The 70917-nt window shown below is 31.0% G+C and overlaps 10 protein-coding genes across 11 annotated transcripts in view; 5 read left to right on the top strand and 5 right to left on the bottom strand.

Annotated features, from left to right (window-relative positions):
• Positions 1–8598, top strand: part of LOC108456389 (ABC transporter C family member 10-like) — an 11560-nt gene extending 2962 nt beyond the window's left edge. Inside the window, 10 exon segments of the mRNA XM_053022240.1 lie at positions 1–406; positions 487–651; positions 748–1042; positions 1122–1336; positions 1401–1598; positions 6917–7024; positions 7115–7178; positions 7254–7452; positions 7454–7479; positions 8253–8598. The exon segment at positions 1–406 is cut by the window's left edge and continues 182 nt beyond it. Coding sequence (XP_052878200.1) covers positions 1–406; positions 487–651; positions 748–1042; positions 1122–1336; positions 1401–1598; positions 6917–7024; positions 7115–7178; positions 7254–7452; positions 7454–7479; positions 8253–8365 — 1789 coding nt within the window. The 3' untranslated portion in view covers positions 8366–8598.
• A 716-nt stretch (positions 8599–9314) lies between these two features.
• Positions 9315–11093, top strand: LOC108456016 (pentatricopeptide repeat-containing protein At1g52640, mitochondrial). The gene has a single exon (XM_017754608.2). It carries the CDS (start codon positions 9418–9420, stop codon positions 10972–10974), a length of 1557 nt encoding a protein of 518 aa, XP_017610097.1. The 5' UTR covers positions 9315–9417; the 3' UTR covers positions 10975–11093.
• A 2047-nt stretch (positions 11094–13140) lies between these two features.
• Positions 13141–14328, top strand: LOC108455108 (F-box protein At2g17036-like). The gene has a single exon (XM_017753716.1). It carries the CDS (start codon positions 13141–13143, stop codon positions 14326–14328), a length of 1188 nt encoding a protein of 395 aa, XP_017609205.1.
• A 2694-nt stretch (positions 14329–17022) lies between these two features.
• Positions 17023–18339, top strand: LOC108456413 (probable membrane-associated kinase regulator 6). Its single transcript, XM_017755002.2, has 2 exons — positions 17023–17762; positions 18105–18339. Exons 1-2 carry the CDS (start codon positions 17150–17152, stop codon positions 18110–18112), a joined length of 621 nt encoding a protein of 206 aa, XP_017610491.1. The 5' UTR covers positions 17023–17149; the 3' UTR covers positions 18113–18339.
• A 3565-nt stretch (positions 18340–21904) lies between these two features.
• On the bottom strand, positions 21905–24788 carry LOC108456233 (S-type anion channel SLAH3-like). Of its 2 annotated transcripts, XM_053021066.1 has the most exons (7): positions 24439–24774; positions 24196–24312; positions 24038–24110; positions 23664–23953; positions 22807–23577; positions 22677–22708; positions 21905–22589 (listed from the first exon to the last, which is right to left on the bottom strand). In XM_053021066.1, the coding sequence occupies exons 2-7, from the start codon at positions 24298–24300 to the stop codon at positions 22211–22213; spliced, it is 1650 nt and encodes a 549-aa protein (XP_052877026.1). In that variant the 5' UTR covers positions 24301–24312; positions 24439–24774; the 3' UTR covers positions 21905–22210. The 2 variants fall into 2 exon arrangements, with proteins under 2 accessions (XP_052877026.1, XP_017610321.1); XM_017754832.2 differs by having other exon boundaries at positions 23664–24110; positions 24439–24788.
• Positions 24789–47509: 22721 nt separating this feature from the next.
• LOC108454043 (uncharacterized) lies at positions 47510–53428 on the top strand. The gene is made up of 15 exons (XM_017752347.2): positions 47510–48041; positions 48819–48940; positions 49048–49136; positions 49222–49257; positions 49769–49884; positions 49966–50066; positions 50203–50264; positions 50345–50841; positions 50919–51006; positions 51122–51229; positions 51328–51896; positions 51979–52114; positions 52204–52272; positions 52393–52524; positions 52835–53428. The coding sequence occupies exons 1-15, from the start codon at positions 47824–47826 to the stop codon at positions 52946–52948; spliced, it is 2457 nt and encodes an 818-aa protein (XP_017607836.1). The 5' UTR covers positions 47510–47823; the 3' UTR covers positions 52949–53428.
• Positions 53429–54095: 667 nt separating this feature from the next.
• On the bottom strand, positions 54096–56795 carry LOC108456067 (reticulon-like protein B2). Its single transcript, XM_017754660.2, has 5 exons — positions 56375–56795; positions 55734–55914; positions 55507–55648; positions 55102–55171; positions 54096–54479 (listed from the first exon to the last, which is right to left on the bottom strand). The coding sequence occupies exons 1-5, from the start codon at positions 56571–56573 to the stop codon at positions 54310–54312; spliced, it is 762 nt and encodes a 253-aa protein (XP_017610149.1). The 5' UTR covers positions 56574–56795; the 3' UTR covers positions 54096–54309.
• A 956-nt stretch (positions 56796–57751) lies between these two features.
• LOC108454209 (uncharacterized) lies at positions 57752–60727 on the bottom strand. Its single transcript, XM_017752589.2, has 4 exons — positions 60074–60727; positions 59875–59989; positions 59010–59128; positions 57752–58124 (listed from the first exon to the last, which is right to left on the bottom strand). Exons 1-4 carry the CDS (start codon positions 60295–60297, stop codon positions 58073–58075), a joined length of 510 nt encoding a protein of 169 aa, XP_017608078.1. The 5' UTR covers positions 60298–60727; the 3' UTR covers positions 57752–58072.
• A 1906-nt stretch (positions 60728–62633) lies between these two features.
• On the bottom strand, positions 62634–64195 carry LOC108454341 (probable NADH dehydrogenase [ubiquinone] 1 alpha subcomplex subunit 5, mitochondrial). The gene is made up of 2 exons (XM_017752771.2): positions 63731–64195; positions 62634–62984 (listed from the first exon to the last, which is right to left on the bottom strand). The coding sequence occupies exons 1-2, from the start codon at positions 64041–64043 to the stop codon at positions 62797–62799; spliced, it is 501 nt and encodes a 166-aa protein (XP_017608260.1). The 5' UTR covers positions 64044–64195; the 3' UTR covers positions 62634–62796.
• Positions 64196–67281: 3086 nt separating this feature from the next.
• Positions 67282–68986, bottom strand: LOC108456411 (probable WRKY transcription factor 27). Its single transcript, XM_017755001.2, has 3 exons — positions 68335–68986; positions 68140–68253; positions 67282–68047 (listed from the first exon to the last, which is right to left on the bottom strand). Exons 1-3 carry the CDS (start codon positions 68724–68726, stop codon positions 67504–67506), a joined length of 1050 nt encoding a protein of 349 aa, XP_017610490.1. The 5' UTR covers positions 68727–68986; the 3' UTR covers positions 67282–67503.
• Between the last annotated feature and the right edge of the window lie 1931 nt (positions 68987–70917).

Below are 70917 nucleotides of genomic sequence, written 5' to 3'. Positions count from 1 at the left end.
AAAACTGTTTATACAATCTAAAGGTGGTCAATTGATTAAGCAAGAAGAAAGGGAAAAAGGAGATACCGGGCTTAAGCCATATATACAATATCTCAATCAAAACAAAGGGTTTTTGTTGTTCTCCGTTTCTATTTTAACTCACATTTTGTTTATGGGCGGTCAGATATTGCAAAACTCTTGGATGGCTGCTAATGTTGACAGTCCTAATGTTAGCACATTGAAACTGATCGAAGTTTACTTGGTGATTTGTGTTTTCTCAACACTATTCTTGCTATTTAGATCTCTTTCCATAGTTACCTTGGGTATTAGTTCCTCAAAATCTCTATTTTCACAGCTGCTAAATTCCCTTTTTCGTGTACCTATGTCATTCTACGACTCCACTCCTTTGGGAAGAATACTAAGTCGGGTAAGCATCCCACCAAGAGAATATTTACGTAACAGGAAAATGGTTCTCGTAACTAACATTTATTCCTTCTTTCCATATAGGTATCTTCTGATCTGAGCATTGTTGATATTGATATCCCATTCAGCTTAATCTTCACCATTGCGGCTACCGTAAATACTTGTAGCAATCTTGCAGTTCTGGCTGTTGTTACTTGGCAAGTCCTATTTGTTTCAATACCAATTATCTATGCAGCAATTCGCTTAGAGGTAACACACTAAAAGTTTTGTTTCAGAACTCGATGATTTTAGTATGTCACTATGTAAATTTGACTAATCTTGAAAACATTTTTGGGTTGTATATAGAAATATTACTTTTCCACGGCGAAAGATTTAATGAGGATAAATGGCACAACCAAATCCTTGGTAGCAAATCATCTAGCTGAGTCAATAGGTGGAGCCATTACAATAAGGGCTTTTGATGAGGAAGAACGGTTCTTTGCAAAGTGCCTTGACCTCATCGACACTAATGCTAGTTCGTTCTTCCACAGTTTTTCGGTGAACGAATGGTTGGTCCTGCGGTTAGAGACACTTAGTTATGCTGTTCTTGCCTCTGCCGCACTCTGCATGGTTTTGCTTCCTACTGGGACTTTCAGTTCTGGTTAGTGTAAAAAACTCTCACTCTTGTATACTAAATCAAGAATCTCATAGAAATTAATCCTCCATATCAATCATTGCAGGGTTTATTGGTTTGGCGCTTTCTTATGGTCTTTCATTGAATTTGTCCCTTGTATCTTCAATTTACTACCAATGCACTACTGAAAATCACATCATTTCTGTAGAAAGGATTAATCAATACATGTATATACCAAGTGAAGCCCCTAAAATTATAGAGAAGAATCGTCCTCCTTACAATTGGCCAGCTATGGGTAAAGTGGATATCTGTGATTTACAGGTATATTTTTTCTTTGGATGTTCTATACAGAACCAATTAGTATACTGAGAATTTATTTGAACAGATCAGATATTGGCTCAATGCACCATTAGTTCTTCGAGGAATCAGTTGAACAATTCAAGGAGGGCACAAGATTGGTATCGTTGGCCGAACTGGTAGTGGGAAGACAACTCTAATCAGTGCTTTCTTCCGTCTGGTAGAGCCAGCTGCAGGGAAGATTGTAGTAGATGGCATTGACCTCTCTACTATTGGCCTTCACGATCTAAGTGTTGTTCCAATAGGGTCGGAAGCGTCTAAATTATTGTACTAAAAAATCACACAAAGTTCAATTCCCAGGGAAGAGAGGTGGATCACAAGGATCTCTTAAATACCAAGTCTTTCCTTAGTCAGAATATCCATTTTATAGTAATTTAATAGCACAATTAAATACTACTATTATACCCTCAAATATTGAAAGAAAAATAGGACAAAAAAGAACACAAGAGTTTTACCGAGGTTCGGTAAATTATACCTACGTCCTCAGGCACTAACACCAGATGATAACTTTACTATCTCCAAAATATTACAAACAAATAGAATTCCTTAAGAATTCTCAAATGGGAGAAGAAAGAAAACTAAGAGAGAAAGATTGGTTGGGATGGTTGAAATGAGAAATGGTTAGGCCTATTTATAGTTGAGGTTTAGGGACTAACTTGCAAATGGCCTAAAAAAATTAGGGACCAAAATTGCAATATCCCTTTCAACTTTAAACAACTTGCCAACTTTTTTTTCTTTCGGTGCCAATTGCACCTCCCACCATTTTTGACTTTTCAACACTTACCTTATTTGATTTTTCAACAATCTCCACCTTGAAGATTTGATTAGGATAATCACATCTTCACACATTTCCTTCAACTCCCCAAATTCGATAAAGCTATCTTTTGTAGTGCCTTCAAATGCGCTCTCGAGCGCCATACACCTGAAGGTGCTCAAATTCTCAGGATGTTAATCAAGTTCAAACAATGATTAAACTTGATTGTTGTTACCACCTTGGTCATCATATCTGCGGGATTATCTGCTGTCGGAATCTTCTGAAGTAGAATTTTTCCTTTTTCAAAGACTTCCCGCACAAAGTGATATCTTACGTCGATATGCTTGGTTCTTGAATGATAGACTTGATTTTTCGCTAAATGAATAGCGCTCTGACTGTCACAATATAGACTAATGTGACTTTGAGCAACTCCCAAGTCTTTCAACAATCCATTAAGCCAAATAGCCTCCTTAATGCCTTCAGAATCGCCATATATTCGCCTCAGTAGTAGACACGACTCATCAGAGACCTGTAAGGTAGACTTCTAACTCATGGGGCTTTAGCAAGAGTAAACAGATACCCGTAGTTGAACGACGTTTATCTAAATCACCAAAGAAAGTCGAGTCAACATATCCAACTACAAACCGACCAAGTGCTTCATCCTGCTAAAAACTAAACCAACATCTACGGTTTTTCAAGATACCGTAGAATCCATTTCACAACTTGCCAATGTCCTTTTCGAGATCATGCATATACCGCTCACAACTCCAACAGCTTGTGAAATGTCGGGCCACGTACACACCATCGCATACATCAAACTCCCAACCGCATTAGCATATGGGACTTTTGCCATATATTCTCTTTCTTCTTCGGGTTTGGAGATAATTGAGCACTAAGTTTCAAATGAGAAGCAAGTGGGTACTTACATGTTTAGTGTTTTCATTTACACCAAAACATTGTAATACCTTTTTCAGATATTGCTTCGATTCAAACAAAGCTTGCCTCTGTCTATCTCTACTTATCTCCATGCCGAGAATCTTCTTGGCCTCACCTAGATCTTTCATCTCGAACTCTTGATTCAACTGAGCCTTCACTTATCTATCTCTTTTGGCTCTTGAGCGATTAACATATCATCAACATACAAGAGTAGATAAATGAAAGATCCGTCATGTAGCTTTTGTAAATACACACAATTGTCATATTTGCTTCTTGTGTACTACGCTTTTCATAAAGCTATCAAATCGCTTGTACCATCGCTTCGGGGATTGCTTCAATCCATATAGCGATTTGTTCAAATTACAAACCCAATTTCTACCACCAAGATCTCGTGTATCCTTCGGCTGAGTCATATAGATCTCCTCTTCTAACTCACCATGCAAGAAAGCCATCTTAACATCAAGTTGAGCTAGCTCCAAATTCAACTGTGCTACCAAGGCCAACAAAATTCTAATGGAGGAATGCTTCACAACAGGGAAAAATACATCATTGTAGTCAATTCCCTCCTTACGAAGCGTAGCCTTTAGCTACCAACATTGCCTTGTAGCGAACATCTTTCTTACTAGGAGATCCATCTTTCTTTGCGAATACCCACTTGCATCCGATTGCCTTTTACCTTTCGGTAATTGCGCCAACTCCCAAGTATTGTTCTTCAGAGAGATTGCATTTCTTCATCCATGGCGCTTTTCCATTTATCACTTTCTAAGCTTTGCATTGCTTCTTGATAAGTGATAGGAATATCATCATCAACAACGGGAAGGCGTAGGCCACCATATCGATAATCGAGCGGGTTTACTGAATTTCTCTCCTTGGCCTTGCAAATCGCAATCGGTTCGGTGTACTTAATGGTTTTGGGTCGAACCTCTTCAACCTCTAATTCCTCCATTGTGGTGGAGAATTAGACTTATTAACTGGGCAAATCCCCATCCGCTCAAACTCTACTGTTTTGGAGTACACTCCACCTGCTTGTGGAGTATCGCTTGTCTGAATATCTTCATCTACTACCTTTTCAATGTGGCGATTCATCAAAGGTAACATCTCTCACTGAGATCATTTTCTTTGTGCTTAAGCACCAAAGACGAAATCCCTTCACTCCAGAAGTGATTCCCATAAAGAGAGCTTTCTTTGCCCTCGGATCTAACTTTGACTCCTTCACATGGTAATATGCAGTGGATCCAAACACATGTAAGGAATCATAATCTGTAGCCGGTTTTCCGCACCATACCTCCATAGGAGTTTTTCTTTCTAATGCGAGATGATGGCAAACGATTAACAAGATGGCGGCGTATGTCACAAATTCGACCAAAATTGCTTGCCCAACCCAAAGATTGGACAACATACATCGAACTTTCTCCAAAGAATGTTCGATTCATACGCTCTGCCACTCCATTCTGCTGTGGTGTATCCCTAATCGTGAAGTGTCGAACAATACCATACTCTTGGCACACATCAAGAACGGATCACTTCTATATTCCCTCCATTGTCCGTCCTAAGCCGCTTGATTTTCTTGCCACCGGTTTTCGATCATAGTTTTGCATTTAAAAAACTCCAAGCACTTCATCTTTAGTTTTCATGGTATACACCCAAACTCTTCGGAAAAGTCATCAACAAAAGTAACAAAGTAGTGTTTTCCTCCCAACGAAAGTGTTTTGGAAGGCCCCACACATCTGAGTGAACATATTCCAAAATACCTTTTGTATTATGGATAGCAGATCTTAATTTCACTCTCTTTGCTTTCCCGAACACAATGCTCGCAAAATTTTAATTTGCAAGCCTTTGCACCTTTCAACAATCCTTGCTTTGCGAATTTGCAAGGATTTTTCACCGGCATGTCCCAACTTCATATGCCACAACCGCATTGAGTCCAATTCTTTGTTGCTTAAAGTCTGCAGCTGATCGCTCCAATAACTGTACTACCTTGGTAGTAATACAAGTTATTTTTCCGATGCCCTTCAATATCACAAGTGCGCCGGATGTCACTTTCAAAACCCCATCTCTCATAGTAATAATCGAACCATTGGATTCCAAGGCTCCCAATGAGATTAGATTTTTCTTCAAACCGGCACGCATCAACATCGCTTAGAACTCGGTTGATCTATCTTGATTCTTTAATTGGATTGAACCTATCCCAACAGCTTTCTGAGCATTGTCATTGCCCATATAAACAACTCCTCCATTTAGTTCTACTAAATCGAGAACCACTCCTTGTTAGGGACATATGATAGGTACAACCCGAATCCAATATCCACTCATCCGAATGGAATGACGATGATGATGCAACCGATGATAGTTCGAGTCACCGGTATCATGCTTTACAACACAAGCATCTACAGACTTTTCCCTTATTCTTCGACTTTGGACAAATTTTCTTCCAGTGGCCTTTCTCATGACAAAAGGCACATTCATCTTTCCCGAGTCTAGATTTTGACTTTGATCTCCCCTTCTGAGTTTTCTTCCGAGTGTATGAACGACCTCGGACTACTAAAGCTTCTGTATCTCTGATTGAGTTTTTCTGTTTGTCCTTCTTTCTCTGTTCATAACTGTATAAGGCCGCATGCACTTCGCCGAGATATATCACTCCTGCCATGAAGTAGAGTAGTTTCTAGGAACTCAAACTCCTCAGGAAGTGACCCCAACAGCATCAAAGCCAAATCTTCATCTTTGAATGTCTCATCCATATTTAGCAAATCAGTGACTAACTGATTAAATTTGGTGATGTGATCATTCATTGTGGTACCTGGGACGTAAGTGAAGCGAAAGTCTTTTCTTCAAGTGGAGCTTATTTTGACTGTTTTTCTTCAAAATTTTTCTTCAAGTGCCACCCACAACTTATTTGCAGAAGTCTCCTTTGAAAAAGCATACCTCTGCTCTCGAGAAAGGCATGATCGAATTGTGCCACATGCCAACCGATTGATCGCCTTCCAATCTTTCTCCTGTACATCATCTGGTTTCTCTTCATCAATGGCAATGTCTAGACCCTGCTGAAAAAGGGCATCTAGAACCTCACTTTGCCACATACCAAAATGGCGGTGCCATCAAAGATCTCCACGGCCAATCTTGCATTTGCAATTGTCGGTCTTGTCCACATGGACGATGTTGAAGCTCCTACACCGACCGCTTTTCTCCATAATCTTTCAATATACCTAAGGAAATCTTTTCGATGTGGAAGATCGTTTAAACGCAACCACAGAGCATACTACGATTAACCTTGACTCTTGATACCACTTGTTGTTCCAATAGGGTCGGAAGCGCCTAAATTATTGTACTAAAAATCACACAAAGTTCAATTCCTGGGAAGAGAGGTGGATCACAAGGATCTCTTAAATACCAAGTATTTCCTTAGTCAGAATATCCATTTTATAGTAATTTAATAGCACAATTAAATACTACTATTATACCCTCAAATATTGAAAGAAAAATAGGACAAAAAGAACACAAGAGTTTTAACGAGGTTCGTAAATTATACCTACGTCCTCGCACTAACACCGGATGATAACTTTACTATCTCCAAAATATTACAAACAAATAGAATTCCTTAAGAATTCTCAAATGGGAGAAGAGAGAAAACTAAGAGAGAAAGATTGGTTGGGATGGTTGAAATGAGAAATGGTTAGGCCTATTTATAGTTGAGGTTTAGGGACTAACTTGCAAATGGCCTAAAAAAATTAGGGACCAAAATTGCAATTATCCCTTTCAACTTTAAACAACTTGCCAACTTTTTTTTTCTTTCGGTGCCAATTGCACCTCCCACCATTTTTGACTTTTCAACACTTACCTTATTTGATTTTTCAACACTAAGGTCACGGTTTGGAATAATACCACAGGATCCTACCCTTTTTAATGGAACTGTTAGATACAATTTGGATCCTCTATCCCAACACACTGACCAAGAGATATGGGAGGTAAATTTTAATTTCTTTTGCCAATGATTCCTTCCATCATTTTAACACTATGAATATAATGGATAGTTGATATTTCATCTGCATTTTAAGGTTCTTGATAAGTGTCAACTTCGAGAGGCTGTTCGGGAAAAAGAAGAGGGACTGTACTCCTTACGTAAATTTCCTGAAACTTGATCATATCCTATTCCTTTTTGTTTTATATGTTGACAAAAGCCAATTGGTCATGAAGTTGTGGAAGATGGATCAAATTGGAGCATGGGACAACGACAACTATTTTGTTTAGGCCGTGCTCTGTTGAGAAGAAGTCGAGTATTGGTGCTTGATGAAGCAACAGCATCGATTCATAATGCAACTGACTTCATTCTGCAAAGAACTATTTGTACTGAATTTGCAGATTGTACTGTTATCACAGTGGCACACAGGATACCAAACGATGGTACTCGCCATCAGTGATGGTGAGTTTCTTTAATGCTGACCTGAGAATCAACATTTACATACAAACATACTTTGCACTGCATGCACTTCTTTCATCTTGCAGGCATCTTTCAATAATTAGGCATTCTACACTAGCATTTGAACCTTGGGAAAAAGGGGATTATATTGCCCCCATTTATTGTTTGGTAAACTAAACTGGTAGTTATCTAACTACCAGTAAATTTTTTTTTTTTATCACTCAACTATGATAAGTTACAAAATAGTCACCGAACTATTTGAATTTTTTGTAGTCATTAGCCGCTAAATTACTAACAGAAAAATAACTTGGAAGCTTTTAAAATTGGCATAATATCAATTTTAGTCCTCAACATTTATACATTGTGTCAATTTAGTTTTGATTCTAAAAAATTTAATCCTCAACATTTACACATTATGAAATTTGGTTTTTTTCTGCAACTTCACTGTTTTTTGTGACATTGGGGGTTAATTTTAAAAGAATGAAAAAATGGTCATTCTGTTAAAAATTTCATCTATTTTTACTATTAAAAACTAATCTCTCTATATTAGCATGAGGTATAATGCCACACCAGTTTTAATAGTAGAAATAGATGACATTTTTAATTAAAAGAACTAATCTGCTCTTTAATCTTGCATATAAGTTTGTTTACTCTTTTTTTATTGGTAAAAGGTAAATATAATTTGACTCAGGACCTTCATGGTACTTTTACTAGATTATACCCTTTTTCCTAATAAAATCACATAAGAATGAGGTTGTTTCTTTATTATACTTCAGGCAAACTGATGGAGTATGATGAGCCGAAGAAGTTAATGGAAAGAGAAGGTTCACTGTTCGGGCAACTTGTTAAGGAATACTGGTCTCAGTGTCACTCTGCAGAATCGCATTGAAGTTGTTCACCAAGTTTTCATTCATTTTATCCTTGCTTGATCAAATAAGGTTGCTGGGTTTGTAAAGCAAAGGACAGGGAGTAAGAAGTTGTTCTAGGTTCATAGATGCCGTCGTTGCCGGTTCGTGGATCCGAGAAGAAACTACAATAGATAAGAAACATGCTATATTCATAGGATTTTAAAGGGAAGCTGAAAGCAAATAAGGAAGAGGAGACTGTTCAGAATTGCAGGGGAACAACAGATTTCTTGTGTAAACCAATTACGGGTTCAAATTCAATGGCTATAATCTCTTTTTTTTTTTTAACTCAAAATTATAGGCTCTCTTCTACAAAAAAAAATGGAAACAATAATATTAATTAAACACATTGATGGGTGAGGTAAAAATAAAAAAATTAAAAGGATCCATTGGTGAAGAAAGAAGTTGACAGATTAATTAAAGGGTAAACAATCTCAGTCTTAGTAAGTTACAAAATGGTCAATAAATTATTTAAAAATTTTCATTTAAATCACAAGATTATTATTTCCTTTTTAAAGTCCGGCTAATGTGCTCTAAGTAATGATAGGACGATTGATATGATGGATCAGTACCCCATTAACAAATAGAATAATATATTTTAGATCCAAATTGATTTAATGATCAATGTTGAAGATCAAAAAAAAATTATTTGATTTTTGATTTGCTGTATGACCTTCAAAGTTATTTAATAAAAAAAAACTTAATTGTTGGAGTAAATCAAAATGATAACTTTTGTTAGTGCGGGTGGTACGAACAAAGAAGCTCATGTAGCACCAATTTTAACAGCTCAATGAGTTAAAAAAAATTTTAAATAGTTAAATAATTATTTTATAATTTTTTTTAAATAGAGTAATTAAAATATAAACTTTATTTTGTAACTTTTTAAAATTTTATGATCAAAACATAACTTTATTAATAATTTAGTCTACGATGAGTGAATTTACCTATAACTTAATAACACTAAAAATAACTTAACCAGACCCCTTCAGTCCAACGAAGGTCGCTCGTTGCAGCTACATTTCAGCACTGGTTTGGAATGGCTCTCTCCAAAACCAGAGCACTGCAGTCTATGATTCGCTCATTCCACAACTACAAACCCATTCTTCGCTTCTCTTCTCTCACCCATCAACAACAGCCTACTTTTCCACCATTACCGAACCTCGTAAACGAAATCTCTCGCGTACTAAGCGACCACAGGAGCCCTCACCATGACTTAGACCACTCTCTTACCACATTCTCATCTCATATATCATCTCAACTCGTCGAACAAGTCTTGAAACGTTGTAAGAATCTCGGGTTTTCCGCCCACAGATTCTTTCTTTGGGCTGCAAAAATTCCGGGTTTTCAACACAGTGATACAAGCTATCGTATTTTGGTTGATGTATTAGGAAGTAACCAACAGTTTGCTATTTTATGGGATTTCTTGGTAGAAATTAGAGATAGTAAACAATTTGAGTCAAACCCGGAAATTTTCTGGCTTGTTTTTAAAGCTTATTGTAGAGCAAAATTGCCCGGTGATGCGATCAGGGCTTTTGATAGGATGGTGGAGTTTGGAATCAAACCTAGTGTTGATGATGTCGATAAACTTTTGTTTTTGTTATGTAAAAAGAAATTTGTAAAACACGCCCAAGGGTTTTTTGACAGAGCCAAGCACGAGTTTGAGCTTAGTGCAAAAAGTTACAGCATTTTGTTGAGGGGTTGGGGAGATATTGGTGAAGCGGGTCAGGCACGTAAGGTGTTTGATGAAATGCTCCAACGAGGCTGTTCAATCGATGTTCTTGCTTATAATAGCTTGTTGGAAGCCTTATGCAAAGGTGGTTGCGTGGATGAAGCTTATAAGATGTTTAGAGAAATGGGTTCGAATGGGATTGAGCCAAATGCTTGTAGTTACTCTGTTTTCATTGGTTCATATTGTAAGGCAAATGATATTCATGCGGCTTTCAAGGTGCTCGATAGAATGAGAAAATACAATCTTGTACCAAATTTGTTCACTTACAATTGTATTATCAAAAAGCTTTGCAAGAATGATAAAATTGATGAAGCTTACCAGCTTCTAACTGAGATGATTGAGAGGAATATTAATCCAGATACATGGAGTTACAATGTGATCTTGGCTTATCATTGTGAACATTCTGAGGTTAATAGAGCTCTTAGATTGATTTCAAGAATGCAGAAAAATGATTGTTTGCCAGATAAACACACTTACAATATGTCACTAAAGTTGTTCATTCGTATAGGAAGATTCGACAAGGCAACCGAGTTGTGGGAGAGTATGGCAGATAGAGGATTTTATCCTTCGGTCTCAACTTATGCCGTTATGGTTCATGGTTTATGTAAAAAGAGAGGTAAGTTAGAGGAGGCATGCAAATATTTCGAGATGATGGTCGATGAGGGTATACCTCCGTATTTTTCAACCGTCGAGTTATTGAGGAATCGATTGTTGAGGTTTGGGCTATCAGAAAGTGTTGAGATACTTGCTAATAAGATGGCTCGAAGCACTTCTTGTTCGATACAAGAGCTAGAAAATGCTATGAGAGGTAAAACAACATATAGAAGAATAAGAAGTGAAGAAACAGAGCTTGAAAGTGAGTAACAATGGCCCTTGCATTTCAGTTTGATGCTAAATGTGAAAATCAGTCTCTTAAGTTCATGATTGGTTTTTCTAGTCGTATACATTAATTGATTGTCATATTACCTTGTCTTTATTTTCAACTCAATGTATTCTCTAATCTAACAAGCTTACATAATAACTGATCAATATCATACACTTCCTCTGCTTTCTCAGCTACCAAACAGAGTATTACTGGTGAAAAGGATTGATTTTTGAACCCATAAAATTTTCAATGTCACAACATACCCAGATTTTGAAACTAATTTTTACTTCGCAAAAATTTTATTTCGACCTCCAAGAATTTATAATTCGATGTTTTTATTCTGTTCCTCCAATATTAAATCCCTACTTTTGCCGGTGCAAATAACTAAGAAAAGATGAAGAAAAATGGAAGTTTTGCAGATGAAATTTGTTCTCTTATGTCATTTTTTACCCCAAGAATTTATAATTCGATTTTTTGGTTGTTTCATGTATAGACGAATTCATATTTGAAAAGTGAGAGGATTTGGATAAAAATATAGGTCAAAAAATGAGTTTGAAAAAAATAAGGTCGGTATTCTAGACGGATTAGGTTCGGGTAAGCTTTTTTGGCCCAGATCCGATTCGAAAACCCTTAACAAAGTATAGGTACATTTCCCAAAAACATCGGCAATGTGCCTGAAAAATTGCCTGAGCATCGATACCCTGGGACAAGTATCGATATCTTGGGGCAAGTATTGATACTATAAGCTTTAATATGGGTCGAGTTGGTCCAGGTCTAAATTTAACATTTATAATCTGGGTCAAGTTCGGATAAAAGTTTAGGCCCATTTTTGAGTCAAGCCGGGCATGAACTTATCAATCAGGCTTAAAATTTTTGTTGAGCTCGACTCAAACACGAACCACCCAATCTACCAACAACTCTTGTAGTGGCATGCTTTGGTTGTTTTTATAGCTTTTCTATTCTTTTCTTTTTTGCCAAATTCTGAACATTTTTAGTGGAAGGGAAAACATTTTATTTCCTGTTGAACAAAGCGTAAACTCTCTTGTGTTGGTGCTTGTAAGGCTTGTATATATAAAACAATTATTTGTAAACGATAGATATCTATTAATTTGGGGTTGGAATCCAATATCTACAATTGATATGCATAAGTGACCCAATTTTCAGCCAATGTAGGTAAAATAAAAAACTGTAGAGGCATATCTTGAAAAAAAGAACACTTTTTGAGCTAAAATGATCACTATTTTCCAAGATAAGAATGAATTAAGCAAATGGAATTACAATCACATCTCAAGAATCAAGAAGCAACGACATACATAAAATAACATTAATGTATCAAGCGATTCTCTAAAATGTAATTTAGAAGAACCATTCATTTATACGAAAAATCGCAACATTTTTATTTTATAAGACATTGGTAACTACGATTTACTTAACTTATCAACAAAAATATTTAATAATCGAACTTAACGATAGCATAACAATTTTCCATTATTACATACCGAGACTTACAAACAATGAACCAATCAAGTTGAAAAGAGTGAGGCAAACAACTTCTTTGCTATATTATTGGAAAGATTTACTACAAATGAGTTGCATGTTCTTTTGAGACAGCCATAACAAAAGCTACGTAAATTAAACTTTTTTCTATTGAGTAATATGTATAAAATTCTCATGGAGTAAAAAAAAAGAAGAAAGAATTTCTTTTAATTGAGTTCCAGCAGGAGTCTAGAAATTGTTATGATATGAAGTTAGCAATTAAACTAAAGAGATATGGAATAATTAGATTAGGGATGATAATGAAAGAGAGAAACAAAAGAGATACATTTATTATTATTAACTTTTGTAGGAGTCTATAATCTAGCAATAAGCTTAGAGATAGATAAAGCAAAACATCCATATTCAACAATAAAAATAATTATTTATTTATATAATAAGAATATAAATTATAAAACGATATAAAAAATATAAAAATAATAAAGATTGCGATTTTTACTCCGATTCTAGACTATAATTTTTTTTCTCTTTCATCAATATTAACCCTAATTCTCCTTATTTGCCATCTCTTTTTTCTTGCTTTCAAAGAAAAGAAATTATACTCTCTTCTTTTCTGAGAATTTTATATATACCTACCCTTCCATCCTGTAATTAGACCTTTGTCTTTGCCAATGGCAGTTTCAGAAAAACAAAATCTTCTCAAGCATACTGATTGGGCAAATCTTCCCAAGAATATTATTGATTCGATAATAGAGAAATCGGTTCCTCCACTTTCTCAATTTATTCGATTTGGTTCTGTTTGCAAGGCTTGGCATGCAGCAATCACGGAGAATCGCTCCTTACGTTCTAAGATTTTGAAGAGATGCCATCATCAAGTTCCATTCCTAATGATTACCAAAAGTCAAGAAAAGCGTGGTTTATATAATATCATTGAGAAGAAATTACATGGCGTGGAGTTGTCAGTGCCTTATAAAAGAAGATGTTGTGGTTCTTCTTATGGATGGATAGCTACAGTAGACTGGACTTTGGCTATTAAACTCATAAACCCTTTCACCGGTGGAATCATTGATCTTCCTTCTGTTGATATTCCCGTTGTGAACAAATTCACTAAGGAAGATGAGCATGAATTTCACGTCAAGAAAGTGATATTATCTGATGATCCTTACGTGAATCCAGATAATTTTATGGTTTTAGCACTTTTTGGAGCATCGAGTTCAATCGCTATTATCCGACCTGGTGAGAAAACTTGGACTTATACAAGTAATTTGGAAACAATTGCAAAAGACGACGCTATTTTTCATAAAGGCAAGTTTTATGCTGTAGATTTTAGGTTGGGAATCATATCAGTCCAAGTCGCAAATATGAATGGTAGTTTAGTTTCAGCTTTCGATGAGAAAATAATAATTCCACCTGAAGAAGAAGGTGATAATGCGTTTAAGTATATTGTGGAATCATCAGACGGTGAACTTTTGATTGTCCAAAGATTTATTAGCACCTATGGTCCATACCGTTGGACAACAAACTTCAAGGTTTTAAAGCTTCGGCAACATGCAAACCATGTGGCAAGGCTTGTTGAGGTAAAGAACATTGGGGATGATGCCTTGTTCTTGGGTGACAATTGCTCCATGTCTGTCGCTGCTTCTCGATTTCCTGAATGTCGACCCAATTCCATATACTTTACGGATGATACTATTCTTTATACTCTTGAAGGGTCTATTGATATGGGAATTTTTAGTTTGGAAACAGGTTGTTTTCAACCATTTGATGATATGGATCCTTCTCATTCAGATATGCCTCCTCCCTTTTTTATTTTACCTACATTGTTTGAAAATCGAGTCACACATCCATGTCAATACTAGATACTCGATGGGAACAGGTTCTTTTCACCAGTAATACTCTGTTTGGTAGCTCAGAAAGCACACAGGAATAAATTGAATTTGAGAACTAGTTTTTGTTTTCTTCAAGTAGATTGTGCTGCATTTATATTTAATGAAATTTTAGTGTGTATATTTCACCTAGCGTTGTAGTTTATTGTTAACTTTCTTGCAGGTTTCTCCAACAATTCTCGTCATTTTCCTGGAAAATTATCACTTCATATTTTCACTCCTCTAATAAACTAATCAATTTGAACTTATTTAACTCGTTTTAATAATATAACGACTAAATTGATCCGCTTAATAATAGAGTGACTAATTGAATACAGTCTCTATAATATAGAGACTTTCTAAGTATTTTAACCAACTCAAAAGTAATACTAAACAATTTCAAACGCTACGAATCTGTTTCCAATCTCCAACAATAATTGTCAAATTGACTTAAATTTAAAGTATGTTCTTCTAATCATTGATAGGTGTTAATCCACCATACCAATATTCAAATATCGCTTGAAACTTGATAGTCAGCATTTAAAAAACAAAAGTCTAATAATTCAGTAACTTAAATAAAAATTTTTGAATAGTTTAATAACTTAAATAAAAACTTTTAAATAATTTAGTGACTATTTTATAACTTTTAAAATTAAGTTATCAAAACGTAAACTTATCAATAATTTAATAATCTTGTATGAAATTTTCCTAATTTAAATTGCTTTATTAAAGCTTTTAGATTCTCCATGTATAACATATTGCATTGAAGGAGGATACATGGTTGGGACCCGTTGGTTTCAAAGTCACTTTCTCCGTTGGGCTTTTAGCCCAGAAATCTAGGTCAATGTCCATTTCATTCTCCGACATGTCCCCGACCCTTTTGTCTGCTATTTTATTTTTTCTTTTCTCCAAATAATTTATAATTAGTTAATTACTTCTATTTTTAGGTTAAAAATTTGTCATAAGTCCTTATGGTTTTTATAAATTTGAAATTTAGTCTCTAGGTTTTTATTTCTGGAAATTTAATCACTCCTTTTCAAATTTCAATTACGATCCAACTGCTTGTAATGTAAAATTATTTTGTTAAATTTAAGTTTATTATAATATCATTTTTTAGTTACATAACTACCAAGTGAGCATTTCTTTTATTTCAAAATGTCACACAAACAAATTTAATTTTCAAATTTAATAATGTTAGCAATTTGACCTGAATTTTGAATTTTGAAAATAAAAGTATATGAGTTAGATTTTAATTTTGTGAAGAGTATAAAACTTATGACATATTTTACCTTTTTTTTAATAGGAGTACATGTTTGATACAAATATATTCAATTTTAAAATTTTCATGCATAAAAAATCATTGTAAAATCATATTTTCAGTATCTATCTTCGTATATGCATCAAATCAATGCATCAAGGACAACTATTTTAAGAAAAAATGAAAAATAAAAAGGGATAAATATCAAATTTGATATTTTTATATCTATATTTCAATATGTAATTTGATACATGAATTTCAATTTGATGCAATCATACACATAAAATTTGAATTGTGATTCATATGTATATACAAATTAAACCAAAATCTCATGCATAAATTGCACAAAATCAAAATCTATTTATATAATATTACGTGTTAGATCAAAATTAATTTATAATTTCAATATTTACCCTTTAAAAAAGAAAACAAACATTTTAAATTAAGAAAAATGCAGAGAAGCTTCCAACATACAAATTGTGACCATCCATAGTTTCTTTTATTTAATTTTGTGGTATAGAAAAGGCATTTTATCCTTTAAGTTGGACCATGAGTCATTAACAATTGAGCAGTTAGGATGTAAGCATCAAACCGGTGATACAGCCATCCTTTCAAAATTGGCGGTGCTAATCTCAATTAAATATATTATTTAAAGACAAAAATTTGTGACCATCCGATAATTAAACAAAAGCATGCTGTGTGAAATCAACAATTTTGACTAATGACATAAGAATTGATCAGTTGTTTAGGTAGAATTTTATAAATAATGAAGACCCTTGGCTTTTATTGCAATATAATTTTACTTAGTTAAAAGAAGGGTTAAATTCTGTTGTTAGTCCTTATACTATGAGTAAGTTATGCATGTGTTCCTTAGACTTTTATTTAGTTTTATTTAGTTTTTTTTTATTTTAAAATTTCAATATTGACCAAATAGCTAAGTTATGATATTTCTAAAATCTTGGGCGGAAAACATATTATGACATGTTTAATGTCATTTCAGTTTGCTGTTACCACATATTACTCATAAAAAAATCAATAAATGAACTTAACGTGTATCGTTTGTGTGAATACTAAAATTTTAAATTTTGAAAAATATAAGAACTAAGAATGATCAAATTGAAAAACGTGGATTAAATCTAGAACTTTATGTATAGTACAAGTCTAAGAACATAATTTAACCAAATGTATTTAACTGCTACTATTTAGATTAGAATTAAAATTGACCAATTCGAAAAGTCCAAGGATAAAAATTGATCAAATTAAAACTTATGTATAGTACAAGGACTAAAAGCAAAATTTAACCTAAAAAAAGGAAGTGTGGAATAAAAGGGTTGATGCAACAATGCAGCATGAATGCTGATGGGGGCCTCACCTTTTCTCTTTTTAATTATTAGGGGTGAAGACATTATATTTATAAATGTGTATATATATACATATATATTAAGATGTGACCTTTTGTTGTTGGTCACATTGTTGTGCTTTTTCCCTTACAATACAAAACTCCATATCATTTTTTGTTCTGGTTTTCTTGCATCATTTAATAGAGTGTAAGAAGCCATGGAAACTGCTCAACCCATCATCTCCATCGAAAGCTTTTCATATAGTTGGTTAGTTAACCTAAGACCTTCATTAGATAGTTTAGATAGAGCTTCATTTGATAGTGCATCATGTGATGAAACAGCTTCTTTCATTGAAATGGACCCAACAATGCCACCTTCTAAGAGATTCTTTTCGAATCCTCAAGATTTTATGTTCGATTTTCCGATCCCACAACCTCCTTCTTCAGCTCTCGCCCTTGTTCATGCCGATGACCTCTTTTCCAATGGTTATATTGCGCCGTTCTTTGTTAACCCTTTGAAAATGGAAGCATACAAAGAGGTTTCCGGGTCATCTCCGACAGGGGAAAGATCAGTTCGACATGAACTGATTCCAGATAGTAAACCGAATTGCCTTGTTTGTTTGAGGAAGTATCGTATAAGATTGTCCAAGAGAATGTTTTTGAAGTACTTGGGTTTTCTTATAACGTTATGTAGAAGAATTAGAAGGTTCAACACAAGTAAAAAAGTCGAAACCGTTGTTGGAGTGAGTGTTGTATATAATGAGTGGCGAAAGTCATTTGATTCCGAAAACTCGATTTACGAAGCGGTTCTTCATTGCAAACAATCAAACGGTATGTTGAATTTTTTTTGTTTATTATTTTTGTTTCCGTTGGTGAAATTTTTGGATTCGAATCGTGTTATTGACAAAACAGCATTAAGGGAGGGCGGGCAGTCGCTAAGGCTCCCCTAAAATGAATAAATACCATTTTTTTACTTTTAAATTTTATAAAATTATAAGTTAAAAAATAATTAATTATATATTTTAATTTAATTCTTTTAAAAATTATAAATATTAATGTAATGATACAATTACATTCTAATTCTTATCAAAATATATAATTTAATTCTCATCTCGAAAAAAAAAAACTTTACCTCGGTGTGCTGATATTGTTTTTCGTGTATTTCGTTTTCAGGAAAATGAGTGCGGGATGCAATTATCTATTTCAATCCCACATCGGAAGAGTGGAAAATAGGTGGTGTCATGAAGGGTATCTGCCTACTTGTTATTTGTCCTTTTCCATCTTTTCTTTTCTGGGAAATTAAAAAGCTTTGTAAATGGTTGGCTATGAATCCAAGCCTAAACCTTGTATGATTCATACAATTATATACTTGAATTATCATTTATATATTTTCTTTCCTTATTCTCAATTGTCTTACATTGATTTTTTGTATTAATTGAACTGATTTTTATCGGTTTAATTATTCTCAAATTTTATATAATTATCGATATTTTTAAATGAAGAAAATTGAAAAATTGAAAATTAATCTAAATCAAAATATTTTGATAGTTTATGGAATACAAATTAAAAAAAAAGGTACTTACTGTAATGAATCAAGTTCTATTTTTATTTAATTTAGAGTTAATTGCCTCAAACATCCCCAAATTATGAATTGATCTTTAAACTTTAAATCATTCTAATTACATTCCTAAACTATAAAGTTATATAGATTAGGTCCTTTTGTTACTAAAATAGTTAATTTAACTGTTAAATAACATATCAGTTCTTATGTGACATAATTTAAAATGAAAATTTTAAGAAAAAATGAATATCGTAAAAATAGATGTTTTAAAATCTTAGTTTTGATATTTTTGAAACTTTTACAAAAAAATTATTTTCATTTTTTCAGTTTTATTTTATTTTTAGTTTTTACTTTTAAAAGTTATGTGACAATGGTTTATTTCTTTAAAATTTTCATTTTAAATTTAGCTACATGATATTCTACATGTCATTTAATGGTCAAATAAACGATTTTAATAACGAAAGGACTTGATTGATATATCATTAATAGTTTGGGATTGTAATTAGAATGTTTTAAAGTTTGAGGACCAATTTACTTAAAGGTCATAGTTTGGAGATGTATGATGTATGGTGCCTTTAATTTATAAGTAATTTTATTTTTACAATATAAAAATAAATATTTTATATTTAAAATAACGAAAATAACTTAAAATTGCTATAAAATTTATTTCTCAAAAATTCCATATAAAAATTACGGATTAATTTATTTACTTGAAAATTTATTATCAATTTAGAAATATTTATGGATAGAATTTTAAAATTCTACAAAATAATATTCAAAAGCCATAAAATAAAATTTATTTTATTAAAATAAATCTAATTTTTTAAATTTAATATAAAAACAAAAATCGACTCAAATTATAAAGAAGGATTCAAAACTTATCACACCTAATTATGGAAGGAAATGGTATTTTTGAAATTTTGTTGGTCTTTCTCAAGACTAACAGGTAACAACAACTTGTAAGGAATCCTCTCCTTTATTTCTGTAAAGTGATAATTTAATTAAATAAGGAGATGCGAAAAGCCAACGTACCGTTGGGAACATGGGAGCTAACTCAATTTCTCCTCCACATTGTAAGCTACCTTAAATAATTATAATTATTATTACTTAACTTTTATACTTTGTTTAATCCCACAAAATCTTCTTTTAGTACCAAAAAATCAGAATTTAGGAAAAGGAAAATTATAAATGGCTAAAATTCCAAAGTCAAATCTTTTGAATATCTCTTACAATACCTAATGTAAATAAAAATTGAACCAAAAATTGCAGATATTATGGGAATAAAATCATTCTTTGGTATCATGCTACCATGGTGTCTTTTAAATATTCTATTATATTGAGGTTTTGTGAAATATTTTTAAATTATAGTTAAAATAAAAAAAATGAGAAAAAATATGTTAAATAGGATTTGAATTAAAAACGTGAATTTATTTTTTTAACCAATTTAATCAATTTCAACAATAAAGAAATAAATAAAAATTAATCTCCAGAGAAAAAAATATGTGGCTTGATTAAAGGCTACAGTTTCCTCATTTTAAACTTTTAATCATAGCCATTGATTTAGAGTTTAAAATTTCTAAGGTAGCTTGATCAAAAGGGTCCCATGGGATTCTACTATAATAAAATCACATTTTAAACATTTCCAAATTATATATAAACTTATCAATCTAACCAATTATTTTTTATCGATTAAATTTTAAATCCCATTTTAGACATTTCCAAATTTTATATAAACTTATCAATCTAACCAATTACTTTTTTATCGATTAAATTTTAAATAAGTTGACACCATTATATAGTCCCCTTAAAAACATGTGTTAAAAAAAGACCAAGGAGCTTCTGGTCCCTAGGCCATAGGGTCCAAGATGAGAAGAATTATGGTTTTGGTCCTTCTTTGTATGATAATTTGAGATTTTTGCATTTTAATTTAATATAATTTGGTCTCTTTACTTTTTTTTAATATCATTAGTTATATAGAAAGTTAACATCATTAACTATAATTTGAGAAGAATTATGATTTAAAATATTGTGAATTTTTCTTAAAATTACTATTGCAATGAAAATTTTAAACCAATGTCACCATGATAAGTTGAAATAGATTTTTATTATAGAAAAATCAACTTCAACATTTTAACTTGAATAATTAACTTCATAACTATCTGGGTTAATAAAATTAAGAAAAAAAAAGGGATAAAAGCATGTCAAATTAAAATATAGGAACTAATTCCCAAATTTTAGCATAGTGAAGAACCAAATCATAATTTAACCAATATGGAACGTATCCAACTTTCATCTAAATATGCTGTTGGGCTAATGAACCCTTTTACGAGTTGGTACTCATATTGAGGCGAGCCGGATTTTTGTTTACTAACTTTGTTGAGAGGATAAGTGTTAGAAGTGGGGTTTATAGAGTAAAAGAGTCTCGTCAAATCAAACTATCAAGAGAATGTGAGCATCATGTTTTTGGTAGGGTTCGATCTAGAGTGATCATGAGCATCATGCGTTTGGTAGGGTTCGATCTAGAGTGATCATGGGTTGGATTGGGCATTAATAGAATTTTAGGTCCATTTTTTAAATTCGGGCTGAAACTTAAAATTTACCTAAACTCAACTCGGATAAAATGCTAAAACTTGAACCCAGCCTGCCTTATTAATTTTTTTATATTATTATTTTTATATAAAAATAAATTTAAAAAATATAATACATCAAATATACTAAACAATAAAATAATAAAACAGCAATTATACAATATCTAAACAAAACAGCAAAATACTAGCAATATAATAACGAAACGACACCAAAACAGTGACAAAATAACAACAAAAACATTGAAAACAGTAAAAAGCAAAAAAACGGGTCTTATTTTTTTGCCCAAACTCTCTCACTTTTTGAGTCAAGTGCCATAACTCATGATCAAATCTAATTTAAACCGTTCTCCGTTATAAGACATCAAGTGATAGCATATGTACCCTCAGAAGCCATATAAGGAGTAAGGGTTCAAACCTTACTATACGCGTGTTCCGTTAGTAGGATGCACAGCTCAATTTAACAAGGTTTTCCTACGTTGTAAACCCCAACTTTCAACAGAATTGAAAGACAATATCACCTCAATCTGAAAACAGTACCAACCTATTGAAGAGTCTACTGATCCAAATAAACAACACTTTGAAATCTTTTCCGAAAGGAGTTGATCTGCTCACCACACGTATCATTGCTCAAAGTTGGATGAGGCCCCTATATGCTTTATTGTAGTTAATGAACATAAAGGAATCTAAACTTAATAACTAGCCTCTCGACTAGACCTATCCACGAGCAAGATCAGTTTCAGACCAAACCCAAATTATACTAACAACTTTTGTGTTTAGTATTTACTCAAGTCTCGGATCGGTCCGAAATATAAAAAGAAAAAGTATTTCATGATCAAGCCTGACCATAAAGCCAGTCAGCAAAAACAGGACATTATTTGGCACATTGTTAACATCAAGCTGCACTGGTTTAGCACAAAGGTGGTTCCTTTATGTTTTGCCAAACTTGAATGCATCAACATGTCTCATATATATATATACTGCAATTTACAACTCGGCAAGATTTTACACATTCCTAAACCCTTTTCTCTGTTGAAGATTAAACAAAGTAAAATGGGGAAAACAAACTTGGCAAGAACCTGTTAAAGGTTGAAACACAAGAGCCGATCGTAGTGATCCATGTATGAAGCTTTTTACACTCGTTTAGCTTCGTCATTGGATATATTTAAGGCAGCTTCTATATCGTTGTTGCTGGTGTTTGCGAATTTCAAGAATGTTTCGATGTCTTTACTCCATTCTGACCCTCCGTGTCGGATATGAAACCACTTCCTATGATGTTTCGGTTTTCGGTCGCTAATGGCAATGGCAACGTCATTAGGGAAGAGGTCCCGTAGGACAAATGCGTGCAGCATAGTCGTTACGAGAAGGGATGTTACTGTGAGTGTAGCAACAAGAGAGAGTATGACGGCGAGAGTTTGAGTTAATACATTCGTCACCACGCTTGAGTATCGCATGGTCGCGATGGCGGCACCGGTCATCGGGAATGTGTATGCCCACCAAGCCAACGAGAATCTGTAAATCGAGGGAATTAGAATCAATTTACATACTTAGAGGTTGTTTATATGGATATATATATAGAAGGGGTTGTGGTTTACATACTTGAATCCTCGGAAAAAGTTAACCCGAACCGCCTGCAAAACATCGTATGAACATTACGGTTTCAGTCTAGTATCTGTGCAACACAAGTCATTGTTGTTTTTTATGTTACTTAAGGTGCAAGAAAGCTAACCAGGGAGAAATAAAGGAACAAGGCAATGAAGTAAGCTATCCGTGATCCGTAATCGAAGGAGCCTCGGATTTTAGCCCATGCCATCGAAGCAACACTCGGTGCTGCAACAAAAAGGAAGAATACAGGATGGAGCTCTTTTGGGAGTGTTTCATTTGTTGGAAGCCTTTGATAAAGTGTTACAAAAAGGACTAAATAATGAGCCAGTCCAACAGCAAAGAAAAATATAGGCCCTTCTTTAAGCCCCATTGATGCACCCAACAATGCCCCAACAAAGTTCCCGACGATTGCGAGATGGTTCGAAGGGTTAGCCACTTTCGAAAGCCTCCTTTGACCACCCGACATCCACTGTCCGTAGATTTTAAGCTCCAAACACAATATTGGTGTCATAAGAATGTACCAAAGAGGCTCAGGCAAGTTCGATGAGACCGAAGGTGGCAGTCCAAGAGATAAGAACAAAAGCGATATCCAAGGGGCAAAGAAAAAGTTGACCCTGATCGGATGGTAATACTCACGACGAACGGCTTCGAAGTATAATATCACTTTCAATAAGTATATCGAAGAAACAACGGCGACTAGTGCCACAGCTATCCACCATAGGATGAGATTTGCTGTCAAGCTTATGTGAAGAAACCTTGTTGATATAGTAGAGGCCAAGGCTTTCCACATTACAGATTGGCTGCCTACTCCAAGACAAATACCGAACGAAGATATCGGAAACCGAAGGAGGAAAGGCCAAGTTTTGTCGTCCGGTAGCACAATCTCCTCTGTAGACTGTCGAAACAAACAATATATCGAATCAAAACCGCGAAAACAAAGACCGTAATGTTACGTTACAACCACATAAATATGATACATACCCTCAAGGTTTCCAACTCTGGTCCTTCCAATGCATCAAAGTATCGATCAACTGGCAAGGGTTCATTCTCGGGATTTTGCGTAGACTCTTCTTCCGAATCGAATTTCCGAGACCTTCCGCTTAAACTCGTTATCTGTCTTTCTAGTTTTCCGGACCATGTTTTGAAAGAATCAAAGTTTTTATCCTTGAACCTTTGACTATCGTTATCCGCCTCACTGATACTCGATCCTTTCGACATCGGCCGAGACAGAAACATGACCGCTTTCGGCTCGGCATTGTTACCGAGTGTCTCTAATGGCGGACAAGAATCATCGCCAACTCCATTAATGCTAAAACCTTGTGCATTTTCATCAACAACGGTAATAATCTTGTTACCTGCCGATGGCATGCTGATTGAAATAGATTGCATAGCACTAATTGTGTTCGACAAACCAGATGTTTCACTTTCCTGTTACATAACAATAATTTTTTTTCCTTGTAACCAAGCAGAAAGTAAGAAAAGAAAATTTGCTAAAATGACATTAAAAACTTACTAAAACGACTTGTTTTGAATATTTATGTTTAAGAACCGATGGAACTGTTTCTGGGTATTCCGGTTCCTGCAACTCAAAATAATCCCGTTGTTCATCTTGATTCATATTGAAATGCACCTGAAATGTTTTAAAAAAATTCGCTTAGAATAAAGTCAAGAATAACGGCGCCATTTTCTTAAAGCTTTGTAAAAAAAAAAAAAGAAAGAAAGAAAGAAAGAGGATGATGAAGAACAATTTTCAAACCTCGAAAAACCCAGATGCTTCCACTTGGTAATGCAGGAAAAAGGAAACGAACGAAGGAAGCTCCAAAAGAGAGTTCTAATGGAGGAGATGAGTTGCAGAAAAACTTAGAACACGACCATTTATAACTAAAAGAAATGGACGTGCTCTGAAAAAATAAATTAAGAATGGGACATCCCAATCCCATGTCGGAAAAATTTTGAGAATCCGGTTTGATATATATTAATATATATAAATTATGAAAAAGTTATTTTTAAGATAAATGGGTAAAATTTTTCGATTTTAAAATGAACAATATTTAGAAATAAAATTACGAGATTTTCGAGTTATAGTGGACAATATTTTGTAGGTTGGGATTCAAAAGTGGGTTTTATCTTTTAGTATCTTTTTAAATTCACTCTAATTTTGTTGTTGCCATTCATGTTTTTAGGACAATTTTTTTCTTAGAAAAAAAAAAGACAAAGTTGCTGAAATCATTTTGTTTGGTTGGTTTATTGCTTTTTTTGTCATAAAAAATTAGGTTGAACTAAATTAACTTTTTGTCCGTGGAGTAAAAATAATGGATAAATATTAAATTTATATATTAATTTTGATTTAATGTGTAATATTATACGTAAATTTTAATTTTATGTAATTTGGTATATGAAATCTTAATTTAATTCTATTTTCACAAATCACCGACAACATTATCAAATTAATCTATACAAACAATTATATTAATTCAATATAAATATATATACTCATTTCTTTAAGTGTATACAATTACATTAAATTAAAGTTTATGTATCAAATTACACATTGGACCAAAATTTATGTATAAATTTGATATTTATCCTTAAAAATAAAAATATCGATTGACCAACTAAATATAGGAATAATATTTGATGCATCACTAATTAATAATAACATGACATGTCATTATTAAATTAAACAAAAATATGGAAGAGTTGTAAATAAATACTAACAATTTTATTTAAGCATAATTAAACATTAATCGTAACTATTATAAATAAATATTACAAACTCTCGATTTTAAGATTTTGGGTTTAAGAGTCTAGGGTCTCATTTTAGGTTTCAAGGCTTTAGCATTTATTTATACTTAACTATTATTTAATTCTATTTAAATAAAATTATTAGTATTTATTTATAAATCTTTCACTATTTTTGTTTTATTTAATGATGATGTGACATATTATTACTTATCTTGATAGTGCATGAAACTTATATATATAGATAGTGCATTAAATATTCTTCCTATATTAATATATAAAAATTATGAAAATATTGTTTTTAAGACAAATATATAAAAATTTTAATTTAAATTGAATAATATTTTAAAATAAAATTATGAAATTTTCGAGGGTTGGGATTTAAAATAAAAACAAGCCAAACATTCTATTTCCAGAGGTAGGGAGGCAGAAAAATTTTAATAATAAAAAGTGGATTTTTTCCTTTTAGCAGCCATTAATATCTCTTGATGCTTTTTAAAGACATTTGTTTTTTAGGAAAAAAAAAGAGGACAAAGTTGCTGAAATAATAATATTTGTTTGGTTTATTGCTTCTTCTTTTTTGTCATAAAAATTAAGTATAACTAAATTAACTATTTTTCTTAAGAGAATGCAATAAATATGAGAATAAAAATAAAAACATTTATTAACCAAATAAATATAATGTTGTGGTCCATGCTTGAAATGATTGTATAACAACAAAATCATGTCTTCAAAATAATATCAAAAGATGATCAAGCAAATTTGATGTTCAATTATAATACCCTGCACTATAATTAAATCCCTGTATTAGAGAATTGAATAATTTAATTGTTCTTTCTTCATAGCTGACTAAATTGATTTTGTAATTTGATGTTGATGTAAATAAGTAAAAAGATAATTTTTTTAATCGAGTTTAATGAAATGAAATTTGAATCGAGTTAAATCGAGTGAAATTATTCGGGTTAAATTAAAAAATTAAACATATTAAATAAAAATATTGTTACAGTATAACTGAGCACATAAATTTAAAACTACGATATTTGAAAAAAAATTCAAAGCAAAATAATAATAATAAAAAGTTACTTGAGTATGATAATTTTGGGTCATGAATTAGGTCCAAAATTATTATTTTGTAATTATTTAAAATTTTAACCTTTTCTATATATTTTTAAAATATAAATTTTGAAATTTTATAGATATTTTGAATTTTGAAAATTATTTTGAATTTTTTTTTTGTAATTTTGTTGAGAGAGAGACTAATTTGCTTGTTTTTAAAGTTAGACAATGACCAAAAGGTTATTTACACCAATATGTTATTTTAATTATTCAATTATTCAAATTGTGAAATTCAACTCGACTCGAACTTGAAACTCAAATTAAATTCAAATAACTTAATTCAATTAACCTAAAATTTAAAAAAAATTAATTTTTTTAAATCGAATCAATTTTATTTCCTCTATATAAAACTTATATTAATTTTTAACAGAGGAAGAATCTAAATTGTAAAGCCCATTAGTGAAGAAAATGCTAAAACCCAATATAGATGGTTATCATTAAATTGATTAATATGGCTATCCGACTTGTAATTTGTAAAGCTTGCCCATCTACAATCTGGCTATTTATAAGCCTAACCACAATATCTGCTTTGGACTTGTATCACTAATTAACTCCTTCCCTTTCAAGGGTTCGTTTCCAAATATTATAATCTACATCAACTTAAAAAACATCATCAGCTTTTGAATGGGGAAGCTGACTTGAGGTAAAATTCTCTTACTATACTTATCAACATAATTATTTCTATATTTTTATAATTAAATTTAAATTTAAAATATTTTTATTATTTAAATCTAATTTGAGTTAGGTCTGGTTGACTTGTAATAAAAATCCCTTATCGAATCTCGGACTGACTTGTGAATAAGTGTAAAAATTTCAAATATGTGGAAAAAAAAAGAAATACAATTTTTTAATTAATAGATATTAATATTTGTGTATTTACATTATTATTTTATTCACTGCCGGTAAAATAAATTTAAAATAATACCAAATATTTTTAAAGTGCAATAAAACAATAATAAAATGTATTGTAATTCCTTTTCTTTTTTGTATTTGGCTGTAATTTAGGTCAATTGGACTGTAAGTTGGACTTGCACCTTGGACAAGCCTTTTTTTCATATTATATTATAAATCGGAGCAATTCAACTTATCTGAAAATAAAATAAACAATTAAAAATTATTTATTCAAATTCAACAATATAGACCACTAGTTGAGTTGAACAGGATCAAGAAATGGACCTCCACGTAATTCGCAATTACTCAGTCTTTTATTCCAAATCAGTTGACATAAGACCTAAAAAAAGGACTACTGCTATTGGTCGCTTATCGGAAGGACCTAAAATACGATTACGTAATCAGTAGACAAAACAACAAGACCTAACACAAGACAACGACATTAACACAAACGTCGCAGAATTTGGTAAAAGTATTATATACGTATATGTACTGAAGGTTTAAATATAATTTTTATTCAAAAATAAGTAAATTAATTTTGTATATTAAATTAAAGAGTAAGTTAATTTTTTATTAAAAATTTTATTTATTTATATTATTAAAAATAGATATGATTAATAGAATAATAAGAAAATTGCATGTAGTGTATTACCTCATTCTTACATATAGGGACAAGTTTTTAGTTTGTGGAACTTTTAATAAAATAATTAATTTTTCTTTTATCTAATGTATAGATATTAATTTATCTATTTTTTTTTTAAGTAGAATGAGTTGGATGCAATTTGAATGGGCAGATCAAGGCCAAGCAACTTGATTTTTTTTTATTAGGGATAATATTAATTTTTGCCCCTAAATTCAATTAGGTCCATTTTCATCATTGAACTTGACAACTATATATATTTTGGTCCTAAACTTGAATTTTGTCAATATCTGATGATGTGACTAGTGTTACTGAAATAAGACCAAATCAAATGGGTTGAGAATTGATCAATATAACGGTACGAACAAAATGGTTGAACCAACTGACACAAAAACTACTCAAGATTGGTAAAAATAAAAAAATTGAGACAAAAAGCGATAGTTGAACAAGTTGAAATGATTTAATATTTTTTTTAGATTTTATGAATTTTAATTATTGTTGGTTTGATAGTCGAACCGATCAAATTGGTTAAATCGAGAATCAATGGTCTAACGTATTCAACTATTGGTCATGTTATTAAAACATTGTATGTGACATTCTGATAGTATATTATATCATCACCTGAAAATTTATATAATACTACATCATTAAACTTTTATATTTTTCAAGTTTATAAATGAAAATAGACTTAATTGTCAAGTTCAATGGTCAACATAAAAGAAAATATAAATATAAAAAAAAAAATCTATTTGCTAAGTTGAGAGACCCAAAAATATACTATCCTTTTTGTTATTGTAAAATTTTCTTTTGGAGACTGACGTGGACTCCTATACTTTTAAAAATAAAAGAAAATAATTAAGGAACCTAATTGAAAGCAATCGTTTTTGCCACATCACAATTCCAATGCCAGCCATCAATCAATTGGCTTTTCTTGATAGGACGAAGAGATTTCATGCTTTTCAATTTCATCCACTATAATTGGGACGATAATTTCTTAGGTTTTCTAGCTAGGTCTGAACAAATTTCTTAGGTTTGTAGTTAATTCAAGGACAACATCCTTTAGGGTTGGTAATTGGATGTGATTATATTTTAACAACTCTATCAAGGTTGATTCGGGGGCTATTATTGGAGGAGTGTTGAGGGATTACGATGGGGGTAGGGTTTTTGGTTTAACAGGTAGTTGGGATAATGTTTTGTATTTAATGTTAAGTTATGAGGCATTTTAAACTGCTTGACATTATTACAGAGCAAGCGATATGACAATGTGCTAATTCGGATGAATAGTATGATAGTTCTTCAGGCTATTCAGGAATTATTATTAATGATATATTGTTCAGCATTTATCAGACGTATATAGTAGTTTCTGTTAGAAATGAGTCAATAGAAATTTAAACATAAAAATTGATCGCATCGTCAAGATGACTTTTAACAGAAATGAAAATCGCACAAATTTCATTAAATTTTATTAGATTAATGTGATTATTTTCTTTGGTTTTTATCAACAAAAAAATATTTATATTTACTATTTTCGGTTGTATATTTCAATACTAAATTTAGGTTAAGTAGTTAGGTTTAAATGTTTGTGTTTGTGTCATGTTTATATACAATTTTTATCTAATCGTATTGAATCCTTTGTTTTAAGTGGACGTCTCAATCATGCGTACTTGTCACTATGAAAATTAGAAAGATTAAAAAATAATAAAATTTAATCGCTTCATTAAAGCGTAAAAATATTGCTAATTAAACAGAGGCCAAGCTCATTCCGGTCTGTAAATGTGTGGGTTGTCTTAATTAATTATAGTTAGTTATCGGATTTAAATGTTGAAATATTTATTAATTCAATATTTTTTTATCATAATAATATGGGGAGAGGAAAGGAATATAAGGTTAGCCAAACGGAAAATGCTAACAATTGCTACAAAATGATTATTCCGTACGCACTGAGAATATGAGAAAATTTTTTAACGGTCGAAATTAAATTTTAATTTTTATGATAGTAAATATAATTTTATTCGTTTTAATAATTCTTATATTTATAATTTTAAAAATAAAATAAAATTTTATTATTTTTAGGAGTGTTAAAGTGTAGTTTTATTTTTGTTATGTTAAAATTTTAAAAATTTTAACTGACATAAATGGCAAATTTTAGGGGAGATTAAAACTCGTGTCAGCATTCCTAACTAGGCTCCTGTCTGTTCCATACTTATAATAATTGATGGTGTTAGAATTGTTAAATTAAAAGTGAACTAAGCTCTTTGTCACGGTCACAAGTGGGAAATTTTGAAATTTTATTATGTGCCTATTAAAATTTTAGTGGACAAATAAGTGCCCATTCAATTTTCAATTAGTGAGGTGTTTTTTATGTAAATTGATCTAAAGAATAAAAATTTAATCTAATTAATCCAATTTGATATAAAATTTTATTTAAAATTCTCGATTTAAATTTTAAATTAAAAATGATTTGAATTTAAAATAAATCAAATAAATAATTTGAAATAACTTAAATCAAAATAACCCGACTTTAAAAAACTAATAATACAGAATAATCTAAAATTTTAAAATCCAAATAAACCCAATTCACATCACTCAAATAAAAGTTGATGTAGATTATACTATTTGGAAATGAACACTTGACAGGGAAGGAGTTAATTAGTGACACAAGCCCAAAGCAGATATTATGGTTAGGCTTATAAATAGCCAGATTGTAGGGGGGAAACCTTACCAATTACAAGTCGGATAGCCATTAATGATAACCATCTATATTGGGTTTTAGCATTTTCTTCACTAATGGGCTTTAAAATTTAGATTCCTCCTCCGTTGAAAATATGAAAATTAACATGGGTTTTATATGGGAGAATAAAATTTGATTTGATTCGAAAAAATTGAATTTTTTAATTTTAGGTTAATCGAATCGAGTTATTCAAGTCAATTTGAATAATTCAATTTGATTTTCAAGTTCGAGTCGAATTAAATTTCACAACTTGAATAACTCGAATAATTCATATAACATATTGGTGTAAATACCGTTTTGGTCCCTGTCAACTTTGAAAACAAGCAAATTAGTCTCTCTCAACAAAATTACAAAATAATTCAAAATAGTTTTCAAAATTTTAAAATATCTATAAAATTTCAAAATTTATATTTAAAAAAATATAAAAAGGTTAACATTTAAAAAATTCTAAAATAATAATTTTGTGAGCTAATTCATAATTCAAGATTTTTTTTCCAAATATATGTAGTTTCAAATTTATGTGCTCTAACATTGAATTATTTATGCCGTAACAATATTTTTATTTGACATGTGTAATTATTTTAATTTAACTCAAACAATTTCACTCGATTCGACTTGACTCAAATTTTATTTTCCTCAACTCAATTCGAAAAATTCTCAAACTAAGTTAAGATGATAAAATAAGACCCGTTAACTCAATTAGCTGAAAATTTTTTCACTCGATTAGACTCGATTCAATCGAACGCTCACCTCTAGACTTTTACAGTCATACATTCATACTATTATTTAAGTATTTGATTGAATTAATATTATTCGTCAATTGAGTTTCAATTTAGTTATTAAATTAACAAAAGATTATTTTAAATTTAAATTAACATAATTTTCAATATTTTTATTTTATCATTTTAAATAATTTTTCATTAATTTTATAAATATATTTATTAGATAAAATATTTCACTTATATAATTAGTGTCACATATACTAATGTTATTAAAAACAATACTTTTAGAGGGAGTAGGTAAATTTTTTATTTAAAGAAATAATGAAAGGAATGAAAACTAAACAGCTTCAAGGTGGGGTTCATGTGCCTTTTAACAACTTTTGGGGTTTGATAATATAAAATTGATGAAGGCGACATTCCTTTTCTTTATTTTTTTATTTGGTTTAACAATAAATTTAGCCACTAATATTTGCATGTTTTGTCAAAATAGCCGTAATTGTACTTTTTAGTCTCTTTTGCCATCAACATTTTTTTTAAACTGTTTTTTTTTAACAAATTTGATGAAACTTTCCAAACGCAGCATACAACTCTCCATTGTACTGCACTCTCCAAGTGTGCTTTTTCTCCCCTTCTTCCTTACATTGGCAAGTATTTGTGAAATAAGAAATAACTTCGATGGGAAGAAAAAAAAAAGAGGGCGTTAAGAGACCCTCTTGACCCAACCCTAAACACTCTAAGATCTTTTTTCAAGCCTGCTCCCATTTCGAGTCAAGAGATAAATAAATAGACACATCCCTTAAAAAAAATTAACGGGTATGATATGGAATTTCATATGTAAAATTTTTTTAATGAGATGTAATTTATTACTTTGATAACCTAATAAGCCAATTACATGTGGAAAATAATAAAATAAATAAATAATACATGAAATTAAAAAATAACTCTTAATTTAAATAAAATGATTGAAGGTTTCAATTTTTTTCAAAAGGTTTCAATATTTCATATGTTTGTTTACTGAGAGGTTTTTTTTTTATTGAGTTAAGTCTTTTTTAGATAATTACATCTGTTCTCTTTAAATTAAGAGTCGTTTTTAATTTCATGTATTATTTATTTTATTATTTTCCACATGTAATTATCTTGTTAGGTTATCTAAGTAATAAATTACATTTATAACACCCCTAACTCGTATCCATCGCCAGTACAAGGTTACAAAACATTACTAGAGTTTACAGACCAATAAACAAATATTTCGTATAATATAACATTCATGTCAGAAACCAATTGAAATCAAATATATTTTCCCTTATACGAGCCCTCAAGCCCAAAGTACGTGTTAGAAACAAGTTGAGACTAAATCGAGCACTCATAGATTTTTTTTGTCTAAAATATTTATAATTTTCAACACTGCAGGGGTCACTGGTCACTCGGTCAAGAGACATGCCCGTGTTTCAGGCCGTGTGGGCATTTGAAATAGGGACATACGGCCGTGTCTCAACCCGTGTAACTCTTTGGCTTGGGTCACATGGCCAAGTCACGCGCTCGTGTGTAACGACCCAAAATCCGTGGGCACCAGAAAAGTGTGTTATCGGGCCTCCGTCTTAGTGAAATAAGTTCGAAAATAATTATTAAAAATATTTATGAGTCTAGTAGTGTGTTTAATTAGGTTTTAATTAAGTAAATTTAGCTTAATTTAGAGTAATTAGTAAAAAGGATTAAATTGAATAAGGGTAAAAGTTTAATTATAGATTAAAAAAATATATATTTATTTAATAATTAAGTATATTATATTATATTATATTATATTATTATATATATAAAAGAAACAAATAAGTTAAAAGAAAAGAAAATGAAAACGAAAACAGAGAAGAAACAGGGGAGAAAGAAGAAAGAATAGGGGAAATAGGGTTTATGAAGCTTGGAGTTAATTGGTAAGCTCAATCAAGTCCTTTTCTCATAATTTTGATATTTTAGAAGTCTTAAAACAAGTTTTTGATGAAATTAAGTTGTTCGTTTGGAAGTTCTTAGGTTTTTAAACAAAGTTCATGTTGAATAAAATGATGAAATAGGGGTTTAATTGAATGAAATTCAAGTTAGAATAGATATAAGGATTGAATTGCAAAGTAAGCTATAAGTTTTGTGTTTTAGGGACTAAATTGAGGAAAATTCAGAATTAAGAAAATATGTTGAAAATTTAATAGTTAAATTTGAGTTTAAATGAAATTTGAATAGGAATAAGGTGTGAATTGGTGTTATAAATTTGGTTATTAACATTTTACATCAAAACAGTTTTGGGAAGTAGCAATGGTCTGACTTTGAAAATTCACTAAAAATTTTATAAATTGAACTAGAGGATGAACAAAATATGGAATTAAAACTTATTGAGTCTAGTTTCTTATAGTAGAAACAGTGTAAGCAATTAATTGATGAATCAAGAGATATTTGAAATTTTGTAATACTGGTTTGGGGTGATTTCGAGATGCCCTGTTTTAACTTTGGAAAATCATTAAAAATTGTACAAAAATTATTATGGAGTGTAATTTATATATGTGAACTCCTTAATGAATCTAGTTTCAAAATAAATAAACAAGAACCTTATTCGAGTTCTGTACAATGAGATAATTTATTTTTAGTAGAGAGAGGTCAGAACTGTCAAATGAAATAACATGGGAGTATTTAACGAATAAACTGTACTAAATGGCTAGACCAAAAATTCTGGAAATTTTATGGTTAGAATATATATGAGTCTAGTTTTAAGGAAAATTTACGGATATTAATTTGGAGTTTCGTAGCTCAAGATATAAATAATTTAGTAACAATGACTTAAGTAGACAGCTTAATAGTGAAATTATATATATATACATTAAAAATGGTTAAATTTGCATGTTTAGGCTCATGAATTAAATTGAATCATGTTGTATTGATGATTATAAATTATTATTTTCGTAGCCAACAAAGAACCTGAAGCATCAGCATCGAAAGGAAAGGAGAAAGTCATCGAGGACTAAAACGGAGAATTACGTGTGTATAACTATAAATCAATTTTAATTATTATTGATTGCTGAAATTTTAATTGTTATGTATGGTAAATAAGACTTGAGGTAAGTATGTGAAATTGAAATTAGAAAAGTAAAATAATACCCTATTAACTCGTCGGACTAGATTCGATACAAATGGCATGCCATTGGATTTGTGATGTGATGAAGAGATTGTAGTTCGCCGAGAAGATGTTTCGTTATTATATACTTGGTTTATCCGAATAGGCATTTAATGCCTTATTGGTGTGTTTGGGAGGATATATTATACCGTGTGTTATGGAGGATTTACAATATTCGAGTGTGTTTGGGTTGGATATTCGGTGTGTTTGGGTGGAAATCCGCGTATCTGTCATAGTCCGAGCTTTGTTAATAGGGTAAATAATTGAAATGAAATTTTGAAAATGAAATTATTTGTTAATAGGGTAAATAATTGATATTTGTAATTTATTAATGTTAAATAGTCTTGGATTATAGTAATACCACCGAGTATATCCATACTCAACAGACGGTTGTTTCCGTCATGAGTTAGTAGAAGTCAAGTGTCCCTCCAAGATCCGAACAATCCCGACTCCAACACAAACTTGGTGATGTATATTTTCTTTTGGGTAAAGGTGGCATGTACGTAGGTGTTATTTAGTCACTTGAATATGCATATTACTTTGGGTAGTGAAGGATGAATTATAAAATTTAGATGGTTAAATGAAATGGTAAGGAAAGTACATGATATTTTGATACATGAACATCAAGTTGTTAAATGAATGAAGTTTTTAATCAATTTTGAATGATGCTATAATAGTTATTAAATTAAAATTTTGTTAATAATATAAATATTAGTATATGAATGTGAAATATTGGTGTTGGTTGTTTTGGTTTGAATTTGCAGGAGATTTAGGTAAAAATAAGCGAAATCTCACGAAATTTTTATAAAAAAATTTGGAATACTCGAACAAGTCCCGTTCTACTTTTAATACGTGTTTGAACTTCGAGAGTTCAAGATAGGGACTTAATTATTATATTATACTATGAAAGTTATATTAATTGTAAATTATTCGTAAGTTGTCTGATATGTCTGGTAATGCCTCATAACCTCGTTTCGGTAACGGTTTGGGGTTAAGGGGTGTTACATCGTGTGTCAGGTCGTGTGAGCATACTGACTTGCATTCTTAAAAGATACAGGGGACACACGGCCATGTCACTTGGCCGTGTGTCACACATGGCTGAGACATACGCCCGTGTAGACGAAAATAGGTCATTTTCCAAGCCACATTTCTCATCCAAATTGTTACCAACTTAGCCTCAACAAATCACACATCAACAAGCCATATCAAGACATTCAACACAAACTAAAATCATGTTTTAAACATTCATCATCACTACAATCAACCAACATGTTCTTAGACACCTCAAATGGCAACTTATAAACATGTCAACCAAAAATCCAAACTTACCTATTTAATCCATCTAACAATTCTACTAAGATTCACCACAAAATAATTACATACAAACATATATCACTCACACCAACATCAATAATATGCCTCATTCTCAAACCAATATATATAAGTTGGTTATATAAACAAAATATAATTTATAACATTTACACAAGCCAAACTTTGACCCAATCCACACAAAAGCCTATACATGCCATATAAACCGTATTGAACGTTTCAAAAACTACCGGAATAAGCTAGATAGTGTGACTTGAGTGTTGATCCAATCGTCCAATCTTCCAAAAATCTACAAGACATTAAACAACTCAAATGAGTTTAATGAAGCTTAGTAAGTTCGACGGAATAAATAAAAATCGTACCGAACTAACTATAATAAATCAAATAATAAAAATCATTCACGATAACTCCCTGTCAATCACAACTTCAATAGATGAATACATATGTTTTCAAGTCGTTACCAGAAATAAATAATATGTCTTTCAATTTTAATAAGTAAATCACCTTACCAAATCCTTCCCATTCGAAGAACGACTTACGGATAAGAGTACATTGTTAATAGAAGCTCATAAGAGTTGGGCCTCCCAAATACGCCAACAGACGCTCGAAAGCTGAGCAAAAGCTCATAAGAGCTGAACAAAAACTCATAAGAGTTGAACAGAAGCTCGAAAGAGCTAAACAGAAAGTAAAACACAAGACTTCGCTACAAATGTCGAATCCCAGTTTACTTGGGTAATTTATTGATATCTTCCTTCAATAGCGTCATACGCCAAATAACGATTATACTTAAATCTCGTGTTCCATTCAACCCGAATATTCAATTCAATGTTATAATTCCAACAATGATTTATTTTCAAAAATAGAATAAATACATAATACCATTCATCATATTTATATAAATATTAAATTTTAACTGTTCAAACTTACTTGGATTGAATTGTAATAATTATATAAGTTCAAGGACTATTCGCTATTTTTCTTTTTACGAGATCTTGATCTAAAATAAAAATTTACTCATTCATTAGCATATATTTCGGTTCCAATTCATTTCAAAATTAATACTCTTTAATTTTTGAAATTTACACAATTACTCCAAACTTATACAACTTTTACAATCGAATCCCTTAACTAGTTAATCTATCAAATTAACTATTTTTCTCAATTCATAATTTATCTAAATATTCAAGTCCATCATACGAACTTTAATAAATCATAAATTTACTATCAAATCCTGATATTTTAACCTTTTCACAATTTGATCCTAAAATCAATATTTAACAAAATCATTTTATAAAATCACCATACAACAAAATTAAAGCTCTAAATCCATGTTATTCATCAAAAAATCTAATATTCATCAATGATAACTTCCAAAATTTTTAATAAAATAAAAAACTAAGGTAATATTTAATTGGACTTAATTGTAACAATATCAAAAATATAAAATTACAAGAAACAGATAAGAATTGAACTCAAATGAACCAAAAATATGCAAAATCAGCTTAAACTCTCTCTCCCATGCCTGTCTGGCCGAAATTTTGAAGAAGACAAGCCTAGAAAACCTTAAAATCCAATTTGTTTAATTTTAATTTCCCAAAATTTACAAATTTGCCATTAAATGGCTTATTTTATTTTTCTTTTCTTCCTTATGCCTCCTCACATTTTAATTTAGGCATATTTACTCCTTAAGTCCTCCATTGTTTATTAATTAAGCCATTTAATCACTTATTTCTTATAATTAACAAGTTTTGCACTTTATTTAATTTAGTCCTTCTTAATTAATTAATTATCGAAACGTTAAAATTTTTCAACAAAAATTTAGTACTACCTTAATGAAACTTCGTAAATATTTATAAAAATATTTATGGCTCGGTTTATAGAAACGAAGTCTCGATACCTCATTTTCTAAAACCACTTGACCTAGGTTTTATCTACTCGAACCTAATAATTCATTATAAAACATAAATTACCAATTCAAAAATCTTTTTAAAACCATATTTGACTCGTAAATATTAAATAATAAAATGTACAAGTTTGCTCGTCAAATTTGGTGGTTTCAAGCCACTGTTTCCGATACCATTAAAAAATCAGGCTGTTACAATATCTCATTAAAAATATTTCACATATGAAATTCCACATCATTTTCGTTAACTTTTTTAATGGTACTTTCATAAAGTAGTTTAAAAAAAAAACAAGTTAATGATAAAAAAAACTAAAAATACAATTAAAATTATTTTGACAAAATATATAAATGTTAGTTGTCGAATTTATCATTAAACCTTTTTATTTTTATATCTCGTGTGTCACATAACATTATTAGCCAAACAAAAAATTCCTGTTTAATCACAAATTCCAGATCAACATGGCCAATTTGGTTGGATTTGAACCGGTTTAATTAAAAGTTCGAGTTAGGTTTTACTTTACCCATCCCCCACTCTTGTATGAATTATGAATTCCACTTAGAAAGGAAACTATTAAAATATAATAAATAATAATAGTTTTGTCTTTTAAATTTTATCTTTTAGAATTTGTAAATTCGATATATTTTATTATACTCATAGCACCTTTTTCCTATGTTTGTTGTCCAAAATTATTAACAAAACGAGCATATATATATAATATTATATGTCGATAATGACAATAAGAATGATAGTAAATTAATAAGAAATAAAAATAAGAACAAGTAAATTTTACTTGAAAAACTTTTATTGGAAAAAACCATGAGTAGAGAAAGAAAAATTCACTAATATTGAAGAAAAAATCAAGAGGTTTTCAACTATGCACTGTTTCTAAAGGTTAAATAATAGATTTCTAATTTCGTCTTCCTATTTTATTTCTTTAACAAATGAGTCGCATATTAAATTTTTCAAATTGAATTAAACGAGATTTTAATCATACAACACTAATGATATATAATATATTTTTTATTGTCATTTTAAAAGCATGTTAATTAAGTTAGGTACCTCTGGAATTTTTTTTTAACCTTGGTGTCTGAACCTAACACGTGGAAAAGCAAAATTTGGTCATCTCACTTTTGCATGTGTTCCTTTCAAAGACTAAAAATGTTCGAATCCGACAGCTTCACCACGATTTTTAAGACACCCCCTCTCCCACTCTAGTCTTGTGAACTATATATCTTATGTTAAATCCATGTCCTTTTCATTAATTATTTTTTTCTGCATAATTTGAAGCAATAAAAAGATGACAATATGAATGGTCTAAATTTTGATGCGTTCATTAATGGCATACACACAAACTCAAAAAGTTACATAGTGTAAGAAATGCGGATAGTTTTATTTTTATAAGGTGAATAGTTGATGCATATATAGTGAATGAAGAATAATACCGCCCTTTATCATTGAGTAAAAAAATAGTGCAATACTTATAAAAATAATAATAATAAGTTAATTTCAATACAGACCCTAATTCAAAATTTAAAATTCAAATTCAATATAAACTCTTAATTCTAAATCTTAAATACATACCTGAAATTTGATATAAATTTTAAACCTTAAACTCTAAACCTAAAACTTAATATAAACCTTAAATTTCAAATTCATACATTATCTATATGAATAGAACATGAAATATAATAGTTAGATTGTTAAAATCTTAATTTTAGAGATATATTTCTATTCCGTGCATGAAATATTAATATATTTAATATATATTATTCTTAGTAATATATATATATATATATATATGTTTTAAGAAATATATATATAATAGATATTAAACATAGATATAATTCGTGTGTGGAAAGGGGATGCTTCGTTACTTGTAATGGTAATGCCTTTGGCTTCAACAAGAAAAATGCTATAAATTAAGGTTAAAATTTTCATAAAATTTCAATGGTAACAAATAGTTGCATGTGTCAAAGGTAATGCCTTTAAGACGAAGAAAAGAAAAATATGCTATAAAGATTAAAAATGTTCCATAAAGTCCCTTCATCCAATACCCAAATTTCAACACTGAAAATGTAATAACGTAAATGTGAAATATAGAATATGTTTCAAACATAAATAGGTTTAAAACTTTTTTTTATTTGGATGGTGTTTAAAACGACACTTTGTTATTTTTATTCAAATAAATATTTAAGATGAATTTCGAATATCACTATTTTAAGCACTTGCTAAATTATCATAATAAAAGGTTTATACAACAATGGTATATTTTATCTGAATATATAAAAAAATGGCTTTACGACCACCTTTTGAGCTGTGGTTTATAAAAATATTGCATTAAAATATGCATGCAAATTTATCAGAGATGTATATATATATTCCAATCTTAACCCAATCCCACTTTTGATATATTAAAGATTTTAATGATGCATTTGCGGTTTGTTTGTGACCAAGGCAAGTGGGAATCTAAAACAATAGGAGTCATTAATTTAATCATAGCAGAAGCCAATGCACTGCATGTTGAAAAGATTGTTGCCAATGGCCGCTTAAGTAACGCCCCTTATAAAAATGTAAATTACAATTTGTTGAGGGTTGGATTCTTTCCAGATAAGTATTTAAAGTATTGTTGTTCAGGTAATTAATTGAGTTCCCAATAGCTAAGAAACAAAGTTAGAATATTGAAAATGAATTATAAACTTTTGAGAGAGATAAAGTGTAATTTTACTATTATATTAATTGGGAGGTTTGTCTTTGCCCCTACTAATAATCGAAGGTATTTCCCCTAGAAAGTGTTTTTGTCTCCCGTACTCGGTCAACAGTCAGCGTGCCATGAGTAGTTGCCTTAAGAGTTTGGTTTACAGAATTGAGAGTGCCTTGACCTTACATGGGCACACACCACCCACCAAGGGGACATGAGCATCTCGCCCCTGGTGGGGTTCTCGCCCACATCCCCTTGGTGGACCCGTATACAGTCGAGATGGTCTGGCTCTATGAACCAAGCCCTTAGGGCAACTGCTGACGACATGTTGACTCTTGAAAGGGTTGTCTCCCGTACTCTATCGAGAGCGGCTGCCTTGAGGGCTTGGTTTACAAACTTGAGAGCACCTCGACCGTACATTGGCACACAACCACCCATCAAGGAGACATGAGCGTCTCGCCCTAGTGGGTTCTAACTCACATCCCCTTAGTGGGCCTATATATAGTTGAGACGCTCTGGCTCTATGAATCAAGCCTTTAGGATAGCTACTAGCAACATGTTAGTTCTTGACAGAGTACAAGAAACAAAACTTATCCAGAAGACAATACTTTCGATTGTTGAAAACTTGACCGACTGCCTGACAAACAAAAAGTTCATACCCTCAACACAATTGATATAGAGTGAGTACTAATTTATAGCCTCAAGGCTTGATATTGAAACAATGCAAGTAGTCATATCCTATCCATAAGGAAAAATAAAACCAATTGATCCATATAAGTGCATTATTTGTGTGATAGTTAAAACACTCATGCAATTGACTAATCATGAAAAGAATGCATTATGGGGGAGTGGGGCGAAAGAGGGGCAAGCAATGAAGCTCCACTCTGTTTGTCCCTCAAGAAAGTGAAATAAAGGTGAGTGTAGAGATATTTATGGCGAGAATGGGTGGAGTTTGGGCGCCGGGGTCTATATACCATATAAGTGTATTTTATGTTTGATTAAGTATGATTCAATTTAAAAATATGAGTTTAAAATCTTACTTACGCGTGTCTGTATTTCTAAATGATTATGTCAAATTTATTTTAAACTTGTCCATATTATAAAAGTATAAAACAGGCCTAACATAAGTCTTAAATGTTAAAGCCTAACAAGGAAGAAGCCAAAAAAAATTAAGGGGAGCCAAAATAGATTTGTAAAATTTTTTAGAGATAAAAATGTAATTTTATTATTAATTTATAATTCTATCATTTTTAAAGGACTAAATATATTTTTTTTTCATATTTAAAAGGCCAAAGTCAATTTTAATTAATTTTAATTTTTATTATTTTTAAAAGGACTGAATTGAATTTTTTTCATTTTTAAGGCGGGCTAAGGCTCCTATCAACCCTTGACATCGCCTCTGAAGCTCAATCTTGACTTATATCTTAAACAAGTTTAATTTTTTTATCTAAATTTATTTTTCAAGCTTTGTACTTTTTTTCAACCCTCTTTTATCTCGAATAAATTTTCAAATTTTAATAAATAATATCTAAATCAATATAATAATGGGGTTGAGATTTTAGAAAAGAATATGCCAAAGCTGAGGATGGACCAAAAAGAAAGAAATAAAATAAAGATGGAGACCACTTTGCTTATTTGCTTTTTCTATGTTAGTTTTTTTATTTTCTTGTTTACCTTAATATGGTGAGACTTTGAAATAAAGTATATAGTGGGCATGGCGTGTAACCCACAAATCCAAACGTTTGATCAAAAAGGGGAATGAAAACCCTATAATAGCTTAGCGTAGCTATCTTAGCATGTGATGCTGAGATGGAAAAGAAGAAAAACAAAGGGAGTTGATGTGTCGACTATAGATGCCCTAGGAATCTTTACTTAATTGAAAATAACCCTTTCCCCTCTCTCAAACCCCCTAAAACCTTGGATCCTAAAAAGATTCTTTAATTTTTTTTGATAACTTTATTGATAAAGAGGGGTGTAGAACTCTTTGAATTTTTCTCATTAAATTATTAATAAATTTATATTTTGATTATTTAACTTTAAAAAATTATCAGTAAATTATTCTAAAGTTTTAGGCCAAAAAATTATTCTAAAGTTTTCACGTAAGCTGATGGGTTGTTAAAATCGTTATTGTATGATCTTCTTTGTTTACATCGTCTGCACCAATCAAATATTTTCTTTCATTTTTTATTCTATATTTTAGTTTTTTTTTCATGAAACAACTTTAAACATTACGAATCTACTAATCGAAATTTAAGCAGTTTTGTTCTCCAATCTCCAACACTGATTGCCAAATCGAATTGGATTTATTGTATGTTCTTCTACTCATCGATGAGTATTGATCCACTGTATCGATTGTCAAATCGTTACTTGGAGCCTGGCTTTAAAAAAAAAAATCTTAACAACTCAATAACTTAAATAAAAATTTTTGAATAGTTTAGTGACCATGGGAGAAGCCAAAAAAAATTTCTTAGAGGGGTTAGAAGCAAATTATAAATATTTGGGTGCCAAAATGAAATTTTCTGCTATACCAATTTGTATTCTTACAATTTCTAAAGGGTCTCTCAAACAATTCTATCATTTTTGGAGGCCAAGGCCACTGCCGAGCACTCTCTAGCTTTACCACGGTTAGTGATTATTTTATAATTTTTTTACAATTAAATGACTAAAATATAAATTTATTAATAATTTAATAATCTTGGTACAAATTTACCTGAGCAGGAAAACATAAACAAATTGTGAAAACAAGGGGGAGAGAGAATGACACTAGAAAAAGAAAAGAAAGGAAAAAGCAAAAGAAACCAATGACAAGTGACAATGAAGAATGATTTCTCTTTTTGGGGAAATGCTAAAGGGGGCAATTAGCCGTCCCCGTCCCCCCACTCTCCAACCCCCTTTCAACGCTCCACGTATGACCCTGCCTTTTACTGACATTGTTTTTAGGTTGTTTATGTCCATTTTTCAAATCGACATGAGTTGGACGTGAAATTGATTGGTTTGATGACTCTTTTGGACGATTAAATTACTGAGAACATTCAAGGAAGATGAAAAAGGATGTGAGAAAAAAGGAGGACTTGGAAGATAACGTTGATCTGTTTTTTTTGACTCATGAGTCATGGGTACACAGGATTCACTAATTCCTTTTGTCCTTAATAGACAAGTTTGATAAAGGCAAGTGCTTAACTAAGGGGTATGCATTAATTTTGGTCCTTGAAAAATAGTAAATATGTCTTTTAGTTGTTTTGAAATTTATAAAATTATAAGTTAGTAAAATAATAAAATTGTATTTTACCCTCCTAAATTTATGCTTCGACTATGCTTCCCAAAACAGATTTCCAACTTCACCCTTAAATAAAGTGTTGTGTGTAGTTTTGGCAAGATGTATAATCTTCGTTTACTATAACCGTTGGAGGTTAGAATTTAAATTTAATACATTATTGGGGGGTTTGAACTCGGCAAGAGTTTTCATATTGGGACTTGAACTTTGTTTGTCTAAGTTTAAAACTGACAATTGTTTTCATATTGGGATTTGAACTTTTTTTTTCTATTCAAGTTAGTCCTTAATATTTCCTTAAAAAAAAGTTGTACAAGAAAAGCTCAAGTCTTGATGTGGGAACAATTGTTTATTTCAAGCTCTAACGCGGGAATAAGTGTCAAGTTTAAAGACCAATGCATTATTTGGGGTTTGAACTTGACAAGTGTTTCCACATAGGAGGTTGAACTTTACAATTGTTTTTATATTAGGCTTTCAATTTTTTTATCCAAATTAATCCCTGATATATTTTTTTAAAAAAATTGGATAAAAATCTTAAACCTTAGTATAAAAACAATTATTCACACTCTAGTGTGAGAACAATTATAAATTTTATTGATTAATTTTAACTAAAATTATTCAAGTACCATTTTCAAATTAAGGCTCAAAAACGAATTAACCTTGAAAATATGTGTTGATAATTGACACACTATAGATTTAGGTAGTATATTATGAATTTATATAAAATATATTTATTTAATAATTTTATTACAAGTTTTGATTATATTTTTTATATAATGTATAAAATTACTTATAATCCCTTTTAACTCATAAATAAGAGGATAATGCGCTTCAATGCACTCGAATCTGCATTCTTCTGCATTGACAATAAAATTTATACCAATCGAATTAAGATTCAATTATAATAAAATATATAGATAAAAATAAGAAAAGAAAGGTCATGGTTTGAGGGCTTGTAGATTGCTAAAAAGATACTTAAAAGAAAAGTGAGATTTTGGTGAAAGTTGGTTGGATTCCACCTTGACTCTTCTGTCTTCAATTCTTCATAGTTAAGTTATTACAAGTCTCAAATATTAAAATAATAAAACAGAAGTTATTACAAGTTTCTAGTCTTTATGTCTTAAAGCGGGAAGCTGACATTGACCATAATGCTATTTTCATTACTATGTAATTAGAAGGTTAGTACTTATACATACATAAAGATATATATTTATATTACTGTATATATACCTATCACGTTTAATAAGAAATTATCTTTAAATTGAACCTTCAACTGTTCTTCTAAAAATATTTGGATCTGGGTGAATTCTATGGAGTCAACAATCTTAACTACTAAATTATTAGTGTGAGTCTTGAAAAGAGGGCGTATAGCTATTTTATTTGTATTTGGACATGAGTATTGGATATCGATTTATATATTTAATTAATTTTATATTTTATATGGTTACTTCTTTTTATAACAGTTTTTATAGTAGCATTTTATTATAGTTTGTTATAGAAACAAATTTTTATGTTTTATTATTTTTTTATCATTTATAATAGTAAAAATAATAAAATATGAAATACAGTCTTTATTAAATTAATTTTTATAAAAATATTTTATCTTAAATTTTAGTAAATTTATTCTATTCTTAAATGAATCTTAATTAAGTTATTATTTAAATAAAATGTTAAAATTTTATATCATATCATTCTTATTTTATCAAATAAAAACAATAAATAAAATTATATTTTAAATTTTATTAAAGCTCACTAATTAATATCATTAACATATTATAGCTTTTAATTTGAAATTTTAAAATTTTAAATAGGATCTAATTCTGCTATTATAGGTGTTTATGTGTATAATATCAATCTCTTTATAACATCTAAAATTTTGACAAAAGAGTGATATTATTAAAAAATAATTAAAAGAAAAATAAAGAGCGAAACAACTTGAAAAAAATGAAAAATAAACTTATATAAATTATAGTAGCACTTTTTTAATTTAGTTTCAATTTTTTTGGTGAAAATAATTTAATTTTATTTTATTATGGAAAATTTTCTCTATTGTTGCCATTAACCATACAACGTTGTTTTGATGCTAAGCATTTTCTTTTTTCTTTTTCATCAAAGCTGTCATTAAAAGTATTAATTAAATAAATAAACTCTTTTATATGGGAATCAATTTTATAAAAGCTCTTCTCCATTTAATTTTTATTATTTTTAAACAAACATGATTTGCCTATTAACATTATAATATACACAATATCTTCAGGGTAAAATTAGAAAAAAATTTGAGAGTTAAAATTAAATTATATATCATTATTTTAATAGTTTATATTTTTATATTTTTAAAAGATTAAATTATTTTTTTATTATTTTAAGAACCAGAATGTAATTTTATTATTACTAATTTAAAATTTTATAAATTATAAAAAATCTAAATCTAAATTTTTATATTTTAACAGCACCGAACTGTTGCTAGCTTCCTAAATTCTTCACTGACTATCCCATTACAAATTTTAATTTTGATGGTAAGAATGATAGTTTAAATTCTGGTTTAGGTTTTGATTATAAGTTTAAATGCTTTATAATAATCAGTATATTATTTTTACTTATAATAAATTTTATTTTAATATTTTCACATGTATGTATTATTCTCTAAAATGAAAATTTTGTTTTTAATCTCTTTTAAAAATGAAAAAATTAAATTAATGCACTATTAAAATTGTACTTTAATTTTTAAAATTTTAAAATTTAATTTTAATTTCTCAAAATTAAAAAATTATAATTTAATCCTTTTAAAAATTGTAAAAAAATTAAGTTGAATAGTAAAATTCTATTCTGAATCGTTGATGAATAAAAAATTATAATCCAAATTTATTTTCTAATTTCGCCTTACATCTTTTAGTAGATATGCTAAACAAACTATTTTATATTAACATCTATATAATTAAATAGCTTATTAAATTATCAAAAATTAGTTTAGCTTATTGGATTTGTGTTACGAAGAGATCTAATTGTAGTTTTCATATAATTTGTGAAATAAATACGAATTATAAATAAAACCAAACCAATTGTTAGTTTTCAATTCTTTTTGAAGGCCTAGTGGGAACGATATCGATTATTACCGAACCAAATTCTTGAAGCCAATAAAGAAAGCCGACCAAAAAAAGAAGGAAAACAACAGAGTAGAGTAGTAGACTGTCAGAGGTAAGACATTGGAGTAAAATTTATTATGGGTAACGGAATAATTAAATAGTGATATTTGATGTGTTGTGTGTATCTTATATTAATATTTAATGATTAAATTTTAACAATAAAATAGATAAAATTTTTAATAAAAGGATCAATTTATTCCTTAATCTAATGTTTAGGGATTAATTTATTTATTTTTAACAGAAAAGATAAAATGTAATCTAACTCTTAATATAAAAATTTTGGTACTCAATAATATTTTACCTTAAATAATATATCCGGAATGTTAGTTTAGAACAATTTTATGCTTTATAATGCTTGATTTTAATTATATTTCATTTTATATATATTATTTTAAATTGTAATTGTATTTATAAACTTAAAAATTATATTTCTTTTTTGTAATTATTTATTCATTTCTTTTTTATCAAGAAAGCCCTTTTTAACATTTACTGTATTGTAGCATGCTATATATAGTTGAAGAAGGCCAGACCGTAGACCTATTAGCTTATTTCTTGCGCCTCTCGAAACTCTCTAAATCAACATTGCATCCAATTCAGTACATCAATTTGCAGCAAACCCCATTTCTTTTTCTTTTTTACTTTGAATCTTCCCTTCAAAGTAATTTCTAAAAGAATCAAAGTTTCATGCTTTCATATAGATTGAGATTTAAGAACAAAGGAAAAGCAGACAAGGTGAAGTTTTCATTTTTTGGCCGAGAAGGAAAAAGAAGGTCCTTTATTTTTGGTTTTTAGATAGTGAAATGGAACAAAAGGGGATATTACTGTCAGCTTTAAGTGTTGGAGTTGGTGTTGGGGTCGGTCTTGGATTAGCTTCAGGGCAAACTGTAAGCAAATGGACTGGCAAATTTTCTTCAGATGATGGTATTACTGGTGAACAAATTGAACAAGAACTTATGAGACAAGTTGTTGATGGAAAGCGTAGCAATGTCACCTTTGATGACTTCCCTTATTACCTTAGGTAAGCCTGTAATGGATTCTTGTTCTTGTTGCTGTTCTGTTTGTTTTCCTTTAAGATTTGTGCTTATACTTCCATTAGTTGTTCTTGTGTTTGATAGTAGCCCCCAATGATCAATTACAGTCGGAGAACAAAAAGTTGTTGGTTTTGGTATGTACAATCATCATGTGCATGGTTTGGCATGGAGATATTCTTTGCACATGCTTCTAACATTTATGAACACCCGTGATCTTAATTTTATTTTATATATATATATATATATATATCTTTTTGTTCTTTTGGTGGCTGATAGGGGGTTAAAATTAAACCTATTTTCCATGTATTTTGATATCTTATTTCGAGGCGCCAAAAGTACCATAAAATTCCTTTGTACTAAGTAAACAGTTTCTGTAAGTTAGATCAACGAGCAAATTAGTACTTTGGTAAAAATTTCATCCACTTTTATCATTAAAAAATAGTCTCTATATCTCAACATGAGCTCCACATGGCATGACACGTTATTCGTAGTTGTCTAGTTATTTCATCAATCACACTAATTTAATGATAAAAATGAACGAATTTTTTAACAGAAATGACTGGTTTATTTTTTGATTTAATATCTAAAGACTTATATACATTTTTTTAGAAGGGACAAAATACAATTTGATTTCTAACAAGAGCTTCCATGGTATTTTTACCTTTCATCGGCTAAAGTTTGCAGGTGATTTGTTTTTGGATCATACATGGACTATGAACAGGTTGATTTCACAAATTGACTCCTTATGTTTTGGTTTAATGCAGTGAGCGAACTCGGGTGTTATTGACGAGTGCTGCATATGTTCAACTAAAACACAGCGATGTTCATCGGCACACACGAAACCTTTCACCTGTCAGCAAAGCTATTTTGCTTTCAGGCCCTGCTGGTATGTTTATGGAATTGTTTCTCTAAAATAAACATACAATTGTGTTTATATTCATCTTTTGAAGATCAGTTGTAACTTAACCGATTTTGCATTTAATCTTTGTGAAGAACTTTACCAGCAAATGCTTGCCAAGGCTTTGGCACATTACTTTGAATCAAAGCTACTGCTTTTGGACATTACTGATTTTTCTTTTAAGGTAAAATGGCAGAACTTTATTGTATTTAAGTTTCAAACTTCCATTAAAGTCCTACTTATTCTTTCTATGACTATCTTTGCCACAGATGCAGAGCAAATATGGTTGTACCAAAAAAGAATCTGTAAGTTCAATTTATACCCCTAGACACGCCTTGTGTTAATTCAATGTTACTAATTTTGGTAAAAATATCTTAAGAGGCCTTTGTACTATGAGTGAAATTGCATTTTATCTCATCTACTTAAAAAATGGGCAAATTAATCCCTATATATTAAATTAAAGAGTAAATTGTCTTTTCTGTTAAAAATTTCATTAATTTGTACTTTTCAAAACATACATGGTTGATGGAATAACTAAAAAGTGACACATGGTGTGTCATGTGTATCTCATGGTGATGTACAGAGTCCAGTTTTTAACCATAGAAATGGATGTAATTTTTAACAAAATGAGCAGTTTGCTCTTTAATCTAATGTACAGGGACTATTTTGCCTATTATTTGGGTAAAAGAGGCAAAATGTAATTTAACTCCTAATACAGGGTCTTCCATGATACTTTTACCTACTAATTTTCTACAATGGCATATTACATACTGTAAAGAATACTGATCAGTTTGAATTTGGTTCCATCTTTTACAGTCTTTCAAGAGGTCGATTTCAGAGATGACTTTAGACCGAATGAATAGCTTGTTCGGTTCCTTTTCGCTCCTTTCGTCAAGAGAAGAACCGAGCAGTTCCAATGACATGAAGTCCAGGTAAATGCTGGTGCTATTGTGTGGCTGGTTGGTTGTTTAAAGCAGGTAAGTTTTTTAACCTTAGACTTCATACCTTTGCAGGGCTGTGGAAGGTTCAAGCAATCATCAGAAACTCCGTAGAAGTGGCTCGTCTCTATCTGATATGAATAGTATGTCTTCAAATGGCGCTCCCTCAAATCCAGGTTATCCTTCATATATTTATTTCTGTATGCAAAGCCTTAAGCTATGCATATGATATTAAGTTTATTAAAGTCAATATGTAGAAGATGTGTAGAAAAATACTTATTATTTTGTTGGTCCATTTTTGTTTTCTTGTAGCATCGAACAAGCGGACTGTTTGGTGTTTCGATGAGAAATTTTTTCTGCAATCACTTTACAAGGTATTCCTTTAATTCCAAGTGGTCAGTTTATCTTTTGGGTTACTTAAATGGTAAGTAATGTCATTGTCATTCTCTTGCAGGTACTGGTTTCGGTATCAGGAACCGGTTCTATCATCTTGTACCTGAGGGATGTCGATAAGCTTCTCCTGCAATCAAAACGCTTATATGATCTGTTTCAAAAGTTCTTAAATAAACTTTCGGGTTCAGTCTTGGTACTTGGTTCAAGGATGTTGGAACCAGAAGACGAATGCAAGGAGGTGGATGAGAGACTCTCGAGATTATTCCCATGCAATATCGAAATAAAACCACCCGAAGATGAAACTTGTCTCGATGATTGGAAAGCCAAACTAGAAGAGGACATGAAGACACTCCAAATTCAAGATAATAGGAACCACATTGCTGAGGTGCTTGCAGCAAATGACCTTGAATGTGATGATTTAGGTTCTATCTGCCAAGCAGACACTATGGTCCTAAGTAATTATATTCAAGAAATTGTGATATCAGCAATCTCTTATCATTTGATGAACAATAAGGATCCGGAGTACCGAAACGGAAAGCTTGTTATATCATCCGAAAGGTGAGCCATTAGCCGCTGTTTTGAGCTTGATACGAGCTTCTTTCATACCTAACATTAGTGTTCTGGCTCTATTGCAGCTTGTCCCACGGACTGAACATATTCCAGGAAGGCGAAAGTTGTGGGAAAGATACCTTAAAATTGGAGAAAAACGCGGATTCTCGTAAGGTATTTGTGTCATGCTAGTTTTTGTTTTAGAAGATATCAAGCATTAAGGATCTGTTTCACTTCATACTTATGGATTTTAAGTTTTTAACCATTGACCCTTCTTTGTTAACCTTAGGGAAATGAACCAAAATCTGACGCTGGTGTCAACGAGAGCAAAAGTGAGAATGATAAGTCCATTTCTGCTAAGAAAAAGGATGGAGAGAACCCACCAGCGCCAAAAGCAGTAAGTTGAGATTAATATGATTGAAATGAATGTTACTATTTAGCTTATGAATTGCATGGTACATAGAGTAACTTTCTATGAATATAATGCCCTTGAAGGAAGTTCCGCCAGATAATGAGTTCGAGAAAAGAATAAGACCAGAGGTTATCCCTGCAAAAGATATTGGAGTGACATTTAACGATATCGGTGCTTTGAATGAGACTAAAGAATCACTTCAAGAGCTTGTCATGCTCCCGTTGCGAAGGCCGGATCTTTTCAATGGAGGGCTTCTCAAGCCTTGTAAAGGTATCTTACTCTTTGGTCCTCCTGGTACTGGGAAAACAATGCTTGCAAAAGCTATAGCGAACGAAGCTGGAGCCAGTTTCATTAACGTCTCGATGTCTACTATTACCTCGAAATGGTTCGGTGAAGATGAAAAGAACGTTCGAGCTTTATTTACACTAGCAGCAAAGGTTGCACCGACTATTATCTTTGTGGATGAGGTTGATAGTATGTTGGGGCAGAGGACTCGAGTTGGGGAACATGAAGCAATGAGGAAAATCAAGAATGAGTTCATGACACATTGGGATGGCCTATTGACCAAAGCCGGTGAAAGAATTCTAGTCCTTGCTGCAACCAACAGGCCATTTGACCTTGATGAAGCAATAATTAGACGGTTCGAGCGCAGGTAATACAACCCATTATATGACATGGACTAACTTGCCGACCAAGCATCGTATCTAACTCATGTACTTTCCATTTTTTACCAGAATCATGGTTGGTCTTCCATCGATTGAGAGCAGGGAAATGATATTGAGAACCCTACTGTCAAAAGAAAAAGCTGAAAACTTGGACTACAAGGAACTTGCAACCATGACAGAAGGATACAGCGGAAGTGATCTCAAGGTTTGTACTTTAGCTCAATAACATGAACCATCATGATTAATTCATATTTCAACTGTTATAAACTGATAACATTTCACTACTGGGAACAGAACTTATGCGTGACAGCGGCTTATAGACCCGTTCGAGAACTGATACAGCAGGAGAGGTTGAAAGATCAGGTGAGTACTTAATCTCTTTCTTGTGCATTATCGTTCATTTGCGCTGTTTCTCGGTTATTAGTAGCTTTAGACATTGGTATCTTACAATAGATTTTTTTGGTTTTCGATTACTTTGTATAGGAAAAGAAGAGGCAAGAAGAAGCAGGCAAAAGCACTGAAGATGTTACAGAGTCAAAAGAAGAGCATAAAGAGGAAAGAGTCATTACTTTGAGGCCTTTAAACATGGAAGATATGAGACAAGCTAAGAATCAGGTAAATTTATTCAATGACCCTTTAAACATGATGTTTTGACACTCTCGCCCGAATCCCCTAACACGGACCATGCTACACTGATACTATGCACCTAAAACATCGTCCTTGGACTAGTTTAACTAAAATGCTTCAACGACCCTTTTGGCACATTTGCATGTTTCTGCCATTAATCACACCAAACACGGTGTTTTGACACTCTCACCCGAATCCCTTAACACAGACCGTGCTACACCAGCACTATGCACCTAAAACATCGGTCCTCGGACTATTTGAACCATAAGCTTGTTATTCTTTGAATGTTACAATGTAGGTTGCTGCTAGCTTTGCTTCTGAAGGATCAGTAATGGCTGAGCTGAAACAATGGAATGAATTATATGGAGAAGGAGGTTCAAGGAAGAAACAACAGTTAACTTACTTCCTCTAGATTTGTAGAAAAAAGCAAAGGTTTCCTTACAAAACCGATACAATAACACCCTTCAACGAAAGGTTCGGGTCATTACACGACATAGCATCAAAGATCAAAGGTTCCGGTACGGGTCACCATATACAACAGTATTTGAAGGTATATATATGTGGCATCTGTGCGAGGGGGTTCATTGGCATCAATCTTGGGGGATTTTCGTTGTGTTTATGTGAAAGTTTGTAGTAATTATAAGGTATTTGGAAATGCCTTCGAGTTTTATATTGGACTGTTTGAGATTCTGTAGTTTAGATTATAATATATATATATATATATAATATTGTCTAAAAGAAGTATTTGTACGACTATATCGCATAATCTTTGATAGAATATTTTAATTTCCTGTAATGTTGGACTATGTTTTCATGCAAATTTGCCAATGAGTAGTTGTCTGGAAATGAAAGCAAAAAATAGTTAAATAAAGTTTGATTTTACGAAGTAAAACCCTGTTAAGTTCATGTTATTTTTCTGTTGTTTGAATTAGATTGAATCGATTAATCGGATTGATAATCGATCGAAGTAACAATTTAGAGAAGGGTATTAAACTGTTGACTCAAGAATTGATATAAATAGGGTTGAATCGAACAAAAAAATGATTGAACAGAATTTTTAATATTATTTATTTTTGTGAATTTTTAATTAATTATTTAATCATAAAGGTTGACCTGGTCAAACTAATGGTCTAATTGATTTAACCATTACTCCAGTATAAAAACCTTGAGTAAAACAGATAAATAACTTCAAATACAAACATGGTGCATATTAAACACGTATTCGTGCTATATTTTTGCATAAAATTCAAATTTATCATGTCTAATTTGTTTATAATCCTATTAGTTTATATAAAGGTTATCGGATACATTATTTTATTTTCACTACAATTTAAAAGGAATATGTTTGCTTGTGAATTCTAGTAATCACTTTTTCATACATTAATACCCAATACTTTAATAATTATCATTTAAATGTGTAGGATACGTCCATTAAATAAGAAATTTAACTAATAAATGGTGATTAATCATGTATTGAATAATAATAGATAAAAAAAGTAAAAGAAAAATCTACAAATATGAAAATTGATTAATGTATTAAAAATAAAGAAAGAAAAAAATAATCAAATGGATTTCAACCCATTTCTAACCATCATAAATACAATATTTGCCTCAAAAATGAACCCTAAAAATAAAAGAAGCAATAGCTTATGATCTAGAAAACTAAACATCATTGAATAGTACCACATCAGCATATGTGACTAAAATATAAAAGTAAAAACTTGAACTCAATATAATCATCCAAAAATATTTTACCAAATGGCTTCGTATCGTTTAATCTTTCTTCTTCTCTTTCAATTTCCCTTTATGAATCTTAGACAGAACCTTCTTATCAAACTCCACATACTGTTTCTTCAACTCAATTATTGCCTTCTCAGAAAATGAATCCACCTTGTCTTCATATTTCTCATACATCACCAGTACAGTGTGCAGTAGAACAAATGCTGTCATGAAAATATATATAGTGTGTGTAAATATATATATATCTACTGTACTAAATGCTTGAGGCCAATAATATAAGAGAACAATGGTAAGTATTTTATTGACAATGGTTAAGTACTTTATTGACCATGGACGAATTCAGAAATTTTTTAAAGAGGGCCGAAATTGAATTATAAATTTTTTGTGAGGTTGAAGTGTACTTTTATCTAATATCAATTTTTTAAGGGACTACATAGATTTTTTTTTATTTTTAGGGGTCAAAGTACAATTTTACTATATATTAACTGTAGGGTTAGTAAATTTCTTTTTTATTACCCAACTATCTTGAATTTTTTTGTGTTTCCATTTTTATGCTAGCCTGCCAATAACTAAAAAAGACAAAATTGAATAGTTCGGTCATTATTAGTATAGTTTACCCTTAACTTCAATTTTTTTTTTTTGATAAAACCCTTAACTTCAATTATATTATTTATTAGGGGACTAAAAGACTATCTTTCCATTTGAGGGCCAAGACCCCTACCTCTCTCTAAATTCACCTAAGGTTCAAACCATGTTGTTGTCGCCTTCTGAATTTGTAAAATGTACAAAAACAAAAATTATAAAGAAAATAATGAAATTACTTACCAATGTAGACCAATGTCAAGAATTTAAAACAACTGCCAATCACTGATACCATCCATAATCCACAAACAACCTGATAACAGAACACCAAACCGATACCTGGTGAGTTGCAAACATATCGTTTTTATTAACTTTTAGAAATTTTTTATCATATCAATAGATAATAAATTTAGATTTTTTTTTCCTTAAAAGAAATGCATGATGAATAATTGTTATTCAATTAGGATGTAATATGCAATAACAATTAAATTCTGATTTCAAATAACTTAAACAGATTCAAATTCAGATATTTCAAAAATTATAAATATTCTATTGCGCTATCATCCCTATTTTTCTTTTAATGTTGGCAATGGCAGATATTAACATACTAGAAGAATTTTTTCAAGGCAGATGTGAACATTAACATACAGCAAGAAACGACTTCACATCACTTCCAAATGCAATGTGCCGAAGATGACCCAGAGCTTGGTTCATCTTATATCTCACTATAGATGCAACTTCAAGGACACACTTGTCAGGAAATACAGCATCTGGAATGTTTGGTGGAGGCCTTTCATGGCGGAAAAGAAAGTTATAAAATTACAATAATGAAAAAAAAAATCAAACAAAAGGGAATTTAATGCTTGAAACCTTACTTGTCGATGAAGTTTGAGACATGGGACCATAGGAAAAGGGTAATTAGAGTGAGTATCAATATATGGCAAATCAAGGTGATTAAATGGTAATCAAGCAATTCAAATAGAACCCATAATGCTGTTGCACAACCAAACACGCTTCCAGAAATTCCCTTGTTCCTCCATAGAAGAACATCAGCAGCTGTAAAACAAGATCAAATTTTAATAAAATAAAAGAAATAACAGATTAACACAGAGGCTTTTGTTTTGTTGTAAGCTTTGATCAAGAAATGTTGATCATGGAAATCGAAAATAACAAAAAAAAAATTTGTCGTACTTTCAAAGAAGATTCATCCATTCATAATATTATCCATTCAAATGAAGAACATATTCAAAATTAACGCCCCGTTTGACAGAAAAATGGCAAAACACACACACACACAAAAAAAAATTGGCTGTAACTAAAAACGGCAGCATCTATCTGATCGAAATAAATTACATGAGCAATTTCCGTAATTAAAACGTCAGATATGAAATTAATTAACAAAAATAGAGCATTTCATAAAATGCAATCAACTGATGTTCATTTAAAGCATCGATTGATAAAAATGATAATGTCAAATCTAGTATTTTATTAAGATTTTTAAGATATTAGTGAGTACGTTTTCCGGCTCCTAAGACTTGGTGAAGAGGCTTCTCTCTGCCAAACAGGCGATAAACATTGGGCTTGAGAGATTTAGAGTGAGAGGGCGTGTCGTCGTCGGAACCGGAAGATGAAGAAGATGATGATGATGATGAAGAGAAACCGCCGGAGATCTTACCGGCGACCTTATCCATCGACGTATATTCGTGCCCCGTCATTGAAAATCTCTTATGAGTCTGATCGAACGAAACAGGGCGTAGCGGGATTTGCAGAAACGAAACGAGGGTAACGCAAATCGAGGCGTTTAAATTTGTAAGTTTGGAGGTGGAAAGTGGGAATCCGAAGCTTAGGTTCGGGATAAGACGAGCCTTAGGTGTGTAACAGAAAACGAAGAAAATGCAAGCGCCTGTAATTTTCTTAATCTAGTTTTTTAAATAATTTACAGTGAGTTCAGATAGGGATAAAATCTCTTTTTTATAAATTTTAATTTTAATTTTAGCATTTTAATTCACTTACATTTTAAAAATTTTTATATCAATTTTTTTAAAATTTAGTGTGATATTTTAAATTTTAAAATTCACTTTGTAATAATAAAACTAAAAATATAATATTATAATGAACTTAAATTTAATAAAATAATTTTAATTATATTAATAATTATATTTAAATTTTAAAATTAAAAAGTAAATACTAAGTTCAAATTTACAAAAATATAAAGATTAATGACATATTTTAACCAATTTAAATTTACAAAAATATATTACACTAATAGTATCCTATGATAGTTTGTCGTTGCAAAAGAATGAAAGAATAATGACATTATATATGTTCAATTTAAATTGTCACGTGAGTTACCATATTTAAAAATATTTTCATTAAAATAATAATAATTCAATCTTTTAAAAATTAATGATTAAATTTGACACTTTAAAAAATATATCAAATTTAGCTAAAGAAAAAAATTATTTTATACATCATTCCCACCACGTCATCCATGATTCTTTTCAATTATTTAATGATATTTCAATAATTTTTCATATCATTGACACATAATTTTAATAATTTTTACCCGAATCCCAAATTCAAGGTTCAAGGTTCAAATAAAAATTATTAAAATTATACGTCAATGATATATAAAAATTGCTAAAATGTCTTTAAATAATTGAAAAGAGATTATGAATGATTTTGATGGGAAGGATCCATAAAATAATTTTTTAAAAAACGAATAAGAGCTAAAATAACAAAAATGTGACCACTAAAAGTTAAATTTGATATTAAGCTCTTTTATATATAAAATTTTACTTTTGATAATAAATACATCAATGCAGCAGTAAAACAATGATTTCTCGACTAATGCTTTGATGTCTCATGCACTATATCAAAACCCTAATTGAGATTTGGGATAAACATGCAAGTTAATTCCAGAAAGGCATTAAAGTATAATACAACCATTTTTAACTGCAATGTAATCACTAATATTACATGATAAATGGATAAAACCTCCATGAAAACACATCCTTCACATTTTCTGAAACTCAGGGACTCGTGATCAAGGTTATTCCACAAACTTGTTTCTTAAATGCTAATTGACAAAGTAAAACTGCTTGAGAATAACCAAAACTTCAGTGTTAAAGATGCAACTGAATTAAGATCTTCACATGAAATTGCATATAAAAGTAGGTACCAGAGACTAGACAGAAGGCATTAATTTTAGATACTACGCGATGCTCCTCACGTATTGGTCAAGAGCTGTATTAAACAACTCACACCTGCAAGAAGAAAAAACAACCGTACACCAATTAACAGACCGCGGAAGAAGTATTTGAACCTTGTGATTAATGCATCTCTATAGAGCTAACGGAGTAACTTTCTTGGCATTTCATCAAATAAAGGTAACGGTTTTTATCCAAAATATATGGAAAATGGATGTGAAACAAATCCAAGAATGATCCTAACCCACGAGCCATGGTTTAGGCTTAGGCTACGAAATTCCACTCATTCTATTTAAAAATTTCGTTAAAGACACCTGTTGAACTGAAAATATGCCATGATTAACCGATTCATCAACAACATAACCAATTTACAAAATTAATTGATTGGGCAGAAATGGAACTACATTTATCTGACTAATGAACTTACTCATCAAATTCGGGGCCCATTGTAGTGTAATTTTACCCTATTGGCTGCAGATGGTTTCAGTGTATGTAACCAATCATTTATCTTAGTTGGTTTTATTATATATAACCCCTTTTCCACAGATTATTTAGCAAAGGAAGGTCCTAAAGGACCCCAACAGTATCATAACTTTTGTCTCAATCAAATCGTGCATCCAACTTATTGCAAATTCACAAGGCACAAGTAGTATCATAAGATAGAAAAGTAGAAACCAAACCTGAAGATGGTCATAACAAGAAGTCACAAATCATTTGTTAGAAGGTTGTGTACATAAACATGAAATTTGAAAATAATGCAGTCCAATTCACTATTTGTATTAAACAGGAGAAAAATAGTTAGAAACTTCAGTAACAGAGATAACCAAATATGCAAATAATATAGCATGAATCAACTGGGTTAACAAGTGGTTGTCACAACAGTTCAAACCTTAAAGGATAAACACGTAAGCTATTAGCTAGGAAAAAGGGAGGTTTGTTTACCTGATAAGAGTCCCAGGAGTATAGAGTGGGTTCTTGGCAACATACTCAACATACAGGTTATAAATATACTTGAGTGTTTCACGAAGATCACCAGTCCTAGGATTAGTTACCAAAATGAACTGCAAAAGAATGGCAAAGTCAGAATTTCATATATAAATCTCCACATAAAAGGAGGGAGGGTCACAATAACGATGTCAAAGCATACAGCAAAACAAAAATAGGTATCCTAGACAATGCCAACCAGGGTCATGATGCTACCACTGAGTTATTTTAATTGTCCCTGAAAACCTTAAAGAAGGTTTTGCATAGTACTTATTGAATAAGTCATTTTGAGAATGAAGCACACTAGACTTCTCATCCAGCAATATGAAGCATCTAGTGACACATAGGAGCAGTGAACCTATAGAAGAACCTAAAAAATAAAGCTTCCAAATTCTGGGTATATTTTAGAGTTAAATTTAAATGATAGTCCAAGAGGGAGGACCTCTAGTAAGAAATATATGAATTCAAAAAAAATAAACGTAAGTAATTCCAGGACCGTACTAGAAACATGAATACATTATGCAAATTATGTCGAAAAGAGATACCATGAGTTCAAAACAATGGAGAGCCCTGATAGATAGCTAATCAGGTTAAACAATTCTTAGTCCTCCATTACTATAAACCACAATTTGAAACTTCCCCCAGTCTTAACTCACAGCTCCATTTGGAATTTATTGAAGTTAGAGGTGTAACAACCCACTAATTCAAAAAATGTAGCCTCAATTCATCTATGAGACAAAAACATCAAGCGCATCAATGAACTTAAAAGAAACCTATAAAATTGCTGAGTGCATTTTAAAGCTAATTGTAAATTGAGGCAAACCTTAATCCCCGACGGAGTTTCCATGAAGCTAAGCTTGTAAGTATTAGTACGGAAGCTATGAAAGGAACACCCTTGACCAGGCAACTGAGGAATCCCTAGATTTCCCTTCTCAGCACTGCGCATCATCAACAAAAAATTATAAACTGCAACTGAAAATTGATGCTGAAATGAATGAAGAGATAAAGAAACGAAGTGATACTTAGTGGGATCCATTTTGGCAGTTAGGGATTTGAGAGAGAAAAGGAGACCAAACATGAGCTTGTGATCTTGTTGAGGGTTGAGAGTATGGAGAGGGCGGTTCCACTCCCTGTAAAGCAAGCACACACCGTTTCGATTGAATACGTACATCATGTGGGCGTTGTTACCCGTCGCCGTCGGCACCGGCGGTGATGGACTGATCTCTGAACCCCCAAAGAACTGCATTTCCTTTTTCAATTATATATAGTTTGTCTCGGATCTGATATGTATGATCAGAGACCTGATCGGACCTCGATTGTGCCGAGCAATCCTGCTTACGGGTTCAAGAATCGGAACTCTTGGGAGTTAAAGGCAGTGACCAAATGAGCCGAAGAAAGAAAAGATCTAGCAGGCGGTCATCTTCTTTGTTGGAATGCCCAATGGCCTATATATGGTCCAATCAATCTTGTTTTAGATTGTGTGAAAATTTGAAGCAAGGTGGGTTTGGAATTTGGATCCGTGGTTAAAATAGTAGTAAAACGAAATCAAGTTTGGAGCTGACAATAATATATTAGATTATGGCGTGGGAGAAAAAATTCATGTGGAAAATATAATCATTTGAAGTTGAAATAAAAACTATTCCAAAAATATATAAAAAAACTAAATGAAATTAAAAAATTTTATTAGCTCAATTTTTTCAATTCAAATCTCTGTTTTGTGGATAATGGTGTGCGATTTTTTAGGTAATTGTTGTTGGATCACTTCTTTAACTTTTTTTTTTTAATTTTAATCCACGCTTTTATGGTTTTTGTTTTATCTATTCTATTTTCTTTTAAAGCAGTAAGAAATTAATTTTAATTTTTAATTTTTAGTCGTATTGTTGGCATAAATTTTAATTTATCAATATAAAAGTGTCGTCAAACCTATTGAAAATCATCCTCAAAAGTTCTTATCATGATAAAACACAATAACAATGCTTGTAAATTTAGAATATGAGACGAGGAAGATAGGCTATTTAAGTCTTGATATTTTATGCATTATTGATGCAATGAGACATTAATGCTCTTGATAATGATTTCTTGATCGACCAGAGTTCATCGTCAAGTAAGTTTGATGCTGATAGAGATAGGATGCAATTTTCAACGCTTTGAGTTATGCATCTCTGATTTGTTTATGAATTCTTCCAATGTTATGGGTATTGTTTGTTTATCTTATTTCTTTTTTGTGATTATTTTGTAAATATGACATTTAAGCATCAATTTCTACCATTTGTAGTGATTTGTTTTAACAAAAATGACTACTTTGTTTTTTAATGAAAAGACTAATTTATCCCTTTTTAAAGTAGAACAAAATACATTTCACCTCTTAGATACTCCATGATATTTTTATCAATTTTTTTTATAATGAAACCCTGTATTATTGTTATTGGCCTAAAGATCCAAACCACAATTTGACCAAATCCCCATCGATTTTGGATCAAAATTATTCTTATCTTAAAAAATTTAGCAATCTATGTGATAAAGGTCAAGTAACAGCTTGTTTGGTAAGGAAAAACATAAAACATTAAAATCTCGTGACTGTTCCATTATTTTCCTCTGAAAATCGGAAGGCATTACTCGCCTTTAATAAACCTTCACCTGCTGCACCATTTAGAGAACATCAACACTACTCACCCCCACAATGCAGCACCAGAAAAATATGATAGTAAAACCATTAGAACAATCTATTGAAGGGGCAAATAGAACAATCTATTGTATTAAAATATATTAAAACCGACTTTTGTTATAACCCAAACTCTTCATCTTTATCCTCGACTGCAACACCGATGTCTAATGCATGTTCAAATACAGGCATCAAAATATGATATTTCGAGCACTCCAAATACATGAAAATCTAGAAAGAACTTTAAATATTCGTGTTAGACACATACCTGACTCCAAGAATCCTCGAAAAATTTATTTAAAGTTGCAGCAAGTAAAAGTATCATAGATGCCCCTGCAGTAGGAGCCAGATAACATTTTAACCCATTTACACAAAAAATGAGCAAATTAGTCTTTGTATGTTAGATCAAAGAGAAAATGGATCCTTCTGTTATAAATTCCATTCATTTCTACTGTTAAAAACCAATCCTCATACATCACCATGAAGTACATGTTTCTGTCAGCCTCACTTGTTTTTCAAAAGTAAAATGGATGAAATTTATAACAAAAGGACCAATTTACGGTTTGACCTAATGTACAAGACTATCTTACTCATTTTTTTAGTAGAAAAGGCAAAATGCAATACAAATTCCTAGTACAAAAGCTTTCATGATCCCTTTACCAGTTGCAGCACCATCCAGGTTTCCATAACCAACAATACTTCTAGAGGGCAATAAGACGCAACAGAAACAAGGATAAATTGTCTTGATGTTCGACATACTTCTTTTTTCGAGCGTCGGATAAACCCTAAACCCTAAACTACAAACATGAGAACTAAAGCTTCACGCAGCACAATCATTAGAAGACACTAATTTTCAAGAACATATAGTAAAGAATAATACTAGTATTTGCAAAAAGACAGCGCTGAGAGGACAACAAAAATTTATAACCACTGGCATTCAATATTATTATGCAACTAAAGGTTCCGGTCCAGCTTTTTATCATAGGTTAAAGCTCAATTCCATCAACGGAAACAGGCACAATACAAGATCAACAAACAAGAACGAAAGAACAATGCAAATTTCAGCCAACCGTCTGCGTCACATTACTCCTTTATCTTTGGATCTCCGGAGGTGACTTTAGGCTCGTCTTTCTTTGAAAGAGCTTCTAGCGTCTTGTAAAACTCCTCCGGAAGAGGACCAGGTCGGTGCTGAGGAACATGCTTGGGAATAGGAGCATCATTTTCGATAACCTCACATTCATAGTCATCAGGAACACCCCATGGATCCCACTCTGCAACTCGACGACATGATAGAGAACACACATTAGCACTGAGAAAATGCAAAATACCATAATTTTTCCTAGCTATTTACTTTTAATCAAAAGCTAAGAGTAAAGCTCAAAGAACATCAAACAGCCATGAAAGTGTCAACGACTACCATGGCACCAATTTTTTTCATTTAAAGGCAAAACAACAAGTCGACATTTTTGCAGGAGAAGAAGTAAAGAAACCCGAAAAACACCATGGCAAGTCTCAAAACATCAAATTCATATTTAAATGCAGCAAGTTTTGAAACCAAGGTATCCTTCATATCCATTTTAAGGTCCATGGAGACTAATCCTTTCGGCATTTATGGCTGACCCTCTCATAAATGTGTCTCCAAGTTCAATGTGCTTTACCATTTTACCCTAGACTTATTGGTACTGGTAAACATGAAATTCGACGCATAGATAAAAATCATTAACATTAACTAATTCAGATATGTTAACTGTTAACCTTATGAACATATGAATATCAGTCTATCTTTCTGGCAATGCAAAGAATTCTCAGCTGGAACAAGCTTTAATGGAACCAAATTTGATTAAGGAAAGACTGGGACAATCAATAAGGCAAAGAACACATCTAAACCAATGACTGACCTAACGATAAGATTAAGCTTCATCGGCCCCCAAAGTTTCCTACTTTAAAGTTCAACTAAAATCCTACAACGACAAACATTTAAATAAAAAGGGGATGGCAGAGATGAAAAGCTACGAACCGATCATTTTTCCGATAAGAGTGAGCTCGTCACGCGCTTCCTCGATGAGCTCCTCGACCTGGCCACATCCAAGGCGCTTCTCAATCATTTCCCAATCTTCTTCCTCTTGGCAAACCTTCAGACGGTGGCGCGTGAAGCTCTCAACGGCCTTACGGTAACCCTCGTCTTCAGGTACGGCCTGGATCTCCTTCAGAGTCTTGTTGTAGAGACCGATAAGGACTTCCCTTGCGTTAGGTACAACGTCTAATCCGACGATCCCCGTTGTCTCCTTCACCTTAGCCAACAACGGCCGCGATATCATTCGCAAAAACATTCTTTTAGCCTTTTTTTTCTTCCTTTTTTACACTCTGATTCTGCAGATCACCAAATTCACACTCCCCCCTTCTACCGGATGTTTCTGCTTTTACTTTGAGTTGAGTTAGAGGGTGGTTGTAATGAATCTTAGCCGTCTTTTCCTCGTGTGTGTGCCTAGCCCCAAAATCGGACGGTTCCACTGCACTCCAGTGCTTTTCGCAGGCTTAATTTGTAATTTGGGCCAAAAACAGAGCAGCCCATATTACTGAAAGGTAAAATCTGTAGCGCCAATACCTAATGGCCCAAATATTTATAAAATAAAAGGAAAACTACACCCAATATCACTAAACAATTACTAAGTTTATATTTTTGTCACTTAATTTCAAAAGGTCACAAAATGATAATTGAATTATTTAAAAATTTAATTTAAGTTACTAAGCTGTAAAAATTATTTCTATATGACATTCTCTGTCTACACCGTCTGCACCAATTGAAAGCTTTCATTCCCGTTCTCTAATATACTTTTGTTTTACTTTGAGTTGAGTTATATGGTGGTTCTTGTCCTCATGTGGGCATATTCCCAAAATCGGACGGTTCCAGTTCCTTCTTGTGTTTTAGCAGGTTTAATTTGTAATTTGGGTCGAAATATAGAACAGCCCGTAATAGTGAAAGGTGAAATATGTAGAGCGGAAACCCAATGACCCAAAAATAGATCAGATCATGATCAGTTTTTTTTTGTCCAGACCCTTTTTTGTTTGATTTAGTTATTATAACTTTTAAAAAAATATTTTATTAATTTTTATATCTTTTATAGTTAAATTCAAAATAATTTTTAATTTTTTAATAAAATGTAAGAGTTATTTATAAATCCAATTAGAGACTAATATCAACTGAAAAATTAAATATAAACTCTTTGCAACTCCACCTATAAATCAGTCTATAAATAAAAATATTAATAATAAATAATGATTTGGATCGGCCGCGTTTTGGTTAAATTTACTTTTTCTATTTATGCCTGAATTAAACTTACTAGACAAAACGAATTGCATTCCCTTTAATAGGTCTAGATACAAAAACTAAAAGGTATAATGTCAATTTCAACCTACAATATTTATAATTTTGCCGATTCTGTTTTTTTTTTTTGAGTTATTTTTATCATTGATCTTTTACAAAAGAGAGTTAAATAATTTCTTAACAAAATACTAAATAAAATATTAATTTTTAACAATATTGGTATGGCAACTCGTATAGTAATTTACATATATTTTCATATTGACATAATATTATTTGTCTTATATGTTCACCAATGAATAATTTAAAATTATAAAATATTCAAACTAAAAATTAAAAAAATTAGCATCAAATACATGTGGATTGTCATACGAGCTATCATGTTTAAAAATTAACGATTTAGTTAATATCTTTGTTTAAAAATAAATTATTCTTTTTGAAAAATTGATTCAATTTTTTAGAAGGTTAATAATCAAATTTAACTAAAAGAATAATTATCAAATTGATAAAAATATTTAAATATTAAAAACTAAATTTGATATTATACGAAATTAAGATTACCTTTCCTTTTCTCACATAACAAAGATAATGATATTTGAGAGAGATTTTAAATATATATTAAGAATATTCGAATATTAAATCTTATATTTTTAACTAACTAACAAGCTTTGAATAATTAACTCAATTGTTAATTAAATTCTAACTAACTAATCATACCAAAATAAATACGGAGTAAAACTTATATATTTAAATCTAGAAATAATTTTAAAATAGCTGAAATTAAATTATAAAATTTTGAGGTGTTTAAATCGTGTATTAATTTATGTTTTATCATTTTTAGGAGTAAAATAACTTTTTTTAATTAAACTGCATTTTGCATATATTAATTTATAATCTAATCATTTTGTGAAACAATTGAATTACAATTTTTTTAATTTTTAAGTTCACCCTCGGATTCACTTTTCTAATAAATCTTGAAAATATTAAAATGTTGCAACTTTTTATTAAAAAATTTTTAAACAATAAAAGTACCATGGAGACCTTGTATTAATAGTTAGATTGCAATTTTCTCCTTCTATTAAAAAATTGTAAATTAGTCCTTATATATTATATCAAAGAACAAACTAGTCATTATATTAAAATTTTCATCCATTTCTATTATTAAAAACTTGTCATTATACATTAATACGCCACGTATAACTGTTTAGATTTTTCGTTAATTATGCTAGTCTTTAATAGTAAAATTGATGAAACTTTTAATGAACATGACTAATTTAGTATTTTATATAATATACAAAGACTAAATTATATATTTATAAACAAAAAAATAAAATACAATTTTACCCTAATATACCGTCTTAATAATTTTACCTTCTAAACAAATTCATCGACTCAATTTCTCAACATTGACAAGGTCCGTATTTGGTCACATTCTTGCATTTAAAACCTTGTAATTGATCAATTTGGACTAACAAGTTGCACAAACACCTCTATACATCACCTCCCATGACCATCCATGGTTTTCTAGTACGGGGATGTCAACGATAATAAATTACTCTACTCTTAACTAAGATGCTATTATTTTATTTGCCTATTGAATTAAACTACCCCTAATTAAAATATTAATAATTTGAAGAAAAGAATTTTAATTATTAATAATGCATAAAATAAATTTGACCAACTGTTGTATCTAAAAATAAAAGAAAAGTTTGACCATAGAACGGATCCAACGAGCGAACCCCACCCGTGTGAACCCACAGGAAAAATAACAAAAGCGACTTTTTGTCTCGTGATGAAGGCATCCCAACCGGACATGGTTTCACGTTCCGAAATTAGACTAAATAATATATTATTATATTCTGCACTTATGTAATATATTTATAAAATATATATAAATTAAATGTGATTTTAATTGAGTAAAATTGTTAAATTTAAAATTTATTATATTTACGCATTTTTAAATTTTACATATAAATATAATGATAATATTTGTTTCTTTTATAATAATAATTCTAAACCAATATATTTTTGGAAAATATCAACTTCCTTTCAACAAGTTACTGTTTTTTAAAATAATAATAAATTGTTGATATATTTTTAACAATAATAATAATTTTATAGAAATTCAAAAATAGTGTAAAATTTTCGGATATATCATTTTATTTTCTGGGAAATGATTCTGCCGGAAATAGTTATGTTGATTCTATTTTTCTTTTCTTTTTTAAATAAAATAAAATTTCGACAAATTTATTATTATAACTACAAAATTAACTTTTTTTGAACGATACGATACAATATTAACTTTGGATGAATAGAATCTTTTCTATGACATATACACGAAATTAAAGGTGTAAAATATACTTTCTCTTCTGTATTTTTGTTATTGAACAACTTAAAGAGGAGAAAATTAAGCTACCCAAAAAAACAAACCCTACACGTTTACCGCCCAAAAAAAGGTGAAAATAAGCCTACCAGCCACCACCGGAGGCGGCGGAGGCGGAGCTACCGGTGCCCCAAGAGGAGAACTTATCACCGAAGGCAGAGCTGTTTCCTAATCCATTACCAGTAATACTGCTGCTGCCACCGCCAGCATCACCTACGAGCTCTTCCAATCCCTTGAAGAGATCGTCATCAACATGCACGTCGGGGATCAGAAGATCATCTTCGTCATCGTTTACCGCTTCCGGTGACATTTCAGGAGCGATGTTGTCAGCGCTCTCGTCATCGTCATCTCCATTATCGCCCGCGTTGTTGTTCACGTCGGCTGCGGTGCCTTCAGGAGCTGAAACCGTGGTCGGCGAAGTAGAGCATGAAGCTGTGGCGGGCGCGGCGGCCCTTTGAAAGGTTGATAGCTTGTTCCGAGTACTACCGGCAAGAGAATTCCGGTGAGTGGGCCTAGGGTGCGTGTGGTCACCCGTATACGTAACGATGAAGACGTTGGGTTCCAAATTACTACGCTCCACTTGTTTCCTCGCTGAGCACCCCTTTGAGCTACTGCACCTGTAGTAATTTCTGCAAAATATATATATATATATATATTTATGATAATAATAAAAATGAAAAGTAACCAAAGATGCCATTGAAGGGTACGGAAGTTAATTAACCTTGGATACGGTGACCCTTTGATAGGCTTTTGTCCGTATTTACGCCATGCCCACGGATCCGACGACAAATTATCAGCTGTTACATGGCATACAGTTCTCTTCTGCTGGTTCTTCCTGCAGAAAAAAAAATGGAGGATTTTTAGCTAATGAACCAAAAACAAACAGGAGCCGCCGACGGGTCATTTTCAGTTTTACCTCTTTCTTGGTTTTTTCAACTGCTGTTGTGTGTTTAATGGCTTAATAAACTGCTGCTGCCATTGATGATGTTGGCCACTAGATACTCCATTAATGGACCTCGAAGAGCTCGGATCTGTACCACGATTAGTGCTGATGATGGTGGTGGTGGGGTCGGATAACAAAGGCTCGTAAGAATCTTGTAAAGAACCACTTTTTTTAAGATTAGGAAATGTAAACGGATCATCTTCTTCCTCAAACGTCAACGAAGCTAAGCAAGCTAAAGGGTCTTCTCGCCAACTATCATTATTCCCATTCGAGAAATAGTTGCCTGATACGGCGGAGATGGATGTGTTGGTGGCGGACGTACAACTCCTCACCACCGCATATAGATCCCAGTCCCCTGCAGCCATTTTCAGTTACTCCCAAAATCAACGTAGAAAGTTACCAAACACCGAATACAGCTGTTTATTTTGTTGAGCAAACGATCGGAAAAGGAAACGCACAGGCACGAGAGGAGGAAAGGACGGCGGCGCTGACTTTTTTCCAGTTGTGAATGAAATGAAAATTAACGGAGAGAAACGAAAAGAAAAAAAGAAAAAAAAGCATAAAAGACTATTACAAAGAGTAAGAAGAGAGATGAAAAATGGTGGGTGGTGCACCTGACTTGCTATTTGTTAATTATTTATACATGTGAGAAAATCAAAATACGGGTATCACCGGAAAAAATTTTAGAATTTTAAATTTCACTTGATCTTATGATTTAATATTAAATTATTTTAGTTAAATTTTACTTATAAAAATATTAATAAGTAATTAATTTTACTTGTAACTCCTCTCAATATTAAAACAGCAGAAAAACTCGATTAAAATATATTTAAACTCACAATTCATTTGCAATAACAAAAATACTTCAATATAAAAATAATAAATATTATAATCAAACGAAATCATAATAAAATTTAGATTCGACTCAACTAAATTTATAAATATCAAACATTATTTTTATTATAAAATTGTTATATATTAATAAATTATTATATAAAATTTGAAGGTATACATTAAATATTTAAGGGAGTTAGTATTACAAATCAATTCAATACTAATTTAATTATATAACGACGAAAATACCTTTAATTTACAAAATAAATTACATCATTTTCATATCATTTTTACTATTTTATATCATATAATAAAAAATTCACATATAATTATATTTCAACTCATGCCACTTTAAAATTTTAATATTATTATTTGACCTTTTCAAAGTCTCATCTATTATTTATATAAATTTTAACCTTTTCAAAGTCTCATCTATTATTTATATAAATTTTAATATATACATTTGTTATATAATTTTATTTTAATTATATTATTGCTATGTCATAATTTTAAATTATATATTTTTGGGGTAATGATTTTTAATGTCCCTTCACTTTTGCTTTTCCTTTGACTTAATGAAATTGTCAAAAGTGGGGCCCAAAGCTAAGGCAAATGTGGCAGTGGCACTTGTAAGGACGATGCTTCCTATGCTTCCAATTTATGCTACACGCCCTGCCTTTGTTGATTTTTGTACTCGAAATCTAATTGGATATTGTGCTTCCATTAGCCAAAAGGTATGGCAATCATCACGCGCTCTTCTCGAGCGTGAAAATCACCAGTATTGTACACCAGTTGGTTATATTATCTTCCACATGCCCTGCAGCTGGATTACAACAGTGTCATTTCAATTTTACGTATCTTAATTCGTATTTATTAATAATGAAGGATTTTTTGAAAAAATATTATGTATGAATTTTCATTTTATAAATAATGCGAAATAATTTTAATTACTTACAAGTAGATTATAAAATTTTATTTTAATTTAATAAAAAGGTTTATTTTTGTTTTATTTGTACATATAAAATTTTTAAAAAATATAATTACAATTATAAATTCTTTAAACTTTTAAAATATGTTTACAATTATAAATTTCTTCTACATTGGTAATAATTTTCATACTAATCGAACTAATACTCAATAATGTATTGCATTATTTTCATATATTAATTAAACATGCTGTATTTTCTTTAAATTTTGATATATTAAATTACTAAATTTATCTCCAATGACATTAAATATCAAATGAATTTCATTAAAGTTCTTTTATTAATATTTTTCTTGTTATGAACCTTTTGAATTTCTCTCAATATAATACATTACATACACGGAAAGTCAGTCATACTAATGCCAAGAAATTTTCAATTAATTCTATTTTTATTTTCCGAAATAAATAGTTCGGTAAAGAAAGAATTTATGCATGATACCACCAATTGAAGGAGATACACATTTTAACGCATGAACTTGAGAGAAAGTAGAACAAAACATTTTATTGTGTACCCACTAAACATTAAATACAACAAAAATAAATTAATTTAAGTAAATTATGTTAAAATATCTTGGTAAACATATAAAATTTCTAATAAAAATAGTACTGTTATTAAAATTTTATAGTTTTTTTTTTGGAGTTATATTAATTAACTGAATTAGATATTCTCAATTTATGGATTTTATTTTAAGATGATGTCTAAATTTTTAAAATATTTTAATTGCATTTTTAAATTG

The sequence above is a fragment of the Gossypium arboreum genome, chromosome 11 (assembly GCF_025698485.1).
Source record: "Gossypium arboreum isolate Shixiya-1 chromosome 11, ASM2569848v2, whole genome shotgun sequence".
In the NCBI taxonomy this organism is placed as follows: domain Eukaryota; kingdom Viridiplantae; phylum Streptophyta; class Magnoliopsida; order Malvales; family Malvaceae; genus Gossypium; species Gossypium arboreum.
The sequence above is the reverse complement of the archived record's forward strand: the minus strand, read 5'-3'. Positions and strand labels throughout refer to the sequence as shown.

Coding starts and splice junctions, on each gene's coding strand:
- LOC108456413 (XM_017755002.2), top strand. CDS start 17,150: ATGGAAACTGCTCAACCCATCATCTCCATCGAAAGCTTTTCATATAGT.
- LOC108454341 (XM_017752771.2), bottom strand. CDS start 64,043: ATGTTTTTGCGAATGATATCGCGGCCGTTGTTGGCTAAGGTGAAGGAG. Junction 62,985..63,730: donor TCTTATCGGAAAAATGATCG/GTTCGTAGCTTT, acceptor GTCGAGTTGCAG/AGTGGGATCCATGGGGTGTT.
- LOC108456016 (XM_017754608.2), top strand. CDS start 9,418: ATGGCTCTCTCCAAAACCAGAGCACTGCAGTCTATGATTCGCTCATTC.
- LOC108455108 (XM_017753716.1), top strand. CDS start 13,141: ATGGCAGTTTCAGAAAAACAAAATCTTCTCAAGCATACTGATTGGGCA.
- LOC108456411 (XM_017755001.2), bottom strand. CDS start 68,726: ATGGCTGCAGGGGACTGGGATCTATATGCGGTGGTGAGGAGTTGTACG. Junction 68,254..68,334: donor TTGAAAAAACCAAGAAAGAG/GTAAAACTGAAA, acceptor TTTTTTCTGCAG/GAAGAACCAGCAGAAGAGAA. Junction 68,048..68,139: donor AAAGGGTCACCGTATCCAAG/GTTAATTAACTT, acceptor TATATTTTGCAG/AAATTACTACAGGTGCAGTA.
- LOC108456067 (XM_017754660.2), bottom strand. CDS start 56,573: ATGACGGGGCACGAATATACGTCGATGGATAAGGTCGCCGGTAAGATC. Junction 55,172..55,506: donor ATGTGAAGTCGTTTCTTGCT/GTATGTTAATGT, acceptor TTCTGTTATCAG/GTTGTTTGTGGATTATGGAT. Junction 54,480..55,101: donor CTTGACATTGGTCTACATTG/GTAAGTAATTTC, acceptor TTTTCATGACAG/CATTTGTTCTACTGCACACT.
- LOC108454043 (XM_017752347.2), top strand. CDS start 47,824: ATGGAACAAAAGGGGATATTACTGTCAGCTTTAAGTGTTGGAGTTGGT. Junction 50,265..50,344: donor TTCTGCAATCACTTTACAAG/GTATTCCTTTAA, acceptor ATTCTCTTGCAG/GTACTGGTTTCGGTATCAGG. Junction 51,230..51,327: donor ACCCACCAGCGCCAAAAGCA/GTAAGTTGAGAT, acceptor ATGCCCTTGAAG/GAAGTTCCGCCAGATAATGA.
- LOC108454209 (XM_017752589.2), bottom strand. CDS start 60,297: ATGCAGTTCTTTGGGGGTTCAGAGATCAGTCCATCACCGCCGGTGCCG. Junction 59,129..59,874: donor AAACTCCGTCGGGGATTAAG/GTTTGCCTCAAT, acceptor ATTCTTTTGCAG/TTCATTTTGGTAACTAATCC. Junction 58,125..59,009: donor ACTCCTGGGACTCTTATCAG/GTAAACAAACCT, acceptor TTCTTCTTGCAG/GTGTGAGTTGTTTAATACAG.
- LOC108456233 (XM_017754832.2), bottom strand. CDS start 24,300: ATGAATCAAGATGAACAACGGGATTATTTTGAGTTGCAGGAACCGGAA. Junction 23,578..23,663: donor CAGAGTTGGAAACCTTGAGG/GTATGTATCATA, acceptor TTGTTTCGACAG/TCTACAGAGGAGATTGTGCT. Junction 22,709..22,806: donor TGTTCCTTTATTTCTCCCTG/GTTAGCTTTCTT, acceptor GATGTTTTGCAG/GCGGTTCGGGTTAACTTTTT.